Source organism: Nicotiana tomentosiformis, chromosome 6 (genome assembly GCF_000390325.3).
Source record: "Nicotiana tomentosiformis chromosome 6, ASM39032v3, whole genome shotgun sequence".
Classification (NCBI taxonomy): Eukaryota; Viridiplantae; Streptophyta; class Magnoliopsida; order Solanales; family Solanaceae; genus Nicotiana; species Nicotiana tomentosiformis.
In genome coordinates, this window is record NC_090817.1 from 121,730,762 (window position 1) to 121,802,850 (window position 72,089).

At 37.9% G+C, this 72,089-nt stretch overlaps 3 protein-coding genes and 1 pseudogene across 4 annotated transcripts in view; 2 read left to right on the top strand and 2 right to left on the bottom strand.

Moving 5' to 3' along the window:
- Nucleotides 1–34,909: 34,909 nt before the first annotated feature.
- LOC104120984 (transmembrane 9 superfamily member 1-like) lies at nucleotides 34,910–41,540 on the bottom strand. The gene is made up of 12 exons (XM_009632867.4): nucleotides 41,330–41,540; nucleotides 39,439–39,628; nucleotides 39,257–39,361; nucleotides 39,090–39,107; nucleotides 38,913–39,007; nucleotides 38,667–38,819; nucleotides 37,886–38,020; nucleotides 37,434–37,600; nucleotides 37,018–37,112; nucleotides 36,508–36,881; nucleotides 35,386–35,662; nucleotides 34,910–35,276 (listed from the first exon to the last, which is right to left on the bottom strand). The coding sequence occupies exons 1-12, from the start codon at nucleotides 41,402–41,404 to the stop codon at nucleotides 35,209–35,211; spliced, it is 1,752 nt and encodes a 583-aa protein (XP_009631162.1). The 5' UTR covers nucleotides 41,405–41,540; the 3' UTR covers nucleotides 34,910–35,208.
- A 14,742-nt stretch (nucleotides 41,541–56,282) lies between these two features.
- LOC138894678 (secreted RxLR effector protein 161-like) lies at nucleotides 56,283–57,640 on the top strand. The gene is made up of 2 exons (XM_070179396.1): nucleotides 56,283–56,613; nucleotides 57,621–57,640. Exons 1-2 carry the CDS (start codon nucleotides 56,283–56,285, stop codon nucleotides 57,638–57,640), a joined length of 351 nt encoding a protein of 116 aa, XP_070035497.1.
- Nucleotides 57,641–61,032: 3,392 nt separating this feature from the next.
- LOC104106356 (protein NRT1/ PTR FAMILY 5.10-like) lies at nucleotides 61,033–64,904 on the top strand. The gene is made up of 4 exons (XM_009614887.4): nucleotides 61,033–61,239; nucleotides 62,455–62,672; nucleotides 62,851–63,386; nucleotides 63,768–64,904. The coding sequence occupies exons 1-4, from the start codon at nucleotides 61,101–61,103 to the stop codon at nucleotides 64,582–64,584; spliced, it is 1,710 nt and encodes a 569-aa protein (XP_009613182.1). The 5' UTR covers nucleotides 61,033–61,100; the 3' UTR covers nucleotides 64,585–64,904.
- A 3,442-nt stretch (nucleotides 64,905–68,346) lies between these two features.
- The window catches only part of LOC104106357 (GDSL lipase-like), a 3,941-nt pseudogene continuing 198 nt past the window's right edge, over nucleotides 68,347–72,089 (bottom strand). The window contains exons 1-5 of the transcript XR_011408828.1: nucleotides 71,820–72,089; nucleotides 71,045–71,166; nucleotides 69,848–70,071; nucleotides 69,211–69,475; nucleotides 68,347–68,912 (exon numbers count right to left, since the gene is read on the bottom strand). The exon at nucleotides 71,820–72,089 is cut by the window's right edge and continues 198 nt beyond it. The product of XR_011408828.1 is annotated as a GDSL lipase-like (transcript). The remainder of the gene's footprint in view (nucleotides 68,913–69,210; nucleotides 69,476–69,847; nucleotides 70,072–71,044; nucleotides 71,167–71,819) is intronic.

Here is a 72,089-nt window from a genome sequence, read left to right on the forward strand (position 1 = left end):
CGGTCTGAACCTGGGGTCCAAACTTAGCCGATGTGTCGTTACGTCTGGCAGGATCCCTGTTATATCTAAATGGGACCAGGCAAAACAATCGATGTTATCGATAAGAAATTGAACGAGTTTCTTCCTGAGTTCGGGGCTCAACCTTGTTCCCAAGTATACCTTTCGCTCTGGCCAGTGCTCGATTAATGTGACTTGCTTTAGTTCCTCGATTGTTGATTTGGTGGTATCGGAGTCATCGGGAATCACGAAAGATCGAGGGACCCTTTGATCATCATCCTCTTCGATTTTCTGGTTATCTGGCTGGGTCGAAGCCGATGTCTGTGATTGCTATTTGGTGTCCCGTTCTCCTTCCGAGCCCGATCCTTTTATTGGCGAAGGTGAGGACATTGGTTTAGCTTCCTCGACGGCGAACATTTCCTTTGCGGCTGGTTGTTCTCCGTACACCGTTTTGACATCTCTCGATGTCGGGAATTTGAGGGCCTGGTGTAGGGTCGAAGGTACAGCTCTCATGTTGTGGAACCATGGCCTTCCGAAAAGGGCGTTGTATCTTATATCGCCTTCGATCACGTGAAACTTTGTTTCCTGGATGGTTCCGGCTACGTTTATTGGTAGGATTATCTCGCCTTTGGTGGTTTCACATGCCATATTGGACCCATTTAGAACCAGAGTTGCGGGTACGATCTGATCCTGTAGGCCGAGCTGCTCTACTACCTTCAATCGGATGATGTTGGCCGAGCTACCTAGATCGATTAACACACGCTTAATTTTAGTTTTATTCATGAGTACGGATATTATCAGTGCGCCGTTATGAGGTTGGATGACCCCTTCTGCATCTTCATCATCAAAGGACAAAGTCCCCATGGGAGCGTAATCTTGAGTCCGAGATTTCTTTTCCCTCACAATCGATGTTTTAGTGCGTTTAAGTACTGGTCCCTGAGGGGTATCGATGCCGCCGATGATCATGTGAATGACGTGTTGCAGTTCTTCTTGCTCGTTTTGCTTGCTGAAATCCCTGTTTTTAAAATGGTTCTTCGCCCTATCACTCAGAAATTCCCGAAGGTTCCCTTTGTTAAATAAGCGGGCTATTTCCTCTCTTAGTTGCTTGCAATCTTCCGTTCTGTGGCCATGGGTACTATGATATTCGCACGTTTGATTGGGATTTCTTTAGGCATGATCGGTCTGTATGGGTCTAGGCAATTTAGTGTCTTTGATGCGTCCGATGGCCGACACGATAGCAGAGGCACCAATGCTGAAGTTATATTCTGATAATCGAGGTGCTTCTATAGGATTGGCATATTTATCGAAGCCACTCTTACTCATAAGTCCCCGAGAATTTTGCCCTCGATCAATCCTTTGATTGTTCCGAACTGCATTGTGTGCTGAACCGTTGTTCACCTGATCTGCGACGTACGGTCGATATCGGTTTATGTTCGACCTTTCTTCTCTGTCGATCTCCTTTTGGTTTTTAGTAGCTGTCCTGTTCTGATGCACGGGTCCATATGGAGCTCCCAACTGATCATCCTCGGCCATAATTTTCGTAAAAGAATCGATTGAATTTGGTGGTAAATTATGATACCAGATCATCGCTCCCTTCGAGAGGGTCTCCCTAAACTTTTTCAACAACACGGATTCGATCTCATCGTCCTCCAAATAGTTGCCTTTGATAGCACATGTGTAAGAGGTGACATGTTCGTTAGGATCGGTCGTACCGTTATATTTGGGAATTTCGGGCATACGGAATTTTTTGGGGATTGGTTTCGGCGCCACACTCAACGGAAAAGGCTTTTGTATGAATTTTTTCGAATAAAGTCCCTTTATCATTGGTGGAGCCCCCGTGATTTGATCGACCCTGGCATTGTATGTTTCCACTCTCTTGTCGTTGGCTTCGACTCGTTTTGTGAGTTCCTCGAGCAATTTAGTAATTCTGGGAGTAGTCCCCGATTCTTGCTCGTTTGATTTCACTATGGCGGGCTCTGTTCTGGGAGTGACTTCTCGAAGTGGATTGGAATCTAGCCTACTTTGTGCGCGAGTTTGGCTCTGTAACTGAGCTATCGCTACTTGTTGGGCTTGTAGCATCTCGAAGATCATACGTAAGCTGGCCCCGATTTCCCCTGCATTTTGGGTGTCTCGGGCTACGGATCGAGTACCGTCCTGAATCGGTTCGGAACGTTGATTCGCCTCCAAAGCTATTTGTGAATTGACATCTAATGGTATTTCGGCTCGAATTTCGTGTACTTCGATTCGAGCCTCGGTGCCATCGTTAATTGGCCTTCCGACCCCGGGTGCCAAGTTGTTGGCTTCATCTTGAAGGCCGGCTTCGTGGTCGATAAGTAAAGCCATTGCTGATTTGAAGTTGTAAGCTGGCGTGTACTTTAGATTTGTATCAAACGATCACTGTTACCCTTAGCCCCACGGTGGGCGCCAAACTGTTTACCGAAAAAATCAGATAACGTTAGATTTTGTATGTGGTTCTAAGGATATGCGATACAATTCGATATAAACCGTGTAGAGAAATAGAGATACGTATATTCTTGACTATGAGAATGCAAATAGTGGGCAATAAGAATAAATGAGATAAAGTAAAGCAAACACAAAGGGATATCTTTCAATCTTAGAAGTGATTTGTTTTTTGTCTCTGCCCTTTAGCTTACAAGGATTCCCCCTTTTATAGAAGAGGGTTATTATAAAAAAATAATAAAATAAAACATATAGGGGAAGGCCCATGATGACTTGTCTTTTCCTTGATTCCCGCCAAGATTCTCTCTCTTGGTGTGGTCGCAACGGCTCTTGTCTGTGAGCTCGATACTGGCTCGAGCTTGTTACTGGGTTGGACATTTCGGTCCTGGCTCGAGTCCGACCTTTGAGATGGACGTAGCGCATTTCCGACCTCGAAGTAGTGCCTTGTAGATCGATTCGGCCACAGGCTCGATAGGTTTATCGAGCCGACTCCTCGATCGACCTTCGGGCTCGAGGCTTGTTAGTACCGACTTTGGAGCTCACTCCCAAAAATCGAATTCTGACTTTTTAACACTCGAACTCGATCGAACGTAGGAAGACCGAAATCTATTTCGACCGTATACAAAAATTATTTAGAATAACTAAAAGAAAAAAATGCCTCATGATAAATAGTAGTAAGAATTACATGATTCAGCTTATACGCTTCTTAAGTTAAGTACTTCTTTTTCTTTCTCAAACAAAAAAATAACATTTGACACACAATTTTCAATCATATAATACTTATTGTTTACTCGTAAAACGGTAGAGTCAAATTTGTAACGTGATTTATAGACAACCAAATCGATTTGATCCAAAAATAATAAAGAAATAAGACAAAAATAAGATTAGCAATCAAAAATAAAGTAAATAATAAGCCTGAGTCTGAGCTCGGGCTTCCTTGAGGCAAGAACAATGATAATGACAGAGCAATGATAAAATTACTTAGATTGAGCGTAGAATAGTGCAATACAATTTTTGTATGCCAAATATTTCATGTCCCTATAATGGTTGTTCACCCGCTATTTATTGCTCTGCATAGGGACACAAGATCCTAGGATCGAGCTCCTCTTAAATGAGAATAAAAGTGACATTGATGAATATATAACGGCATCCTTTGAATACAAATATTCTCTGTAACGGATGCTCATTGAATGCTAACAAACATTCCCTGCAACAGTTGCCCATTGAATGCTATCCGATGTCGAACCTTTGAACTTCTGTCGTCGACTATGTTCCCTTCAGGATTCGCCTGGTACCAGTCACACACGTTGCATCTGGTATTAGTTATTTCCCGATTCATCTTTCGCCTATCTTTGATTTCACGTGTCATTTTACCATTCAACCATTTGCTATCAACCAATTTTATCGCATACACTTACTAAGAAAATTTAACCTTTTTAGAGTGTCTCCAATATAAAAATTACCTTGTAAAGTTTTAATGAAATGTTTTTAAACTTTTTTATTTCATTATAATGATATTGGGTCCATCCTATGGTCCATGTGAAAGAAGATGAAGCTTCCTTTTGGTTTTGTCAAGCTAACCAAGTTACAAGTTCAATTTGGGCAACTAGCTTTTGAAATGAATATTGATGTCATTGCATACATCAATATGGGCATTTTTCAACTATAAATAGGTGCCTCTACCTTCATTTGTAATCACGCCAAAACAAAGAGAAATAGAGTGATTTACAGAGTAAGAAGCAAAATACTTTGTGAGAAAAAATATAAAGAGTTTGAGCGATATTGTAGTGAGGTGAAAAAATCAAAAGAGGGTTATTTCTTTTGAGTGTTTAGTGGTCTTGGAGTATTTTACTCGGTACCACAAATTATAAAATCCTCGCTATACTGAAATCAATTGCTCCTCTCGGGCCGTGGTTTTTCCCTTATTCAGAAGGGTTTTCCACATAAAAATCTTGGTGTGATGACCCAAAATATCATCTTTAAATTTATTAATTATTATGTATTCTAAGACCTCAAAAAGTACTATTTATCATTTCTCAACTTGCGTGCACAGTCCTTAAAGATTTCTGGAAAGTTTTTGTGTGAAAAATGAATTAAAATATGGATTAGAGCTTTAAAACTCAAATGAGTTGACTTTGGTCAATATTTTGAGCAAACGGACTCGGATCAGTGTTTTGATAGTTCCGGTAGGTCCGTATCATGATTTGGGACTTGGGCGTATGCCCGAAATCAAATTCCGAAGTCCCTAGTCCGAGATATGGAATTTTGAAGAAAAATTAAAATGTTTAAGTTCGAATAGTGACTGGATATCTAATTATGTGAAAATGACCCCAAAATAGAATTTTGATGATTCCAACAGCTCTGTATGGTGATTTTGGACTTAGGAGCGTATTCGGAATTTGATTTGGAAGTCCGTAGTTAAATTAGGCTTGAAATGGCTAAAAACAAGAATTTAAGTTTGGAAGTTTGACCGATGAGTTGACTTTTTGATACCGGAGTCTAAATCCAGTTCCAAAACTTTTTATAGCTCCGTTATGTCATTTATGACTTATGTGTAAAATTTGAGGTCAATCGGAGTTGATTTGGTAGGTTCCGACATCGAATGTAGAAGTTGAAAACTCTTAATTTCATTAAGCTTGAATTGGGGTATGATTCATGGTTTTAGCATTGTTTGATGTGATTTAGAGGTTCGACTAAGTTCGTATGATATTTTAGGACTTGTTGGTATATTTAGTTGAGGTTCCGAGGGCCTCGGGTGAGTTTTGGATGGTTAACGGATCAAAAATATTGGACTTAAAAGCTGCTGCAGTGTTGTTTCCTCTTTTGTTGGATATTCTGTGTTGATATCTTGCCCGGGTATCGAGCCCAGGGTTGACGAGGATCAGGCTCGAGCTTGAGATCGAAGCCATGATTGAAGGTCCAGCTCGAGGCCATAATCGAAGGTAAGGCTCGAGGGCTAGGATCGAGACCCGATCTCGATCCCCTGATCGAAGGCCCATGCTCGATGCCCTGATCGAAGGCACATGCTCGATTCTCTGATCGAAGGCACATGCTCGATGCCCTGATCGAAGGCCCAACCTCGATGACCTGATCGAGGCCATGACCGAGGTCCAGGCTCGAGCCTGTGATCGAAGCCGCGATCGAGGCCCAGTTCGAGGCCCAGTTCCGAAGGGCTGGGCAGTTTTATAAAAAGAGGGCATTTGTCCCATTTGTCATTTTTGACGTACTTGAGCTTGAGCAGAGACGACTTTTGGTAGATTTTCAAGGGAAAAATATTGGGGTAATTGATTCTAACTCGGATTTGGTCTACATATTCAAGTATATCATTGTTTTCACCATAAATTACTGTTTTGAGATTTAAGTTTGGGAAAGTTTTAGAAATCTCATAGAAACGAATTTTTGAGATTCCGGTATCGATTCGGAGTCGGATTTGAGTGAAACTGGTATCGTTGGAATCGTAATTGAATGGGTTATCGGATTTCATAACTTTCGCCGGATTTCGAGATGTGGGCCCCCACAGGCGAATTATTAATTAATTTCGGGATCTTTTCTTAAAAATATAGTATTTTCTTATAGAATTGATTCTTATAATATTTAATGATTGTATCGAATTATTTTGGCTAGATTCGAGCCAGACGGATTTGGATAATCATGGAAAATGCCTTATAGTGGATTAAATTAGAGCAAGACGAGGTAAGTCTCTTGTCTAATCTTGTGAGGAGGAAATTACCTCATAAGTGATTAAGATTAAATAATTATTGCTAAATTGTGGGGGCTACGACTCAAAGCATGCCTTACTTGTGTAAATTGTATTCTTTGATTAATTAATATTAATTGATATATATGAATATATTGTGAATTGTTAGATAAAGATATTAAAGGATGGAAATCTCATATGCTTAATTTTTGTTTAAATTAATTAATTATTAAAAGAAATTGTTCTCCTCCCAAATTTATCTTATAATAAACATACTCTCCTTCCGGAGGCACATAAAAAAATATCCTCATTTCTTGTGGAGCGGAACGAACGCCTCGGCAGGATAGATGCATCTATGGATCGCGCCGCACGTCCCTCGGCAGTGTACACGACACTCTGGATCGGGCCGTACGTCCTCGGCAGAAATCGTGCTTAATAATAATAATAATTACACGATGCTTTAATAATTTATTTCAGCTTGTGAAGCTAATTAATAAATTGAAAAATCCTTGGAATTTAATGAATTATTATTCTTGCTTGTTAAGGAATTAATTGTTACCCCTGTAAATAAGGTTTAATTGATAAATTGGAAACTATTTGAATTGAAGGAATTTAATTAATATATTGAGAATTGTTACATTTGAAGGAATTTGATTATTTCTGCTGATTAAATAAATTATTGTGAATTCTGTAAATCATGTTGATTTAAATATCCTAGTTTTATTTCAGTTATTATTATTGACCCATAGTGAGTGTCAAAGTCGGCCATCTCGTTTCTACTACTTTGAGATTAGGATTGATACTTACTGGGTACACATTATTTACGTACTCATACTACACTTGCTGTACTTTTTGTGCAGGATCTGAGACAGGTACTAGTGGAGGACCTATCATCACATATCCACGTCATCCTGAGGCATAGTGGTGAGCTGCCTTTCTGAGCCGTTTTGCAGCTACCAGTGTCTCTTCTTATATATATATTCTGTCTATTTCATTTCAGACAGTATTTGAAGTTTTGTATAATTCACTAGATGCTCATGCACTTGTGACACCGGGTCTTGGAACACACATTGGTAGAAATTGGTATTTTATTATTTTCTTGAAATAAAAGTTTAACCAATGTACGTTTGAATTATTAGTTGGCTTGCCTAGCTATAGTGTTGGGCGCCATCACGACCTATAGGTGAAATTGGGTCGTGACAACATGGTATCAAAGCACTAGGTTCACGTAGGTCTCACAACTTATGAGCAGACCTAATAAAGTCTTGCGGATCGGTACAGAGACGTCTGTACTTATCTTCGAGAGGCTATAGTACTAAATATCCTTCTCTTATGCTCTCACAGATGGTGAGAACATGCTCTAATGAGATTCCAGACCAGGGAAGAGTTACTCCCCCAGTTACTAGAGGCCGAGGCAGAGGCTGAGGGAGGGCTCCAGCCCGTGGTAGAGGGTGAGGACGTCCCAAGACTATTCCAGTTATGCCGTCAGTGGATCCAATAGAGAATCCCATTATTGAGGAGAAGGGCGAGGTGCCTGTGGCAGAGCCAACTCCGGTGGACTTCACATCTGCACCGGGATTTCAGGATGTCATAGGTCGTATGCTGCGATTCATGGACAATATGACTCAGACCGGTTTATTTTCGGCAGACCCAACCACATCTCAGGCGGGCGGGGGAGAACGGACCCCTACCGCGCAGGCTCATGGACAGGCAGCTGCTGTATATCAGACCCAGAGTGCACTATCCGTGGGTGGAGTCCAACCAGTGGTAGCAGCTACACCTGAGCCCAGGCCAGCTATAGCCGCCGATCCTCAGAAACTATTGGACAGATGGACTAGACTACATCCTTCTGTCTTCGGGGGTGAGCGACATGAGGATCCACAGGATTTCATTGATCGTTGCAAGGATAGACGGTATAATATGAGGATATTGGAATCCCATGGGGTTGATTTCGCTACTTTTCAGCTAGAGGGTAGAGTCCGTAGATGGTGGCAGTCTTATGCTCTTGGCAGACCAGCAGATTCTCCTCCCATGACTTGGGACAAGTTCACCCGTATCTTCTTGGACAGGTATATTCCACCCTCCCAGAGGGAAGAGTTGCGGTTTCAGTTTGAGCAGCTCCAGCAGGGTCAAATGTCAGTGACTGATTATGAGGCGAGGTTTTCTAAATTATCTCGCCATGCACTAATGATACTCCCTATTGAGGCGGAGAGAGTGCAAAGGTTTGTAGCCGGTTTACATACTGGTATTCAGGCCACTATAGCTCGAGAGGTTGAGATGGGTACTTCTTATGAGCGAGTTGTGGAGATAGCCCGGAGAATTGAGGGTGTACGTCAGCGGAGCCGAGAGCAGATTATGAGAGATAAGTGGTTCAGGTACTCTGGAGAGTTCAGAGGTGCTCCGTCTGGGGGCAGAGGTCAGTTCATGAGGGGGCAGTCCAACAGACCCCCATATCCAGCACCACCACTTCCTCGAGGTGCTCCAGTGCGACCTTATCTCAGTGCTATCCCAGAGAGTTCTTATCGCCCACCAGCTATTCAGGGTTCTTTCCGTGGGTATTCAGGTCCCCAGGGCCAGACACTTAGTCAACAGCCAATCGCACCGAAGAGTTGTTACGAGTGCGGGGATCCCAATCACATGCGAAGGTTTTGCCCCAGGCTTCGAGGTAGACCAGTACAGTAGGGTCAGCAGCCTATGCTTACCAGACCAGTTGCTCCACCAGTAGTCCGACCACCGAGAGGCGGAGGACAGGTGGGTAGGGGCCATCCTAGAGGTGGAGGTCAGCTAGGCGGAGGCCAAACAGTTGGCGCTCCAGCTCGGTTCTATGCTTTTCCGGCTAGACCAGATACAGAGGCCTCAGATGTCGTGATTATAGGTATTATTTCTGTTTGTGGCAAAGATGCCTTAGTATTATTTGATCCAGGATCTACGTATTCATATGTGTCATCTCTATTTGCTCCATTCTTGGGCATTTCTCGTGAGTCCTTGAGTACTCCTGTTTATGTGTCCACTCATGTGGGTAATTTTGTTGTTGTGAACCGGATCTACCGATCCTGCATTATTACATTCTGTGGTTATAAAACTAGAGCAGATCTCCTATTGCTTGAGATGACCGATTTTGAAATTATTCGGGCATGGACTGGTTATCTCCATATCATGGTATTCTAGATTGTCATGCCAAGACTATTACCTTGGCTATTCCAGCATTGCCTAAGCTGAAGTGGAAGGGTTCGCCTGTTAGTTCATTTAATCGAGTTATTTCTTTTATAAAGGCTCAACACATGGTTGAGAAGGGTTGTTTGGCTTATTTAGCCTATGTTCGGGATACTACTACAGAGACTCCGGCTATTGATTCAGTGCCTGTAGTTCGAGAGTTCCCCGATGTATTTCCGTCAGATCTTCTAGGTATGCCACCTGATCGTGATATTGATTTTTGTATTGACTTGGCTTCAGATACCCAGCCTATATCTATCCCACCGTATCGCATGGCTCCGAAAGAATTGAAAAAATTGAAAGAACAACTTGAAGAGTTACTAGCCAAAGGGTTTGTCAGACCGAGTGTATCGCCTTGGGTGCACCAGTATTATTTGTGAAAAAGAAGGATAGAACAATGCGGGTGTGTATTGATTATCGCCAATTGAACAAAGTCACTATTAAGAACAAGTACCCGTTGCCGCGTATTGATGATCTATTTGACCAGTTGCAGGGTGCTAGGGTATTCTCTAAGATCGACTTGAGGTCGGGGTACCATCAGTTGAAGATTCGGGATTTGGATGTTTCGAAGACTGCTTTTCGGACTAGATATGGTCATTATGAGTTTCTGGTGATGTTCTTCAGTTTAACTAAGCCCCAGCAGCGTTTATGGATCTGATGAACAGAGTATCCATGCCATATATTGATTCGTTATCATTGTCTTCATTGATGACATCTTAATCTATTCGTGCAGTAAGGAGGAACATAAGCAGCATATGAGATTAGTGCTTCAGACATTGCGGGAACAAAAACTATATGCTAAGTTCTCTAAATGTGAGTTCTGGCTAGAGTCTGTAGCATTTTTGGGACATATCATATCGGGCGAAGGTATTAAAGTTGATCCCAAAAAGATTGAGGTAGTTCAGAATTGGCATCATCCCACTTCGGCGACGGAGATCAGGAGTTTTCTGGGTTCGGCAGGTTATTATCGTCGGTTCGTGGAAGGTTTTTCATCTATTGCAGCACCTTTGACCAAATTAACCCAGAAGGGTGCTCCATTCCGATGGTCCGACGATTGTGAGGTGAGCTTTCAGAAGCTCAAGACATCATTGACTACAGCACCAGTGTTAGTGTTGCCTTCCGGTTCAGGGATGTATACAGTGTATTGCGACGCTTCGTGCGTTGGCTTGGGTTGTGTATTGATGCAGGAAGGGAAAATTATTGCATATGCTTCACGTCAGCTGAAGCCCCACGAAAAGAATTATCCGGTACATGATTTGGAGTTAGCTGTGATTGTTCACGCTCTTAAGATTTAGAGGCATTATCTTTATGGGGTGTTTTGTGAAGTTTACACTGATCATCACAGTTTGCAGCATTTGTTCAAGCAGAGGGACCTAAATTTGAGGCAGCGCAGATGGCTGGAGTTACTAAAAGATTATGATATTACTATCATGTATCATCCGGACAAAGTAAATGTGGTTGTAGATGCCTTGAGCAAAAAGGAGAAGAGTATGGGTAGTTTGGCTTTCATTTCAGCAGAGGAAAGGCCATTAGCCTCATATATTCAATCCTTGGCTAACAGTCTTGTGAGGCTGGATATTTCAGAGCCCAGCCGAGTTCTTGCATGTGTTGTGGCCTTATCTTCACTATTTGAACAGATCAAGGCTCGCCAGTATGATGACCCACGCCTGATGGTTCTTCGTGAAACGGTACTACGAGGTGGTGCCAAGGAAGTCACTATTGGTGCAGATGGTGTTCTGTGACTCCAGTATCGTCTGTGCGTTCCTAATATGGATGAACTGAGGAAAAAGATCTTGGAAGAGGCACACAATTCTAGATATTCTATTCATTCAGGTGCTACGAAGATGTATCGTGACTTGAGGCAGCATTATTGGTGGCGACGGATGAAAAAGGACATAGTTGAGTATGTAGCTCGGTGTCTAAATTGCCAGCAAGTTAAATATGAGCACCAGAGGCCAGGTGGCCTACTTCAGCAGATGAGCATATCATAGTGGAAATGGGAACGAATTACTATGGACTTTGTAGTTGGGTTACCGCGGACCTTGCGGAAGTTTGATGCAGTTTGGGTCATTGTTGACAGGTTGACTAAGTCGGCACATTTTGTTCCTGTTGTGACTATGTATACTTCAGAGAGGTTGGCCCAGATTTATATTCAGGAGATAGTTCGGTTGCACGGTATGCCAATTTCCATCATATCAGATAGAGGCCCTCAGGTGAGTTGGGGACCCGTGTAGAGCTCAGCACAGCCTTTCATCCGCAGACCGACGGGTAGTCAGAGCGGACAATTCAAATTTTGGAGGATATGCTCAGGGCATGTGTGATCGACTTTGGAGGTTAGTGGGATCGTTTCCTGCCTTTAGCCAAGTTTGCTTATAATAACAGTTACCAATCCAGCATCGAGATGGCTCCATTTGAGGCTTTATATGGTCGGCGATGTCGTTCACCTATCAGATGGTTTGAGCCAGGTGAGGCTAAGTTATATGGTATTGATTTGGTAAGGGATGCCTTGGAAAAGGTAAAATTGATTCAGGAGCGACTTCGTACATCACAGTCCAGGCAGAAGAGTTACGCAGATCAGAAAGCGCGTGATTTATCATTTTTGGTAGGCGAAAGAGTTCTCTTGAAGGTTTCGCCGATGAAGGGAATTATGAGATTCGGGAAGAAGGGCAAGTTGAGCCCAAGGTTTATAGGCCCATTTGAAGTGTTGAAACGAGTTAGGGAGGTTGCTTATGAGCTTGCATTGCCTCCTAGCCTATCGGGAGTTCATCCGATTTTCCACGTATCTATGCTCCGAAAGTATCATGCCGACCTATCACATGTGTTAGACTTCAGCACAGTTCAGCTAGATAATAGCTTAGGTTATGAAGGGGAGCCAATTGCCATTGCTGATAAATAGGTTTGCCAGTTGAGGTCCAAGAGGGTTTCTGCAGTAAAAGTCCAGTGGAGGGGCCAACCAGTCGAGGAAGCGACTTGGGAGGCCGAGGAAAGCATGCGGAACAGATATCCAGATTTATTCAGCACTTCAGGTATAATTCTAAACCCGTTCGAGGACGAACGTTTGTTTAAGAGGTAGAGAATGTGATGACCCAAAATGTCATCTTTAAATTTAACAATTAATTATGTATTCTAAGACCTCGAAAAGTATTATTTATCATTTCTCGACTTACGTGAGCAATCCGTAAAGATTTCTGGAAAGTTTTTATGTGAAAAATGGATTAAAATGTGGATTAGAGCTTTAAAACTCAAATGAGTTGACTTTAGTCAAAGTTTTGAGTAAACGGACTCGGATCAGTGTTTTGACAGTTCCGGTAGGTCCGTATCGTGATTTGGGACTTGGGCGTATGCCCGGAATCAAATTCCGAGGTCCCTAGCCCGAGATATGAAATTTTGAAGAAAAATTAAAATATTTAAGTTCGAATAGTGACCGGATATCTAATTATGTGAAAACGACCCCGGAATAGAATTTTAATGATTCCAACAGCTCCGTATGGTTGGACTTAGGAGCGTGTTCGGAATTTTATTTGGAAGTCTGTAGTTAAATTAGGCTTGAAAATGCTAAAAACAAGAATTTAAGTTTGGAAGTTTGACCGATGAGTTGACTTTTTGATACCGGAGTCGGAATCCAGTTTCAAAAATTTTCATAGCTCCGTTATGTCATTTATGACTTGTGTGTAAAATTTGAGGTCAACCGGAGTTGATTTGATAGGTTCCGACATCGAATGTAGAAGTTGAAAATCTTAATTTCATTAAGCTTGAATTGGGGTATGATTCATAGTTTTAGCATTGTTTGATGTGATTTAGAGGTTTGACTAAGTTCGTATGATGTTTTAGGACTTGTTGGTATATTTGGTTGAGGTCCCGAGGGCCTCGGGTAAGTTTCAGATGGTTAACGGATCAAAAACATTGGACTTAAAAGCTGCTGCAGTGTTGTTTCCTCTTTTGTTGGATATTCTGTGTTGATATCTTGCCCAGGTATCGAGCCCAGGGTTGACGAGGCTCAGGCTCGAGCTTGAGATCGAAGCCACGATCGAAGGTCCAGCTCGAGGCCATGATCGAAGGTAAGGCTCGAGGGCTAGGATCGAGACCCATGCTCGATGCCCTGATCGAAGGCCCATACTCGATGCCCTGATCGAAGGCCCTTGCTCGATGCCCTGATCGAAGGCACATGCTCTGATCGAAGGCACATGCTCGATGCCCTGATCGAAGGCCCAACCTCGATGTCCTGATCGAAGGCCCAACCTCGATGCCCTGATCGAGGCCATGACCGAAGTCCAGGCTCGAGCCTGTGATCGAAGCCGCGATCGAGGCCCAGTTCGAGGACCAGTTCCGAAGGGCTGCTAGGCAGTTTTATAAAAAGAGGGCATTCGTCCCATTTGCCAATTTTGACGTACTTGAGCTTGAGCAGAGACGACCTTTGGCAGATTTTCAAGGGAAAAATATTGGGGTAAGTGATTCTAACTCGGATTTGGTCTACATATACAAGTATGTCATCTTTTTCACCATAAATTAGTGTTTTGAGATTTAAATTTGGGAAAGTTTTAGAAATCTCATAGAAACGAATTTTTGAGATTTCGGTATCAATTCAGAGCCGGATTTGAGTGAAACTGGTATCGCTGGAATCGTAATTGAATGGGTTGTCGGATTTCATAACTTTCGCCGGATTCCGAGAAGTGGGCCCCGCGGGTAAATTTTTAATTAATTTCGGGATCTTTTCTTAAAAATGTAGTATTTTCTTATAGAATTGATTCCTATAATATTTAGTGATTGTATCAAATTATTTTGGCTAGATTCGAGCCAGACGGAGTTGGATAATCGTGGAAAAGGCCTTATAGTGGATTAAATTAGAGCAAGACGAGGTAAGTCTCTTGTCTAATCTTGTGAGGGGGAAATTACCTCATAGGTGATTAAGATTAAACAATTGTTGCTAAATTGTGGGGGCTACGTACGCACGAAGTGACGAGAGTCCGTGCGTAGCTACTATTAATGCTAAAGTCCGGGTAGTTTAGGACTCAAAGCATGCCTTACTTGTGTAAATTGTATTCTTTGATTAATTAATATTAATTAATATATATGAATATATTGTGAATTGTTAGATAAAGATATTAAAAGATGAAAATCTCATATGCTTAATTTTTGTTTAAATCAATTAATTATTAAAAGAAATTATTCTCCTCCCAAATTTATCTTATAATAAACATACTCTCCTTCCGGAGGCACATAAGAAAATGTCCTCCCTTCTTGTGGAGCGGGCCGAACGCCTCGGCAGGATAGATGCATCTATGGATCGCGTCGCACGTCCCTCGGCAGTGTACACGACACTCTGGATCGGGCCGTACGTCCTCGGCAGAAATCGTGCTTAATAATAATAATAATTACACGATGATTTAATAATTTATTTCAGCTTGTGAAGCTAATTAATAAATTGAAAAATCCTTGAAATTTAATGAATTATTATTCTTGCTTGTTAAGGAATTAATTGTTACTCCTGTAAATGAGGTTTAATTGATAAATTGGAAACTATTTGAATTGAAGGAATTTAATTAATATATTGAGAATTGTTATATTTGAAGGAATTTGATTATTTCTGCTGATTAAATAAATTATTGTGAATTCTGTAAATCATGCTGATTTAAATATTCTAGTTTTATTTCAGTTATTATTATTGACCCATAGTGAGTGTCAAAGTCGGCCATCTCGTTTCTACCACTTTGAGATTAGGCTTGATACTTACTGGGTACACGTTGTTTACGTACTCATACTACACTTGCTGCACTTTTTGTGCAGGATCTGAGATAGGTACTAGTGGAGGACCTATCATCACATACCCAACGTCATCCTGAGGCATAGTGGTGAGCTGCCTTTCTGAGCCGTTCTGCAGCTACCAGTGTCTCTTCTTATATATATATATATTCTGTCTATTTCATTTCAGATAGTATTTGGAGTTTTGTATAATCTACTAGATGCTCATGCACTTGTGACACCGGGTCTTGGCACACACATTGGTAGAAATTGGTAATTTATTATTTTCTTGGAATAAAAGTTTAACCAATGTACGTTTGACTTATTAGTTGGCTTGCCTAGTTGTAGTGCTGGGCGTCATCACGACCTATAGGTGAAATTGGGTCGTGACACTTGGTGTCCTTGTTTCTCTTATTATTATTACCGTTAGTTATAGTATTTTAGTAATCCACATTTATTATAGTCGTATACCATGAATATTATTTATGTGGGGGTTAATTTTCTCAACAATTGGTATCAGAGCATAGGTTCTACTCATTCACAAAAATATTATTTACAATCAATTTTACTCTGTGAAAAAAAAATATCAGGAGTAAAGTATGAAGTAACAAGATTCAACGGTAATGACGGTTTCTCCATATGGCAAAGAAGGATGAAGGACCTGCTCATCCAACAAGGGTTAGACATTGCACTAGATGGAAAAGAGGCAAAGCCGGAAATCATGAAAGACGAGGAATGGGGAGACATCGATAAGAAGGCGGCTAGTGCAATCAGACTGCACTTGTCCGATGAAGTACTCAATAATGTCAGGGATGAAAATAGTACATGTGGTATTTGGAAAAGACTAGAAAATCTATACATGTCCAAATTCTTAACAAACAAGTTATTTTTGAGAAAGCAACTTTATGCCATACATATGAGTGAAGGTACAAATTTCTTGTCCCATTTAAATATGTTTAATGGATTAATCACGCAGCAGGCAAACCTTGGAGAAACAATCACTAAAGTAGATAAGGCTATCATGCTTCTAAACTCGTTGCCATCTTCCTATGATAATTTTGGCAACAACCATCCTGCATGGTAGAGATACCATCGATTTAAAGGAGGTCACATCAGCCATCCTACTCAATGATAAGATGAGAAAGAAACCCGAAAATCAGGGGCAGGCTCTTATCATGGAAAACAGAGGAAAAAGTTTTTTATAGAGCATCGAGTAGTCGTGATAAATCTAAAGCTCATGGAAAGTCGAGGAACCGGTCAAAGAGTAGAAATTGCTACAGCTGCGGTCAACCCCGTCACTTAAAAAAGATTGCCCAAAGAAAGGTCGAGGCGATAGCAGTGGCCAGAAGAATGATGACAACACAACCGCTACAGTGCACAACGATGATTCGATGGTTCTCTTCGTTCACGGGGAGGAGGAATGCATGCACTTAGCAAGCCAAGAGTCAGAATGGGTGGTTGATATAGCAGCATCCTACCATGCCATACCAGTAAGAGAATTCTTCTGTAGGTACAAAGCAGGAGACTTTGGAATGGTCAAGATGGGAAATACCAGTCACTCAAAGATTGTGGGGATTGACGACATTTGTATCAAGACAAATGTCGGATGCACATTTGTTTTAAAAGATTTGCGGCACGTACCAGATCTGCGAATGAATTTGATTTCAGGGATCGCTCTAGATCGAGACGGGTACGAGAATCACTTCGCCAATAGGAAGTGGAGACTCACCAAGGGATCATTGGTGATTGCTAAATGAGTTGCTCCTTACACATTGTACAAGACAACCATTGAGATATGTGAAGATGGATTACATGCGGCTGTAGATGATACGCCTGCAGATTTATGGCACCAGAGATTGTGAGCCATATGAGTGAGAAGGGGCTGCAGATCCTATCCAAAAAGTTACTCATCTCATTTGCAAAAGGTACAACTGTGAATTCTTGTGATTATTGTTTATTTAGAAAACAACACAGGGTATCGTTTCAAGCAACTCATGGAAGAAAATCGAATATACTTGATATAGTATATTCTGATATTTGTGGTCCAATAGATGTAGAATCAATGGGAGGTAACAAATATTTTCTCACATTTATTGATGATGCTTCACAGAAATTGTGGGTTTATTTCTTGAGAACCAAAGACCAGGTATTTCAAGTATTTCAGAAATTCCATGCTCTGGTGGAAAGGGAGACAAGTCAAAAATTAAAGTGTCTCAGGATAGACAATGGAGGAGAGTATACTTCAAAGGAGTTTGAATACTACTGCTCAAGCCATGGAATCAGACATGAGAAGACAGTTCATGGAACCCCACAACACAATGGTGTAGCTAAAAGGATGAATCGCACCATTATCGAAAAAGTGAGAAGTATGCTCAAAATGGCAAAACTACCTAAATCATTTTGGGGTGAAGCAACTCGCACAGTCTGTTACTTGATTAACAGAAGTCCATAAGTTCCATTGGAGTTTGACATTCCAGAGAAAGTCTGGACCAACAAAGAGGTGTCCTACTCCCATCTAAAAGTGTTTGGATGTAAAGCTTTTGCACATGTGCCGAAGGAGCAGAGAACGAAGCTGGATGACAAAGCTATTCCTTGCATCTTCATCGGTTGTGGAGAAGAAGAGTTCGGCTACAGATTATGGGACCCAGGAAGGAAAAAGATCATCAGAAGCAGAGATATAATCTTTAGAGAAGATGTGGTCGGGATTGATAGTGATCAATCAACAATGACAAAAAATGATAATAGTACAGTTACTAACTTTGTTACTACTCCTACTGTACCTGTACGTAATCCTTCCACAGGTGAAGAATAGCACACGGAAGGCGTAGATGAAGAGGTTGCTGAGAAGGGGGAGTACCCTAGTCCACAAGAGGAAGAAGGAAAGCAACAACAACAACAACAAGGACAACAACCTTTGAGAAGATCTAAAAGAGAGAAGGTAGAGTCCACAAGGTATCCTTCTTCAGAGTATATCCTCGTCACTAATGAGGGGGAGACAGAGAATTTCAAAGATGTTATCTCATCCGGAACAATTCCAGTGGATGGAAGCCATGCAAGAAGAGATGAATTCTCTACAGAAGAATCATACGTACCAACTGGTTGAACTTCTAAAAGGAAAAAGACCGCTCAAGTGCAAGTGGGTCTTTAAGCTCAAGAAAGATGGAAATGGCAAGCTGGTCAGACACAAAGCTCCATTGGTGGTAAAAGGTTTCGAACAGAAGAAAGTTATTGATTTTGATAAAATTTTCTCACCTGTTGTCAAAATGACTTCTATACGAACAATCTTGAGCTTGGCAGCTAGACTAGATCTTGAAGTGGAGCAGTTGGACGTGAAAACTGTATTTTTGCATAGAGGTTTGGAAGAAGATATCTATATGGAGCAGCCAGAAGGTTTTAAAGTAAAGGCGAAGAAGCACATGGTGTGCAAGTTAAAAAAGAGCCTTTATGGGCTGAAACAAGCGCCTAGGCAGTGGTACAAGAAGTTTGACTCATTTATAAGAAGTCAAACGTACACAAAGACTTTTTCAGATCCATGTGTATACTATAAGAAATTCTCTAACAATAACTTTATCATCTTGTTGTTATATGTGGATGACATGCTGATTGTAGGAAAAGACAAGAAGTTGATTGCCAAGTTAAAGGAAGATTTGTCCAAGTCATTTGACATGAAAGACTTGGGTCCAGCACGACAAATTCTAGGAATGGATATTGTCCGAGATAGGACAAATAGTAAGTTGTTGTTGTCATAGCATAAGTATATTGAATGTATACTTAAACGCTTCAACATGATGAGTACTAAACCAATTAACACGTCTCTTGCTGGTCATATGAGGTTGAGCAAAACAATGTGTCCTATAACAAAGGAAGATAAAGAAAGTATGGCTAAAGTTTCATATTCATCTGTCGTCAGGAGCCTGATGTATGCAATGGTAGGTACCAGACCTGATATTGCTCATGCTGTCGGTATTGTTATTAGGTTTCTTTGATAATCCCGAAAAAGAACATTGGGAAGCTGTGAAGTGGATACTTAGGTATCTAAAAGGAACCTCAGATGAATGCCTGTGTTTTGGGAGATCAGATCTAGTCTTGAAGGGCTACACAGATGCTGATATGGCAGGTGATCTTGATAATCGTAAATCTACTATTGGATACCTGTTCACTTTTTTAGGGGGAGCTATATCATGGCAGTCGAAGTTGCAGAAGTGTGTTGCACTCTCTACAACTGAAGCAGAGTATATTGCCGCTACTGAAGCTGGCAAGGAGATGGTTTGGCTGAAACGGCTCCTTCGAGAGCTTGGATTACATCAAAAGGAGTATGTCATCTATTGTGACAGTCAAAGTACAATAAACCTGAGCAAAAATACCATGTATCATGCAAGGACGAAGCATATCGACGTGAGATATCACTGAATTCGAGAAAGGATAGAGGATGGATCTATGCAGGTCAAGAAGATCCATACAAGTGAGAATCCTTCGGATATGCTGACCAAGGTGGTACCAAGAGACAAGTTCGAGCTATGCAAAGAACTTGTCGGCATGCACTCAAACTAGAAAATCCGGTGTTACCTCCTTCAGGCGCATAAGACTGGAGGGGGAGATTTATTGGGTCCATCCCATGGTCCATGTGAAAGAAGATGAAGCCTCCTTTTGGTTTTGTCAAGCCAACCAAGTTAGAAGTTCAATTTGGGCAACTAGCTTTTGAAGTGAATATTGATGTCATTGCATACATCAATATGAGCATTCTTCAACTATAAATAGGTGCCTCTACCTTCATTTGTAATCACACCAAAACAAAGAGAAAGAGAGTGATTTACAGAGTAAGAAGCAAAATACTTTGTGAAGAAAAATATAGAAAGTTTGAGCGGTATTGTAGTGAGGTGAAAAAATCAAAAGAAGGTTATTTCTTCTGAGTGTTTAGTAGTCTTGGAGTATTTTACTCGGTACCACAAATTGCTCGCTATATTGAAATCAGTTGCTCCTTTCGGGCCGTGATTTTTTCCTTATTCAGAAGGGTTTTTCACGTAAAAATTTCGGTGTCCTTGTTTCTCTTATTATTACCGTTGGTTACAGTATTTTAGTAATCCATACTTATTATAGTTGTATATCGTGAATATTATTTCTGTGGGGGTTAATTTTCCTAACAAATGACACAGTTTAATTGGGTAAATATTTTAATTTACTAAAACAATTATCACACTATCGTTACTGAATTTATTTCTTGAAGTAGATAAAGACAATACTTAAAAGGATATTAAAATTTGCCAAACATTTTGTAGAACAAGTAAATAAAACGTTTACGACTTGAATTGACGCAAAAGAATAATTTAGTTATATCAATAATTAATGTTAAATCTAGTATGTCTGAAAATTCATTTCTAAACTAGGTTTACAATAAGATACCACATAATTAATGTTTTTTACTCACTTGTAACTTGTAAGATTTACAAAAAACCTTTTTTCTTTTCTCTAAACATCATTTTCACGACTATGACACAATAAAAAAAACAAAAGGCTTATCTAATTTTTGTGGCAAAGGGAGAGTAGAGGTTCCAAATTAATGGGAATCGCGTGGATACAGAGCGTGGGAGATTTTCGGCAAAAAACTACTAGTAAACCTTTTTCTTTAATCGATTTCCAGCTGTACCTCATAGAAATTGGTGGCCAAAATTTAACGAGAGGAAGGGAGTTCACCCTGTCCACAAACTATAAGGGAAAAAATTGCAGCTTAGCCTTACTGTAATAAGAAGAAAAGGTTTTGTGGACGTGGGCGTTTTGCTCGATCTTTTCATGTTGTTTTTTATTTTTTGGGTTCACTTTAAGTTATTGTATTTTTAATTTAATACGAAATTTAAGATGTCAATTTGACTAATATCAATTATAATGGAATGAAATTCAAAATTAGTGGCTGAAAAGAGAAAAATATTACATCAAACTTAAATTACGAATAATTTATTAATTTAAATTTCTAAATAATTGTGAAGTTGTGAATACTTAAAACGACGTCTCATATATTAGAATGTCCGAAATGAGAAGAATGTAATAAAAATTGAAATAGATACAGTACATTAGGATTACATATGTAAAAATTTCTTGTTAATATAGGAACGGAAGGTCCAAATACGCATTTGAGTTATGCGAAATTGAGTGGATTTGTACGTCGTTAATAATATTTTGGTAGAAACATGCTCTTGCCATCCAATACTTGCTCAAATATGCTTTATTTGAAACGGACCTATATGGCATATTTGGTCTCACACACGTACTTTGAGGGTATATTTATTGAAGGAAAGTAATCGATGTGGTGATGTGTAATGACACGACTTGTCGTTTTGTGAATTAGCGTCTCGTTCAGCGACTTAAGGTCCCAAGAACCTTTGTGATGTGTATTATGACTTGCGTGTGTAGTCGAATTTGATTTTCGGATAATTCAGGATCAAATTGGAAGAACAATTCTTATTTTAGAAGTTTAAAAGAAAAGAGTTGACTGGAGAGTTGACTTTTGAGCAAACGACCCCTGAATAGAGTTTTGATTATTTCAATAGCTTCGTATGGTGATTTCGGACTTAGGCGTATGTCCGAAATTGGAGTTGGAAGTCCGTAGAACAATTCAGCGCATTTTGGCAAAATTAGAAAGTTGATATGTGCTAATTATATTATTTTGTGCACACACGAGGACTATTAATATGATGGATATCAATTGGATATGATAATAAGTGTACGAGGCATATTATAAGTGATGTGTAGTCTAAGAAGAGCCCAAGGCTAAGTCAAGTTGGAAATTATACGAAGGGTTAAAGTTTCAAGTGAGTTCGCACAAGACTTAAATTCAAACGAGCATAACTCTCAAGATATGAAGATTTATATGGTGTATAACCTATCAAACGAAAGGTCTATGTGTCTAGTTTCTAATGATTCCAAGCGTGTTTCATTTGAAAATTCCTACAAGAAATTATGACCATTTTACTAAAGAGTGGCAGAACAGCTACGTGAGCCTTGCGTAGCCTACGCACCATTGTATAGGAAAATCCAGAAGCTTCCAACTGAAGGGGGATAGAAGTCTACCTTGCATAGCCTTTGTGCGTAGCCTACTGCGTAGGCTACGCAACTTCAAGGGGCATTTTAAAGGGGCTGAAACAAGGGGTTTAGAGAGAGAAAATATTAGTTCTTCAACTTGGAATTGATTTCTAGAGATTGGGAGTATGATTCTTGGGTGTAAGAGTATTATTTATACATACACGTACCAATAAGGTTTGTTGAAAGATTATTGAGTTCAAATGGGTAAATATTGGGTTGAAAATGGTAGAAATTTTTAAAGACTTTAATTGAAGATTTGAGGGTCGAGTTGATATCGCAATTTAGTAATTTTGATATGGTTGGACTCGTGGTTGAATGGACGTTCATATTTTGTAACTTTAGTTGGATTCCGAGACGTGAGCCCCACGAGCGATTTTTGAGTTATTTTCGGATTTTATTGGAAAATTTAGTATTTTCATATGGGATTGATTCCTATAATTTGTGTTGACTGTATTGAATTATTTTTTGCTAAATTCAAACTATTCGAAATTGGATAATCGAGGAAAAGATCTACTATTGGATTGAGATAGCGTGATTTGAGGTAAGTATCTTGCGTAACCTTGAGTGGGGTAATTATCCCTTAGGCATCGAGTCTTATGTGCCATTTGTGAAATGTGAAAAGCCGTGTACACGAGGTGACGAGTATGTACTCGGGCTTATATGTGCAAAATTGATTGGGTTAAAGTCTTAGACATATTGTGTAGTAAATTGGATAATTGCTGGCATTTATTAAATCATCTATTTGCCATACCTTAATTCGCGTTTGTTGAATTTATTTTTATATGAAAATTTGATGTGGTTATTGCTTGTATATTTATGTGAATTTCGTGAGTTTGGTGATTTGATATTTTCTGGAAATAATTATATTATGGATTTTTCATCTGCAAATAATTAATGAAATAAGTGTAAACCGAGGCGTTATATAATTATCAAGAATTTGGATTAATGAAGGCGTTGCCCTATACTGAGTATTTTCCATCTCTGTTGTTGTTTTGAGATTTTATACACATTGTGTGGAGCCTTGGATTATTAGTTGTGAAATTAATTGATTTTGTTATATCTTTGGAATTGGTTGTGGCCATTAGGCAAATTGTGATATGAATTGATTTTGTTGTGTTGCCGTGATAATATTCTATATAAATTTTTGTGTTATTTGAGTTATTAATTTGAGGATATAAGGGTGGCATTTCACTGTTGATATTACGTGGGTATAAGGGTGACATTTCACCGTTGTTATGTGTGTTGGCATATTATCTGGGCGAAGCGATAAGGGTGACTATAGGAGAGATAATGGTGGCTATAGGAGCGATAAGGGTGGCTATTGATATTGTCAGGGCGGAGGGATAAGGGAAGCTATTATAGGAGTGATAAGGGTGGCGGCTATATGAGCGATAAGGGTGGCTATTGATATTGTTAGGACGGAAGGATAAGGGAGGCTATTATAGGAGTGATAAAGGTGGCTATAGGAGAGATAAGGGTGGCTATTGTCACGGATGATATGTGATGATGTGGGGTTATTGCGTTGGTAATTTTCATGTGATGTTGTGATTTTCCTTGTGTTTATTTTTATATCTTGTGCAATTTATCTTGTTGTTGGCAAATTGATAATAGTCTGATTTATGTTGAAATTGGGAGCATGTGGTTATTCCAAGCGGATTATGAAATGAAATGTGGGCATGAGGTGCCGTGAGTAAATAATAATGATAGTGGCACGTGAACTGTCCGTGCAGTTGTGATATGAAATATGGGCACGAAGTGTCGTGAGTAAAAAAATGATGATATTGACACGTGAATTGTCCGCGCAGTTGTGATATAAAATGTGGGCACGAGGTGTCGTGGTTAAATGATGATGATATTTGTCACGTGAGTTGTCCGTGCGGTTGTGATAGAGAAATTTGCATGAGTTGCCGTGAAAATATGAAAGTGGGTTGAGACCCGTATTTTATGATTTTGAAATGCTGTGTCACATGGTGACTTTTATTCGAAAGAGATTTATTTGAAAAAATTTTATTTGAAAGATATTTATTTGAAGGAAAGAGATTTGAAAGAGATTTATTTGAAAGTATTATATCCTGGAGATTTATATTTGAAAAATATATAGGCGAAAGATTTATATTGGAAGGACTTGATTAATTGGTTGTACTTATATTCATTATTTGTTGCGTAATATTTATGGTGTTCTTGTCGCCTTGCTGTGTATATCACTGGTTGATTATTGTTGCCATCATTGTTATTTGTTTCCTATTATTTTTATATACTATATTGCACATGTTATTAGACTAGTGAGTGTCTTGACTGTACCTCGTCATTACTCCACTGAGGTTAGTCTTGATACTTACTGGGTACCGACCGTAGCGTACTCATACTATACTTCTGCACATTTTTTTGCAGATCCAGGTATTGGAGCTATCGGACCCGGATAAAGTTAAAGTGTGATCGCAAGGATTCAAGGTAGAGCTACTTGGTCGTCGCAGTCCCTTGAAGTCTTTTCATTTTATTGTATTGTTAATTATTAATCAAACAATATTGAGTATTCGATCCTTGAGATCATTTCTTGTTTTTAGTTAGAGTTCGTGACTCAGTATTACCAGTCTTGGGAGGTTGTTATATTTGTAATTATTTCCACTGTTGGTTTATATATATATATATATATATATATATATATATATAGGCTCGAATTGTTATTGTAATCGGCTTACCTAGTCTTAGAGACTAAGTGCCATTACGACGCCTATGGTAGGATTTTGTGTCGTGGCATGATGTTATCATTGCAAACTTCTATTATATTGGCATGAACCAAACAACATAACTCAATAACAAGAAAGTTTAAGAACTTTAATGGCCAAATTATGCCCTTAAAGTATGCGCGTGAGACCAAATATGCCATTCATGTGGGGCCGTTTCAAATAAAAGCATATTTGAGCAAATATTAACGACATAGACATATTTGTACCAAAGTATTAATGACGGGCAAATCTGTTCATTTTTGCATAGTTCAAATGCATATTTGAACCTTTACCGATATAGGAAGCTATTAGAAGAGGAGAAATAGGCAAGTACAACAACAACATATCCAGTATTATTCTACACCGGGGTAGGAGAAATTGGCCAGTGAGAGTGAAAAAGTTTCAATGATATAAAACATTATTACAAAGAGGGTTGTGCGTATCTATCCATCTCCATTTAGCTCAAACACAGCTTGCCCATATCTAAATCGAGCTAAACCAAACTCAGCTTAATCTTAGAATGCAATTTTGGCCAAAGCAAGCAGCCCAATTATTTTACCAAATACTGTCGGGGGGGAGGTCATTCGACGCTAGAAAAAAACATTCATTTCATCTTATTCGCGTTCAACATTTCCTTCTTCTTGAATTCAAGAGGAACTTCCATATTCAAATTTTCTCAGAGTGCTCCGTTTTACTATACTTTTGTATTTTATTATTGACAAATTTTCCATTGTACTTTCTTCTTCTATTTTTCATGTGGATGCGATCAACTAGGAGAGTCTTCAGATTAAGACACTTCTTGTAGTTGGACTCAAGATCGACTAAATTAAATGAGAGTGTGACTGATATAGATAAGCGATAATAGTATGATCAACAACTATATTGTAAACAATTATGTATAGATAGAAGGGGATAAAACTAAAAGAGTCCTATCCTCATAAAAAATAAAATAAACTCCTCCACCTTCAGTTCTGGCTATTTTGCATCTTTTAATGGATCTGAAAAATATATATGGATACCCCTCCATTCATTTTCTTCATTACTAATGGAATATTATTTACTTTTTTCTTTTTTTTTTTACTAAAAACGAAACGGTTTGATCTTGTTTTGTTCCTCGATACCAAGACTCATTCCACGGAGACTCCCAGAATAATCGGAATAAGGAGTGCTAAGAAATGATGAGTTCGAACATAATTTTGAATACAGAATCAAAATTTTAGTTTTTGCCCTTAGGTTAGGAAAATTATATTTTTGTTTCTATGTAAAAATTATCGTCTAGTAAATGTCTAACATAAGTGCTCGGACTAAGCTGCTTTGTTAGTTTATTTGGCTATTACTTGTGTCTCAAAACAATTCAATGACTGAGAGACTTCGTCAATAGATCCCTGCACTGTTTGTGATGGCGTCTACCCGTAGTTCACCAGATTCAAAGTTAAAGAATTCAATTTGATTACTGTTATCAGAAAAGATTACTAATAACATAGGAATAAAATAAGGCAAAATACAAAATTGATTGGTTGGTTGAAAATAATTGCATTCGCTATCCAAAAATGTATATAATATGTATATTATATATATATACAAAAATATATATTTTATCTGCTATTATTTTTGGGAGAGCCCAAAAATATACATTTGCCAATAAAATATCACATGTCGCTTAAAATGTCTCTTTTCTTTTCTTTTCTCTTTACACACTCTCAGTTGTTTGAAGTATTGTATAGATAGATGAAGATATGGTTCTCTTTCCAAAAATATGCATTCAAGGGTGTGACCTGATGGTCAATAAAGTGAGTTAGAACCATATAGTCTTCGGTTATTATGAGGTTTCAGCCTCTCAATTTCAATTCCCAAGTGAGATAAAAAAAAACCAGGTGATTCTTCCCATGTGTATCCTGTGGAATTAGTCAAGATACGCGCAAATCAGTCCGAATACTACATTTATAAAAAAATATTGGACATTGAAGGAAAAATTATTTTATTATAAATCTATGAAAGGTCTTTACAATTATTACAAGTCTCCACATATAAAATAAGTTATCAATACCCCTATTTATAATAGTACGAAACCTATTTTAACTAAAAATAGAAAATATATTCCTACGTTAATTTTGACTACAAATCTTATTTAGACATGAATTAAATAAACATACAAATATCAAATCCTAAATAATTTTAAATTTCTATTACAACTTTGAGTTAGTTTTCCAAAAAACAGTCAAACAATTTGCACCATCTAAAATCATTCAACTTCGGTGTTATAAAACTTTTGTAAACTTTGATTAATAAGGAAAACACTTACACGACCATGGAGTTTAATATTGTGTGTTTGGAATTGCAAGTTTGAGCCCAGCTGTCCGCGGACCTTAATTTGTAAAGTTTGATTACAAAACGAGTAAATGCATTTCCCAATCTCGAAACCCCTCCCATCACTCCCTTATCTCTTTTTCACACGAAATAATTAATTGAACGGAAAAGGCCGGAACTGTTCCTGAAGTATCGGAATTGGTACAAAATATTCTCCGTCCATTCATTTGAATAAAAATAGTCCTATCGTTATTTTTTGGCTCAACATTACCCTTATTACTAACAGAAAATTCTGAAAAAAAGAAAAAAAAAATTAATTAATATCCACGTGTCACCCTCCCATTGGCCTAACTTAAACCATAAGACAAATTATAATTAAACCCACCTGTAACCCGCCCGGATATTGACCCTCCCTAATTTTAAAACATAACTCTCTCTTACCTCTGCCTCTTCGCCATTTCGTTTTAGTGAGCATTTTTTTATGAGTGTATGTCTGTGATTATTCATGAAGTAAACCCAAAATAAAGTTCTCTATTAGAATAATTTTTATGAAAAATAGAAGGAAGTGTCATACTTCTTTACGCAAAAAATTTAGATTCCTTTTGTTTATGTAATGGGTATTCTTAATATATTGTATTTTTTATTTGAAATTTCTGGTGGTTTGCTTCATTAATTTTTGTCATTCCTTTATGAAAATGTTACACCATGTGCGTCCCAAGGTGACGTATAATGAATATGAGACTTGTTAATCATGATTTAAATAATTTTAAAGTCATAATATGACTATATATGATGTTTGGATAGAAAATATGAAGTTTGGGAAAAATCGGATTAAAGTTGCGGAAAAAACAACTAAGGATTTGCCTTGTAATAGAGCTTTTTGAGAAATACATTTCGTATACTATATAAGGTCTTTTTGGGACATATTATTTACCAAATTAAAGGTCTTGAAATGTAGTTTCCAACGCTCTTAACCGTTTGTTAACATGACACCCGGATAAAAAGTTATAAGAGTTGGAAGAAGGGCCAATCATAAGGTGCCAAGTAGCACCTTTTAGACTTTTAAGAAAAATGAGATATTTACATCCCATCTCGTCTCTTTCTCCATTTTTCTAGAGAGCACACCCAAATAATACCCCTAACTTTACTCTTAAACTCTCTACAAGAGCTTCAAACAAGATTATCATCCCGGGCACGAAATCAAGAAGCAATAACGTTAAAACGATCCCTACGACGTAAGTATCGCTATATCGCCTCTCTTTTTCTTTGTAGTTTTAGTTTTGGAAGGTATTTCATAGTTAAGAAAACGTGTACTGTATGTATTTAAGTGCTTAAATATCAAGGAAGGTTGATAAATTCGTTTTCTAATAGTTAGAACTCACGGGACGGTGATCGAAAGCCGTGAGTTCGAGTTATTTGACTTGTAGTGAACTGTTTTGTGGGTTGTTTCATATTGCCTTTGGGCTGTCTATTTTTCTACTGTTTAATGGAATTTTGGAGGATAAATGGTATGGAGAAACACCGCATAATGACGGAAGGGTGGGCTGGTCGTTCGTCGTTATAATGTTTTAGGTTATTTGACACTACTTTGATTGTCGTTTTATGTATGAAGTGATTAGGGTGTCTGGGCTGTTTTATGGTATATTGTGATGGAGATAAGGTTGGAAAATGATGCTTACATGTTGTTATTATTGTGTTCTTGTTGTTGTTGGTATATGGTATTGGAGGAGGGCCTAGTTACAAAGGAGATGGTGCCCAAATTTACGTAAACGAGCTACTAGTTTAAGTTGCGGACTTAGCCTTTACTCAACACTAATTTTAAATCTCCTTATGCTATGGTAGATTGAGTTGAGTTGTTTGAATAATTGCTTGAAAGGTATTAAGGACTCAATGGAGTTAAGGTATGTTAAGGTTATCCCTTCTTTCCTTTTGGCATGATCCATACGATACAAACGAAACGAGCAAATGCACAACTTTCATAAATGACTCTATTCATAGAAGTATTAGAAGTGCCTATGTTCTTAATTTTCCATGTGTCCTATTATTCTATCATCTGTTCATGAGTCTCAGAAAATACATAAGTTGATAAAGTTTATTTCATGATATTAATCGAAGGCATATTGATTTTATGATATACCGAAAGATCTTACAAACGTACTTCTTATGCATTTCATTCATTTATACATGTGCATTGACCCATGACCAGATGGCGTTATATACGCGTATATATGTATATATATTTATATGGGATATGAGAAACGGTTACGGCGTTATATATGCACCACCACCTGAAAGCTGGTATACGTTGATGATTTGCCCCTAGTGGCCGGGATGATATGATGGGATGCTCTCAGAGGCTTGATGATGTTATGAACGCATATACCTATGCATGATATGATATTTTTACGCATATACATGACATTATAATATTAAATAATTCACAGAGCTATTCAGACTTACATGTGAGTCTTTAACTCCATGTTTCTCTCATGTTTATGATTTACTGATTTTCATTCCTTACATACTCGGTACATTATTTATACTGACGTCCCTTTTGCCTAGGGACGCTGCGTTTCATGCTCGCAGGTCCCGATAGACAGGTTGAGAGTTCTCCTAGTAGGCTATCAGCTCAGCTAAAGGTGTTTGTGCACTCCACTTGTTTCGGAGTTACCTATTTGGTCAGGAGTTACCTATTTGGTCAGTATAATTTGAATATGTATTGATTGGTATGGTGGGGCCCAGTCCCGACCTTTATGACATTTATTTACTCTTAGAGGCTTGTAGACAGATGACATGTATATGGATATTTGTATGGCCTTATCGGCCTATGTCTTGAGTATACAAATGATTATGTCGACCTTATAGGCCAGTACGTCATATGTATAAGTCGGTATATTGAGTATTTCCTCATGTTTTATTCTACTTATCTCATGACAGCCTCCCAGGCTCATTTACCTATGATAGTATGATACGAAAGATACGTTATATTGGTACTCGGTTGAGTAAGGTACCGGGTGCCCGTCATGGCCCATCGGTTTGGGTCATGACAAAAGTAGTATCAGAGTAGTTCTGTCCTAGGGAGTCTACAAGCCGTGTCTAGTAGAGTCTTGTTTATGGGTGTGTTGTGTACCACACTTATAAGCAGGAGGCTACAGGGCATTTAGGACTGTCACTCTTTCTTCTTTATCTAGATCGTGTGGTAGAGCTCAGTTGAAAGAAATTCAAATTCCTAAATTCTATTTTATTCGTTATACAACGACATCTACATCCAGAAAGACAATTGGTAAGAGATTGAATGTGGCTGTAGAAGAGTTGAGTCAGAGGAACTCGATTTTGTGTCATGCTTATGATGAGTAAATGTAAGGCCTTCAATAGATATGTGTGTACTACGACGCGTGAGCCTCTTGATAAGGAGCCCTAAGGCATGAATATCTATCTACCCCTATGGTAAAAATCAACAAGAGAATCAGAAGGTAGATACAAGTTTCAACAAGTAAAAGAAGCTAGGTGAAGAAGGATACGATGTACCCAGTTAGTGAAGATTATCTGTATTTACAATTCAGGCAGAGAAATATAAGCATTCTGAGTTACTTTCAACAATAACAAAGATATATTTACTTGACAACACCCATTTCAGTTATGCTCTGTGGGAGCTAACAAATATAAATTAAGAGAGGAATGGGATATCAGCATCCAACTGGGGTTAAAGTAACCCAAAATTGTAGATGGATTGTTATCATTAGCTCACATTTTTGAGGAATATTGCAAACGTGGTAATGGTTCTCTTGTGAGATACCCAGATTGTGCACTCTAGAATAGTACAATCAGATGTGAATACTGGAATGTTCAGAAATTTCAGAAGATTGACATTGGAATCCTAGAAAGGATAAATATTTATCTTTGTATGGCTCTCGTCCCTAGTAAAGAGAGAGTGTTAGGCGACCCGAAGAGCCAGTGAGTTGAATCAAGGGGGCTAAAAATGAAAGAATGTTTTGAAGAAGTTTTCATAATAAGGTGATAGACAGAAATATTAGCAGGAGAATAAGAAGAAATTAAATGAAGCATTATGAGTAAGATGTGATAAATGAATGATAACGGTAAATCAAATATGACGGGACTACAGATTCTATAGTCAAGTGAAGGAAAAGACAATATGTTACAGGCCGTGAGACAATAAAAGAGTATAAGACATAAAGTCATGTCCCCATTTCGAGAAATGAGTTGGTGACTCATATGTGATTACCAAAAGGAAAAGTTAGACCCCGGAGTAATAGAAATTAGTATCGGCTAGTGAATAAGATAAATTGAACATGAATTCGGGACCAAATAATTTGATAATAGTTGACATCGTTAGAATTTCAGAGATCACGTTCTGGCGATAATTGAATGGATAACAGAAGAATAACCTTTAAAGGTCATTCAGGAAGATGCTTCCCTAAAACAAGCGCTGGGAGCAGAGTTAAGCTTAAGGGATTAAGTATGCCAGTTACACTAGGTGTCACCTTTGTATGTAAGGAATTAAATTATCCCTGGTACAGAAGGGTTACCGCAAGGCAAGTAAGAGTCCGTGAAGATGTGAAAAGACGCCAAATATGAAGAGGTGAAACATTTATAGGTAAATCTTCACAGCAATAAATATTAGTTCCCGAGCCTTCCTCTCTCTCACCTTGGCCAGCCGGAATAACTTCTTCTCTCCACCTTTTTTTTCCGGTTCCTCGTACATACGACCATAAGCCGCAGTCTTAGCTTCCATGACTGCCAGTTTAGCCTCCTTTCTAGCTACCTTATACCTCTCCATGCACGCTCGCCTCTCCTCCTCACCTATGCTCCCCACTACATTCAGGTACGCCGCCTTCTTCGCTTCCACTTTACCTTGGATCACTTCATTCCACCACCAGTCTCCTTTGTGCCCACCAGAGACGCCCGTCGAGACCCCTAACACCTCTCTCACAGCCTCTCTAATATAGTCTGATGTCGCTGACCACATAGTGCCCGCATCACCACTGCTCCTCCAAGCTCCCATAGCCGACAACCGCCCCTCCAACTCTTGGGCTTTATCCTTAGTTAAGGCTCTCCATCTGATTCTCGGTCTTCCTCGAGCAGACCTTTTCCTCCTCTTTAACATAATACTAATGTCCATCACCAAGAGCCTATGTTGCATCGCGAGTATCTCACCCGGAATCACCTTGTAATCCTTGTACAACCCTCTGTCATACCTCTTGAGGAGGAGATAGTCAATCTGAGTTTTTGCCACCGCATTTTGAAAAGTAACCAAATGCCCCTCCCTCTTTGGAAAGCTAGTGTTCGCAATCACCAACCCAAAAGCCTTAGCGAAGTCCAACAGTGATGTACCTCCTCCGTTCCTCTCCCCAAAATCGAAGCCTCCATGTAGCTCGCCATAACAACCTGCGGTTGACCCAATATGCCCATTGAAATCCCCTCCTATGAATAGCTTCTCAGCAGGCGGAACCTGGCGCACAATCTCATCTAACCCCTCCCATAAGCGCCGTTTAGCCTCCTCATCTAGGCCCGCATGCGGCGCATAGGCGTTAATGACGTTTAGGGTGCACTCTCCAACCACCAACTTAATAATCATCAATCTATCATTCACTCGTCTAACCTCAACCACAGATTCTCTAAGTTCCCTATCCACCAAGATGCCCACTCCATTCTTACCTTTCTGGACTCCTGAGTACCAAAGTTTATACCCTTAGCCCTACCCATCTTGTCTCCTGGACACACGCTATATTGACCCTTCTCTTCTGGAGGATGTTCGCCAACTCTATAGACTTACCCGTCAATGTACCTACGTTCCATGACCCAATTCTCAACCTATAGACACCTTTGTTCCCTTTACCTCCAGTGCCTCCCGCCCCACCCCTAACCCCTGCCCTACCTCCCGCCCCACCCCTGTTCCCCCCGAGGACATGACCTCACCCGACCATCCCAGACCACAACCACTATACCTACGGTAGAGTAAGGGGAATCACTATCACACACAAGGCAACCGCCCAAACCCGAAGAAGACAAGTTGCAACTATAGGTACACTAATACAGTGAATAAACTAATACGAACTACGATGGCAGTAATTTAACTAATACAACAAAGGGAAACTGGAAAACGGGAGGTACCAACTCCCGCGAGTAGAACCTTGGAATTGTCTTGGTATATACGACGATGTTGCGGCCACCCAGCACGTTCGCGTCCAACTCCCGCCGGCCCTTGCTGACACTCGCCCGACTTGTTCTTCAATGTTTGCACACGCACGTCCCTTTCACCGCTAATAGCCACATACTCTAACCTAAAATACCACAAAATACCATGAAGCCGAACAAAGGGGGGAGGGATTGTCACTGTTACCACTGGTGAGGCCCCACCCGTAGCAAAGGAGCGCAAAAAAGGATGAAATAAAACCTTAAGTTAGTTTTAAAATCAGTCAATTCAAAAATAATCACAAGAAAAATGACTGGATCTGAACACTGATCCGTAAGGAATGTAAAATTAAACTTGACACTCTACGTACCTTTATATAATTTCAAAATAAAAGCTAGTGAATGGGAAAAATGGTTAGAGGAAGAATAAGATAGGAGAGAACAGGAAATATGTATCCGTAAATAATGTAAAATTAAAAATATAATAATTTTATTTTACAAGTTATTTAAGAACTTTAGAAGATGAAGAACAACAATGTTTCTAAATTTTTTCTGTTTTACAATCAAATAAAATTTATCAAGTAACTACAAAAGAGAAACCAAATACTATTAAAAAAAACAGAGGGAATGTAATATATTAATTCAGTGGTAAGAAAGTAGAGACTATGAGCAATTAAACTCTGTTACCTAGCAGTGTCTCTGAAGAAGTACTTGAACTTGGAGCAGAGCAATGGGATTTTCAGGCTCCGATAGTGAACCAGATCTAGGGTTTCAGCGGGGGAGAGAGAGAAAGTAAGACAAGTAAAACCATTGGGTTCATATAATGTATTAATAATAGTCCGGCAATATTTTAGATAATTTCTTCACTAGTATTTATTTTCTTCTTTTGAAATTATTTTTGTTATCATGGATTCAATTTTTTCGATTAGATTACTATTCTAAATCTAGTTTAAAAAAAAGGATTTTCTATCCATAATTTGCAAGTGAGATGAGCTGGTGTATTTGTTGCTATTTCCGACGGATCCGCTGGTGGATTTATATATATATATATATATATATATATATATATATATATATATATATATATATATATATATATCGGAGTAGTTTAATTATATTTTGGTTGAGGTTCAAGTTAGGCCCATGGAGCGGTGACATGTGGATATTAATTAAATTTTTTTTTCCCATAATTTTTCGTTAGTAATAAGAGTAATGTTGAGCCAATAAAATAACGGTAGGAGCATTTTTATTGAAATAGGTGAACGAACATTTTTGTACCAATTCTGATACTTGAGGGACAGTTTTAGCCTTTTTCCGTTAATTGAAATCCATTATATGAATCATCGACTTCTATTTAGAAGATTAATCATAGTTAGACTATTTCTAACTACTTTTACCTTGCCGTCAACCTATTAGCTACAACCTTCTTTTTTCCGGACTTGGAACCGACTATGCTTTGTGAAGCTCATATAAGTAGAGTTCTAGTTCCCACGAGGAAAAAAAACTGAAAAAGAATCAAAAGCTTAGAGCCAAAGTGACAGTCTTTTCCAAAGGACGATATCATCAAATAGTCTTTCAATATGGCAACATGTGTGTAGGAAATTTGCACAGAGCATATAGACTACACAAGGTCAAAAATAAAAACTTTCTACAAAGTGAAATTTCATTCTCAATGTCTCAGAAAGATCCAAAATGCTAGTTTTGGTCAATGTAATGTATAGCTTCATCTAATTGTGATCAATATTGCCATGAGCTCAGCTTGAAATCACTGACCATACGATTGGTAGAACCCAACACGGAAAACTCCATAAAGAGTAACCTCTCTTGTGCAGTATTAGGCACTTAATCACATTTGATATTGCTGAAAATCCTCCTGACGAACAAATTAGAGCCGATATACCCTACAGCACCTGTAGTTTCAGAACAATCGAGCCAAAAACTCGAGTTAATGACAGGGAAAAAAGAGTTGTTTGGAAGAGAAATAACACATATGCATGTATGCCAACTAAGAGAGCTTACCACATAGTGTGCCGAGACCAAGGCAGAACATCAGAGTGTAACCAAAGTAAACGCTGGTCTGGAAAAGACCAAACATCCTAGTCTTTGCATAATAGTAATATATGGAATAGAGGTAGACATAACAAGCAGTTGAAGCAGCAGAGTAGAATGAAGTCCACTGCCAATGATAGTTCTCAGCGCTCAGCAAGAAATATGTTGCCACAATTGTCACACAAACAGTGACGATGATCAGAATAATGAAAACGAGGAGCATAAATCCATACACATGGTAGTATACCTGTCGAGAATATCATCAAGGTGGATTAGCAATTGAAAAGACATCTCAACTAAAATGTAGCTACACCACAGAAATATAAGTAGACGAATGCTTCAGAATCTCCAGCAACATCGAGGAAAGATTAACCACGTCTGAAATTTTCACATATGGATTCAAATTACTAAGAAAGAAGAAATTAGTAAAGATGGAAGATATAAAGCACCTATTACTAAAGAATCAAACTAAACGACTATTCATTAATGCATCTCTAAGATGTCTTTCCTTTTGTGTCATGCTTCTTACTATATTTTTCTTGTGTGTTCGCACATCTAGGTTAGTCTGTGTCCCTGCGTGCAGTTATGTCTTGCATTTTTGAAAAGTGTTATTCACATATCGGTGTGTCAGAAATATGTATATAGAACAGAGCTGTATAGAGAGCGAGTAAATTAAAGACGAGTACTTACACGTATACTGTTACTTCTACGAACAAAATGAGATAAATTGAGATGACTCAGAAAACTACTCACAGAAGATGACATCTTTCAAAAGATTCCATCAATTACAAATATGAATGAAGATGTATCAACTATGACAGGCTTTAAAACAATCAGCTCTTTGATATTATATGCATATCCCAAATGGTAGCACCTTGGCCAGGATTATAAGCATGTATTTTTCATGCCAAAAAAAAAAGGTTCTCAATAAATGAACATTTTATAACATCCTGTTACTTGGAAGTTCCGAAATTTGAAGGTTCGAATAGTAAAACAAACGAGTCTAAATATTGCTAAAAAGATGCCAGGAACAAGCAGCAGGCGAGAAGTATCTCACGACATGTTTTTCTAGATACCAAATTGAAAAATTACCATGTAGGTCCAGAAGGAAGAGAAGATGAAATACATCTCAATAAAAATGCTTCCAAAGGGAAGAAGACCTCCCACCATAGAAATTGCAGATGGTTTAAGGTACCATTGTTTCTCAGGGATAGGACGAGGGATAGTCTTAACACGGCATGGATTGTTTGGCGTACCATTCCAGTTTCTTCCAACAACAGTTCCAAAGAAAGTTAGGGGAAACGAAATAAAAGCCCAAATAATAAAAACAACTACGATCGTTTCAAAGGGTATAGCAAGTAAGGATCCATAAAATATGGCAATTGTGTTTAGGATGAACCCAATCCCAAAGCACAAAAAGGGAAAAAGTGATGCTGTAAGGACCATTGACTTTATCCAATTTTCACCTGAAAAGATTCAAAGAAGAAAACCCTTCAATTGATAAATGATCCATATGCTAAACACACAAATTTGATTATGTTAATTGTTAATCTCTCCTACACAAGGAAACAACTTATAGACATCAGGCAGAAGAGCACATACCAGCATTACGAGAGTACAGGGCACCACTCACATATCCTGAGATGAATGATGTAAGAGCATAACATACAATAAATGTTGTAATAATTGCTCCTCTCCTAAGAACATAAGAAATAAATAAGAAGCATTATAAATGCAGCAGTGCTGATCATATAGTCAAAATATAGGACACACCTGGCTATTTTAACTCACTTGGAAATCCATATAGTAGTTAGTATTCAAATAGAAGATGATCAACACAATTTGATTACAAAGAACACATAGTTGGACTGATTCAGATAAGGGGATGAAGATCATTTGGTTACTGAGTGTCAGAAAACCTAACGGTTAAAAAAACGGAAGAAATGCAGTCTCTACTGTCTAGAACCAAAATTTTCAGATCTGGTTTGTATGATGAGTAGCACAGGTAGCAAACATACCCAATGTACAAATTTCCAATCATGGCAGATATAATGACAAGGAGAACAAGTGTTGAAAGCTGAGCACCAGTCCCGACAACTGCTGAAAGCAGAGCCAAATTTTCTGGAGGTCGGAAGACATCACCGTGGACGAGTTTCCAACCAGACTCTTCATGTACATCCTTTTCCTATATAAGAAGTCAACCAACCAAACACCAGAAATTAGTAATTTTCTAGTAAGGATATGCCATTGGACTAGTGGCGAAGCTAGAAATGTCACAAAGGGTATTCAAGGTTTAATATATATTTATAAAAAGTAAATTTTAATCTATATATAATATAATTTTCTGTAAAACTAGTATAATTTTCCGATGAAGGGTGTTCAACTCAACACCCTTCACTGTATGTGGCTACGCCACTGCATTGGACATAGGTTCATGCAAATACGTGAAATGAGGAAAAAAAAGCTTTACCAGAGTCTCCATGTCATCATTTGCACGAGCATATTTTGCGTAATCATTGCGAAGAGTGCGCATCAAAATCATAGACACCAACCCAGTGAGGAAAATAACCATCATGATGGAATTGAAAACAGAGAACCAATGAATCTGCAAAAGAAACAAGACGTTTTAGGAGCTGAGAACACGAAGAGCTATAAGGAGTTAATGGGGACTAACTGCCTAAGCTTTTTATCTGCTTTCTCCTTAGAATTTTGCTTCAATGAGAACCCGAAATATTACTAAGTTTTGGAAAAAATTCATTTGCCTCGTAGAAAGCCAAAAGGAAGTAAATATGTGACATTTATAAGCAGAAATACTTTTGTTGCCAAAGGTCTCTCTTTTAACAACTACTGCTACTACTACTATGCCTCAGTCTCTCCAAACATGTTTTAAAAAAACTAACAGAAGGGAATATGGATTTCTCCTATAGATACATTTTCAGTTCACAAAATAGCTTCCTGTGGTCCAGACCTCCATTGGCTCCACAAGTTGATAGAGCATAAAACTGCAGTAACTGCTGCCGCAGTATTTTTGTTGTTTTAATCAAATTCTTCCATGAAAAAACCATTATGAAAGTCAGCAAGTGCATGGTACTGATATCTATGGTACCACATGCTAGCATATCATCAATAAACAATGCCAATAAAATATTCAATGTTGATGAAGCATAATCATATTCATTGATTTCTGATCAATACCCCACTAAAAGCTCACTTAAGTACCTAATATAATAGGTTAGTAGATTGGCATGTACCTGGTTCTCAAAAAAGGTGAAATTCAGGTAAACATCGAAACGTCGTGCATAAGTAACGTTTGTTGGGACCCATTTAACAGAATATGTCATGTCCAAGACCCTTCCTTCCTCCAATGGCTTTGGGCTCTCTTGATACAGTTGGACAGAAATGATCTAAAGGACTTAGATTAGAGTTAGATTATCAACACTATATTGCAGATCATTGACATGCCACAAGGCATTAAGAACTAAAAACAAAGTGCCTACCTGGTCTCCATTGTACTTAATAAGAAGATTCTTGTGTGTGTAGATTACATGCTTGATATCTTGATTTCTGTCAGAATGCACCTCGCCCACGAAACCTGATTCCAAGTGAGTGTTTATTTATGTTATAACTGTCCATGGTAATCAGAAACATTCGAGATAAACTAGCTAAGGACATACCCCATATAGGCAAATCATCTGAAGCCAGGAAGTCACAAGTCATAATCCAAAACGGAGGTTACAAAGAGAGAGAAGCTTAGAAGTTAGTACACTTTAAATAGCAGGTAAGCCGACAACTGTTGAAAAGAATTGACAGTATCATGGAGAAATGTCATGAAGCACTGTACCCATAAAAAATTCAAACCAATACGAATTGTCAATTGCATACTTAAACTGTGCCACTTTTGATGCATCCAATTTAAGTTTGCAAATTGAGCTTTTCTCCAAATTTCCTGTTGGGAAAAAATGGCTAATTGTAAGAGGAAGCGTTTAAGTATAAAGCTCCATTGTAAAAAATTGAAGAACTGACTCTTAAAGTTTATGTGAATTCGGCTATCAATAAGATCATTTCCTCCAAGAACCTCTCCGAGGCCACCCCACTTATGATCACCATCAGCAGGACGACAAAATGGAAGGCTATAATAACTGTAGGTCTCTTGTGGATTATTATATGGTGCAGCCTTGTTTACCCATAGAGTGACAGGATCATCTTCTTGATACTGCAAAACAGCAGAAAGACGTCCATCCATTAGATAATTCATAAACCAGATTTTTGCAAGTGTTAAATGCACAGTTAATATTGGTGGTTCGACTAACTTAAGAATGACTCGTTAGGTTCTATACATTACACCATGATTCATCATGGTGAGTCGTGGAAGTGGTGAAACAAGATGTATGGTTCAAAATCTTGGTAGATTCCTTGATTAGTTTCATCAATTAACACAATGTCTTACAAATAAAAGCATGCGCGATAGAACCTCATCTTGTATACAATTGGTTAGCTCACCCATAACTATGACAAAAAATTATACGCTCGAGGTAGATCCTTAAACAAACAATGGTTAGGCGAAACTCCTCTATATCTCCTAACACTGTCTCAAACTTGTGATGGGTACTTCTTACATATCTTTTACTGCATTTATGTATTTGGTATGAATTCCTTTCTCTCCAACACCAACCAAAGGGCTTTCTTTAACACTCTATAATATGCATTTTTTAGGTCAATAAATAATACTCCATCTAAAGATCGCTTTTCCTTTCCCTATAAATCTTTATCAATCTTTTAGCAACTATATATTATCTATTGTACATCTACCAGGCATAAATTCAATTTGGATCGGTGTCACTATTAAGTATCTATAAGTATAACATGCGCTTTCAAACATTTCCAAAGTTTCATCCGATAAATAGGTGTAATACCACAATAATTAGCACAACTAAAAAACCTTCTTTGTCTAAGAAAAAGTGCTATAACAAAGTAACCAATGTTTACCCGTAAAACGGTACAGTTGAATTTATACGTGGTTTCTAGACAAGTGAATTAATTTGATCCTGAAATAATAAAATAATCGAAGAATTATGCAATACTTAGCCTTATGATGTAGACGAAACAGCAGAAGCAACATATTCGGGAACAGGGTTTCCGGGCACAATAACAACGAAATCAAAAAGCAAGAAGATAAGATTGTATTAAGCTTTGTATAAAATGTAGCGTAAGTTTGCCAGAAAATTCGTGTCATTTATAATGATAACTGAGCTCACTATTTATAGTTATGCCTAGGGAAGGAGGTCCTAGGATCGTGCCCTTCTTTAATGTCAATTATGAGGGTCATTGATAAAGATGTAACGGTGAACATAAATGCCAAATTTCACTATAACAGGTAATCGCTATTAATGCCACGGAATATTCTTTATTAAATGTTGCCGGGCGAAGAGCATTTATCACATCTTTATAAGCGTTATTTTTTCCGGCGATAAACGAAACAGTTGCCTTCGGTCTTTGGCCAATCCACGTCTTGGGTTCCACGTGTCCTTTTTTGGACGGCCACGTATCATAACATATTTTACCCTGTACAACCACAAAATAAGGGGAAGAGGAAAAGGAGAGAGATAAAAGTTTCAAACAGAAGTCTCTAACTGAGAGCATCCTTCTTGCAGCTAAGAGGTGGCATAGCCTAATAATTTGGTAATAGATTAAAAAAATAGTATATGATTAATCAACTATGCCACAATCTAAGGCTAGTTAGTTACTAGCTGACAATATAAATCCCTATATCCATTCTGCTCCATTTGGACTCATTACATTCAAATATTGAATAATTTGTCTTTTAGAAGCGAAACCAGAAAATCCATAAAATTTGAAAAGCTAACTAATGCAATTCCAATTGTTCATTCTACTTGAAAGAGTTTCAAGATTGTACCTTGCCAAGAGTAGGGTATGCGAGGAAACAAGAGCAGATAATGAAAATAGGAAGGGATCGAACTGTAGAGAGCATTGCTCAGAGCTGAACAGTGTCTTAATTTGACAAGAATGAAAGCTAGACCTGGTTAGTTAGTTAACAGGATTAAGGAGTACTGTGTTGTGTTTTGTTCAGTGTCTAATTTCAGACACTGAAGAAAGTGTCTGTTTGCTTTGAGAAAGTGAGAACTCTTTTCCATTGTCCCTTCTCCTAGAATTCTGAGTCTATGGATCTGAATTTTTCTGACGACGACTTTGACTTTTGAGTTAAGAATCCGCTAGTATGAAAAAAGAAACAAATTTGTGATTGTTATAACTATATTATATTTTGTATGTTAGCCTGAAGAAGGTTATTTATACGAGACTCTGACATAAATATATTTATCTATTTAGTACTCTATTAGAAATAAGTTTTATGAAGAAGTTTATCCTTTCAATATCCTGTCATGGATAAACATCACACCCGATAAAAGATTATCTATATCTGATACAATAGCAGCTTACACATCAGCTTGCTTTCTTCTATAAATAGAGAAAATTTCAGTTCATTATGTACATAAGTTTGAAGTTTGAATAATATATCAGTTTCTCTCTATACTTGTCTTTAATTTACAGTCTTTATTTTGTAACACGTTATCAGTACGAGACTCTGCCATCTCGTGCAAATACTTTGAAAGTATCAGAGGTACGAACTTTCTTTTTCTAAATAATATCAAATCTTTCTAAACTTGAATTTGTAGCCCTGGATATATCGGGTAAAAGCTACATGTCTTGGGTGTTTGATGCTGAAATTCATCTTGATGCGATGGGTCTAGCAGATACCATCAAGGACAAAAATCAAGCATCAAACCAAAACCGTGCCAAAGCATTGATATTCCTACGCCATCACCTTGATGAAGGCTTGAAAATGGAATATCTCACTATTAAAGATCCAGTCATACTGTGGAATAATTTGAAAGATAGATATGACCACCTGAAGATGGTCGTTCTTCCACAGGCACGTTATGATCGGACTCATCTAAGGCTACAAGATTTTAAATCTATCAGTGAGTATTATTCTGCTATGTTCATAATTATTTTCCAATTGAAACTATGTGGTGATAATATTACTGATCATGATATGTTAAAAAAAAACTTTCACCACTTTTCATGCCTCGAATATGCTCCTGCAGCAGCAATATCGAGAGATGGGATTCAAAAAGTATTCTGAACTTATCTCACATCTTCTTGTAGCCGAGCAACATAATGGGCTATTAATGAAAAACCATGAAAGCCGACCTACAGGTTCTTGTTCATTCCCTGAAGTAAATGAGATAAACTTCCACCAAGCTAAGCATGGAAGAGGACGTAGCCCCAGTCGTGGTTATGGCCGTGGTCGGGGAAGAAACACTAATCATGGTAATAATAATGCACCAAAGAACCCTCCTCACCCCAGCAGTAGAAAAGGAAGGAACAAAAGCATGAAGCGGTGCAAGCAGCAAAGGCAGAAAATGCATGTTGTAGATGTGGAGGAAAAGGGCAATGGTCACGTACCTGTCATACGCCAAAGCACCTGGTTGAGCTATATCAAGCCTCCCTGAAGAAGACAGAGAAAAATATTGAAGCAAATTTTATTTCTGAAGATAATTTAGATTTCATACATTTGGATGTAGCTGATTACTTTGCACTCCCGGAAGGAGAAACAAGTCATGTAATCGGTGATGAATCTGTAGAAATGAAAATATTTTAATTTTTGTTGTTTATAGTAGATAGTATGGTTATGTAATTATTGTATATAAATAAAAGTTATTGTCACGACCCGAAATTTTTCACCGACGGGACCGTGATGGCACCTAACATTTCACTTGCTAGGCAAGCCAACGTTAGAGAATCATTTACCAATTTCTTATTTCCATTCAGTAATTAACATTAATTAACTACAACGAAATATAACAAGTGCGGAATATCATAAATCTGTATTAACTACTACTACCCGGATTTGGAGTCACAATTCACGAGCATTCTAGAATTTACAACAAGTAATGGTCTGAAGGAAATACAATTGTCTGAATGAAAGAAAATAGTAAGACATAAAGGATAGACGGGGGACTTCAAGATCTGTGAACGCCGACAGATCTACCTTGAGTCTCCGGACAGCGGACCAGTAGCAAATCTCGATCAACCTGAGTCGGTATCAAAATCTACACAGAAAGTACAGAATGTAATATCAGTAGAACCGACCATATGTACTGGTAAGTATCGAGCCTAACCTCGGTGAAGTAGTGACAAGGCTAGGACAAGACACCCACATATAACCTGAACAGTATAATCATGCTACTGGCAACAACAGTAAATAAGAAATAACACAGAAATAATGGGAGGGGAACATACAGTGGGGATATACAATATAAGGAGTGAGAATAATGAAAAGACATAGTTAAACCGGAAATCCTTAAACGAATTGAGCAATTAAGACATCAAGGAAAACTGCACGACATCACCCTTCGTACTTTTACTCTCAACCTCACCAAATAATAAATAAGACTACACGACATCACCCTTCGTGCTTTTACTCTCTTCCTCACAATATAAATAAATTATGCACGGCATCACCCTTCGTGCTTTACACTTAAATTATGCACGGCATCACCCTTCGTGCTTTACACTCTTCCTCACAATATAATTAAATTATGCACGACATCACCCTTCGTGCTTTACACTCTTCCTCACAATATAGTTAAATCAATAATAACGGAAAGAGAGGAGTTTCACAAGAAAATCAATATTTCATAAATGATTACTTTCACAATTTAACATCTCAACCTCGAATCAATATTCACAATTTTATCGACCTTGGTGGAACCGGATACAAGTTTTCCAACATTTCAACAACAACAATAAGCATGGATAACAAGATTTAAGACTACAAATTTGCAATAATGGAATTTCACTCGCGTACTATGACTCGACCATAACGTATAGATGCTCGTCACCTCAACTATACGCCATATACAACAACAAAACATGTAGCAAATACTCACACAATACCTATTCCCTGAAGCCAAAGTTAGACACAACACTTACCTCGCTCCCAAGGCCACTTAATTCTCAATCACAACTTTTCCTTAAGAATTCACCTCCAAAACCACTCGTATCTATTCAAAAATGACTCAATAATATCAGATATTGCTAAAGGAATCAATTATATTTCATAAATTAAATTTTCCAAATTTTTCCTCCAAAAAGTCAAAAAATTGACCCCGGGCCCGCTTGGTCAAAACCCGAGGTTCGGACCAAAATCCTTTTACCCATTCACCCCCGAGCCCGAATATGTAATTAGTTTTGGAATCCTACCTCAAATCGAGGTCTAAATTCTCAAATTCCCGAAATCCCTAGTTTCTACCCTAACCCCTAATTCTATCATGAAAACTCTAGATTTTTGGGTAAAAATTCAAGAAATATAATGGGTAATAAAAAAAAAATGATTTAGAATCACTTACCAACACTTGGGGGAAGAAAATGACTCTTGAAAATCGTCTCTACCCGTTTGGTTCTTGAAAATGTTGAAGAAATGGCTCAAACCCGTGTTTGGAGTCTATTTTAAGCCACTAGACAAGCCTTTATCGCGTTCGCGAGAGGCCTGTCGCGATCGCGATGCACAGCGGCCTAAGGCCTTCACATTCGCGAGTCTTCCTACGCGTTCGCGTAAGACAACTCCCCCTAGCCTTTACCTTCGCGACCCAGTGGACGCGTTCGCATAGAAGAACATGACCAACCCTCCCCCAGGTCCCCAAGTGCTTCGCGTTCACGATGGTCAGGTCGCGTTCGCAAAGGATAAATCCCCCATCATTTCGCGTTCGCGACCAGGCCTTCGCGTTCACGAAGAAGAAGTCTCAGCCTCACCAGTTTACTCTTCACGTTCGCGAGAGGACCTTCGCGAACGCGAAGAAGGATATGCCAGATACCAGAATCTGCAGAAAACCAGATTTTTCCCAAGTCCAAAACATTCCGTGGCCTATCCGAAACTCACCCGAGCCCTCGAGGCTCCAAACCAAACATGCACACCAGTATAAAAATATCATACGAACTTGCTCGCGTGATCAAATCGCCAAAATAACACCTAAAACTACGAATTTAGCACCAAATCAAATGAAATTCTCAAGAACACTTTAAAATCCATATCCTCTCAACTGGACATCCGAATTAAGTCAAATCAACTCTGTTTCTCACCAAATTTCACAGACAAGTCTTAAATATTATAATGAAACTGTACCGGGCTCCGGAACCAAAATACGGACCTGATACTAACAATGCCAAACATCGATCAATTCTTAAAAATAATTAATTTTCCGACTTTTAATTTTCATCAAAAATTCATAACTTGAGCTAGGGACCTCCGAATTTGATTCCGGGCATATGCCCAGGTCCCATAATTCGATACGGACCTACCGGGACCGTCAAAACATGGATCCGGACCCGTTTACCAAAAATGTTGACCGAAGTCAACTAAAATCAACTTTTAAGGCAAAAATTCTTATTTTTATTAGTTTTCAACATAAAAGCTTTCTGGAAACCTGTCCGGACTGTGCACGCAAATCGAGAAGGGTAAAAATGAGATTTTTAAGGCTTAAGAGTGTAGATTCGAGTTCTAAAACATAAGATGACCTTTTGGGTCATCACAATCTCCACCTCTAAAACAACCGTTCGTCCTCGAACGGACATAGAAAAGTACCTGGGCTGGTGAAAAGGTGGGGGTATCTACTCCGCATATCGGACTCGGACTCCCAAGTAGCTGCCTCAATAGGCTGACCTCTCCAGTACACTCGAACTGAAGGGTAACTCTTTGACCTCAACTGACGAACCTGCCGGTCTAGAATGGCCACCGGCTCCTCCTCGTAAGTCAAATCCTTGTCCAACTGGACAAAGCTAAAATCTAACACGTGGGACGAGTCACCATGATATTTTAGGAGCATAGACACATGGAATACCGGATGAACTGAGGATAACCCTGGAGGCAGCGCAAGTCTATAAGCTACCTCCCCCACTCTCTCGAGGATCTCAAATGGCCCGATATACCTAGGGCTCAACTTTCCCTTCTTCCCGAACCTCATTACACCCTTCATGGGTGATACCCGAAGTAACACTCTCTCTCCGACCATGAATGCAACATCACGAACTCTACGGTCGGCATAACTTTTCTGCCTGGACTGAGCTGTGCGAAGTCGATCCTGAATAATCTTGACCTTATTCAAGGCCTCCTGAACTAAATCTGTACCCAATAACCAAGCCTCTCCCGGCTCGAACCACCCAACTGGCAACCGACACCGCCTACCATATAATGCCTCATAGGGAGCCATCTGAATGCTCGACTGGTAGTTGTTGTTGTGGGCGAACTCTGAAAGGGGCAAGAACTGATCCCACGATCCTCCGAAGTCTTTAACACAAGCACGGAGCATATCCTCCAAGATCTGAATAGTACGCTCGGACTGCCCATCCGTCTGAGGATCAAATGATGTGCTCAACTCAACCCGCGTACCCAACTCACGCTGAACTGCCCTCCAAAAGTGCGAGGTAAACTGCGTACCTCGATCAGAAATGATAAACACGGGCACACCGTGAAGACGGACGATCTCCCGAATATAAATCTCTGCCAACCGCTCTGAGGAGTAGGTAACTGCCACAGAAATGAAATGTGCTGACTTAGTCAGCCTGTCCACAATAACCCAAACTGCATCGAACTTCTTCTGAGTCCGTGGGAGTTCAACAACAAAATTCATAGTGATATGCTCCCACTTCCACTCAGGAATATCTAACCTCTAAAGTAACCCACCAGGTCTCTGATGCTCACACTTTACCTGCTGGCAATTTAGGCACCGAGCTACATAGGCAACTATGTCCTTCTTCATTCGCCTCCACCAATAATGCTGCCTCAAGTCCTGATACATCTTGGCGGCACCCGGATGAATAGAATATCGGGAACTATGGGACTCTTCAAGGATCAACTCACGAAGTCCATCCATATTAGGCACACAAATACGACCCTACATCCTCAAAAATCCGTCATCTCCAACAGTAACCTGCTTGGCACCCCCGTGCCGCACTGTGTCTCTAAGTACAAGTAAATGAGGATCGTCATCCTACCGATCTCTGATGCGCTCAAACAAAGAAGACAGAGAAACTGTACAAGCTAGAACACGGCTGGGCTCAGAAACATCTAACCTCACGAACTGGTTGGCCAAGGCCTGAACATCCAATGTAAGCGGTCTCTCACCAACTGGAATATATGCATGGCTACCCGTATTGACTGACTTTCTACTCAAAGCATCGGCCACCACATTGGCCTTCCCGGGATGATACAATATAGTGATATCATAGTCTTTCAATAGCTCCAGCCACCTCGTCTGCCACAAATTGAGTTCCTTCTGCTTGAAAAAATACTGCAAGCTCCGATGATTAGTGAATACCTCACATGGCACGCCGTAAAGATAGTGCCTCCAAATCTTCAGCGCATGAACAATGGCTGCCAGCTCTAGATCATGAATAGGGTAATTCTTCTCGTGAACCTTCAGCTGCCGTGAAGCATATGCAATAACCTTGCTACCCTGCATCAATACCGCACCTAGACCAATATGAGATGCGTCACAATATACTGTATAAGATCCTGAACCCGTGGGTAACACCAATACTGGTGTCGTAGTCAAAGCAGTCTTGAGCTTCTGAAAGCTCACTTCGCACTCGTCTGACCATCTGAATGGGGCACCCTTCTGGGTCAATCTGGTTAACGGGGCTGCTATGGATGAAAACCCTTCCACAAATCGACGGTAATATCCCGCCAAACCCAGGAAACTACGAATCTCTGTAGCTGATGTGGGTCTAGGCCAGTTCTGGAGTGCCTCAATCTTCTTAGGATCCACCTGAATACCCTCTGTTGATACAACGTGACCCAAGAAAGCAACTGAACTCAACCAAAACCCACATTTTGAGAACTTAGCATATAACTAGCTGTCTTTCAGAGTCTGAAGAACGATCCGAAGGTGCTGCTCATGCTCCTCTCGACTGTGGGAGTAGATCAAGATATCATCAATAAACACAACCACAAAGGAATCTAAGTAGGGTTTGAACACCCGGTTCATCAAATCCATGAATGCTGCTGGGGCATTTGTCAGCCCAAATGACATCACTAGAAACTCATAATGTCCATACCGAGTTCGAAAAGTCATCTTAGGAACATCGGATGCCCTAATCCTCAATTGATGGTAACCAGATCTCAAATTAATCTTTGAAAACACCTTGGCACCCTGAAGCTGATCATATAAATCATCAATCCTCGGCAATGGATATTTGTTCTTGATGGTGACCCTGTTCAACTGCCGATAATCTATACACATCCTCATCGATCTATCTTTCTTCTTCACAAAAAACACAGGTGCACCCTAGGGCGAGACACTAGGTCTAATGAAGCCCTTATCAAGCAAATCTTGCAACTGCTCTTTCAATTCTTTCAACTCTGGCGGGGCCATGCGATATGGCGGAATGGAAATAGGCTGAGTGCCCGGAGCCAAATTAATGCAGAAATCAATATCCTTGTCGGGTGGCATCCCCGGCAGGTCTGTAGGAAACACCTCTGGAAACTCACGAACAACCGGCACCGAATCTATGGAACGAACCTCCGCACTAGAATCATGGACATAAGCCAAATAAGCTAGACACCCCTTCTCGACCATATGCCGAGCCTTCACATAAGAGATAACCCTGCTGGCAGAATGGCCAAGATTTCCTCTCCACTCTAATCGAGGTAACCCCTGCAAGGCTAAGGTCACTGTCTTGGTGTGACAATCTAATATAGCATGATAAGGTGACAGCTAATCCATACACAGTATGACATCAAAATCAACCATGTCGAGAAGTAGGAGATCTACACGAGTCTCAAGACTCCCAATGGTGACCACACATGAATGATAAACACGATCTACAACAATAGCATTTCCTACTGGTATGGACACATACATAGGAGCACTCAAAGAATCACGGGGCACAACCAAATAGGAAGCAAAATAGGATGACACATAGGAGTAAGTAGATCACAGATCAAATAGAACTGAAGCATCTCTACTGCAAACTGAAACAATACCTATGATAACAGCGTCAGATGACTCAGCCTCAGGCCTGGCTGGGAAAGCATAACACCGGGGCTGGGCCCCACCACCCTGAACTACGTCCCTGGGATGACCTCTAGATGGCTGGTCTCCACCTCTAACGGCCTGAGCTCCACCTCTAACAGTCTGGCCTCTACCTATGGCTGCCTGACCCCTGCCTCTGGCTAGCTGAGCAGGTAGTGCAGCAACTGGTGCCGGAACCATGGCACGAGAACTCTGATGCTATGAGCTGCCCGTTGCCCGAGGGCAAAATCTAGCAATGTGCCTCAAATCACCACAAGTATAACATAACTTCGGCTGATGTGACTGCTGGCCCTGAAACTGACCTTGTCGACCTGAATAACCACCCTGATGACTCTGGAGTGGAGGTGCACTAATAGGAGCTAGTGATGCACTGTAGGCTAGCTGGTCGGAATAATACATCTGAGGGCCACGACCACCTGAGGCACCGTGAGATGCTTGAAGCGCTGAATGAAACGGCCTGGGAGGATGAACTCTACCAAAAGTACTCCTGCCTCTAGGTGAGGCACCGCTGAACTCACCGGAATAATGAGGTCTCTTGTCAGACCCCTGACCTCCCTGAGTAAGAACCAGTTCGACTCGTCTGGCGACATTAGCAGCCGCCTGAAAAGAAATCTCACTCCCCGTCTCCTTAGCCATCTGCAATTTGATAGGCTGAGCAAGTCCATCAATAAACCTCCTCACCCTCTCTATCTCTCGGTGGGAAGCAGAAGAATAGCATGACGGGACAAATCCACAAAACGGGTCTCATACTGAGTAACAGTCATACTGCCCTGCTGGAGACGCTCAAACTAACGGCGACGCTCCTATTTCAATATGATAGGCAGAAACTTCTCTATGAAGAGCTGAGAGAACTGGTCCCAAGTAAGAGCAGGCGACCCAGCTAGTCTGGTCAACAAGTAATGTCTCCACCATTTCTTGGCGGAACCCGTCATCTGAAATGCAACAAAATTGACCCCATTGGTCTCCACTATACCCATGTTCCGTAAAACTTCGTGACAGCTATCAAGATACTCCTGGGGATCCTCTGAAGGAGAACCATTGAAGTGAACAGGAAAGAGCTTGATAAACCTGTCTAATCTCCATAAGGCCTCAGAAGACATAGCTGGCCCATCTCCGACCTGTGCCGTAATAACGGCTGAACTAATCCGATTGGCTGAGCTGCTGGAATCTGATACTGGGGATCTATCTGCTCCGGAGCAGGAGTGGTGGGAGTCTGGGCTCCTCCAGCTTAAGATACTGCTGGTGCCATGGGAAATGCGCCAGTCTGGGCCACACTCTCCATAAGGCCCACCAAACGGACCAAAGCGTCCTGAAGTACTAGGGTAGCAATGAACCCCTCCGGAACCTGAGCTGGTCCGGCAGGATTAGTTTGGGCTGGAACCTCCTCGTCAAGCTCTATCTGAGGCTCCCCTGCTGGGGCTGCTGCTCGAGCCCTAGGCTGAGCCTTGCCCCTGCCTCGGCCTCTGGCATGGCCTCGACCTCTGCCCTGCGTATGAGCTGTCACTGGAGGCTCTGGCTGCTGGTCAGCTAAGGAAGCGGTACGTGTTCTCGCCATCTGCGAGAGAATAAAAGTAGAAAAGTTCAATCAGTATTGAGAAATCAAAATCACACGACAGAGAAGAAAAGAAGTGAAACTTGTTCCTAAACTCCATAGCCTCTGGAAGATAAGCACAGACGTCTCCGTACCGATCCTCCAGACTCTACTAAGCTTGCTCGTGAATCGTGAGACCTAAGCAACCTAGTGTTCTGATACCAACTGTCACGACCCAAAATTTTTCACCGACGGGACCGTAATGGCGCCTAACATTTGACTTGCTAGGCAAGCCAATGTTAGAGAATCATTTACCAATTTCTTCTTTCCATTCAATAATTAACATTAATTAACTACAACGAAATATAACAAGTGCGGAATATCATAAATCTGTATTAACTACTACCACCCGGATCTGGAGTCGCAATTCACGAGCATTCTAGAATTTACAACAAGTAATGGTCTGAAAGAAATACAAGTGTCTGAATGAAAGAAAACAGTAAGACATAAAGGATAGACGGGGACTTCAAGGTCTGTGAACGCCGACAGATCTACCTTGATTCTCCAGACAGCGGACCAATAGCAAATCTCGATCAACATGAGCCAGTATCAAAATCTGCACAGAAAGTGCAGAGTGCAACATCAGTACAACCGACCCCATGTACTGGTAAGTATCGAGCCTAACCTCGACGGAGTAATGACGAGGTTAGGACAAGACACCCACATATAACCTGAACAGTATAATCATGCTAGTGGAAACAACAGTAAATAAGAAATAACGCAGAAATAATGGGAGGGAAACATACAGTGGGGAAATACAACATAAGGAGTGAGAATAATGAAAAGACATAATTAAACCGAAAATCCTTAAACGAATTGAGCAATTAAGACAGCAAGGAAAACTGCACGGCATCACCCTTCATGCTTTTACTCTCAACCTCACCAAATAACAAATAAGACTGCACGACATCACCCTTAGTGCTTTTACTCTCTTCCTCACAATATAAATAAATTATGCACGGCATCACCCTTCGTGCTTTACACTCTTCCTCACAATATAATTAAATTATGCACTGCATCACCCTTCGTGCTTTACACTCTTTCTCACAATATAATTAAATTATTCACGGCATCACCCTTCGTGCTTTACACTCTTCCTCATAATATAATTAAATCAATAATAACGGATAGAGAGGAGTTTCACAAGAAAACCAATATTTTATAAATGATTACTTTCACAATTTAACATCTCAACCTCGAATAAATATTCACAATTTTATCGACCTTGGTGGAACCGGATACAAGTTTCCCAACATTTCAACAACAACAATAAGCATGGATAACAAGATTTAAGACTACAAATTTGCAATAATGGAATTTCACTCGCGTACTATGGCTCGACCACAACGTATAGATACTCGTCACCTCAACTATACGCCGTATTCAACAACAAAACACGTAGCAAATACTCACATAATACCTATTCCCTCAAGCCAAAGTTAGACACAATACTTACCTCGCTCCGAAGGCCACTTAATTCTCAATCACAACTTTTTCTTTGGAATTCACCTCCAAACCACTCGTTTCTATTCAAAAATGACTCAATAATATCAAATATTGCTAAAGGAATCAATCATATTTCATAAATTAAATTTTCCAAATTTTTCCTCCAAAAAGTCGAAAAATCGACCCCGGGCCCGCTTGGTCAAAAACCGAGGTTCTGACCAAAATCCTTTTACCCATTCACCCTCGAGCCCGAATATGTAATTAGTTTTGGAATCCTACCTCAAATCGAGGTCTAAATTTCCAAATTCCCGAAATCCCTAGTTTCTACCCTAACCCATAATTCTACCATGAAAACTCTAGATTTTTGGGCAAAAATTCAATAAATGTAATGGGTAATTGAAAAAAAATGGTTTAGAATCACTTACCAATACTTTGGCGAAGAAAATGACTCTTGAAAATCGCCTTTACCCGTTTGGTTCTTGAAAATGTTGAAGAAATGGCTCAAATCCGTGTTTGGAGTATGTTTTAAGCCACTGGACAGGCCTTCATCGTGTTCGCGAGAGGCCTGTCGCGATCGCGATGCACAGCGGCCTAAGGCCTTCGCGTTCGCGAGTCTTCCTACACGTTTGCGTAAGGTAACTCCCAGTGGACGCGTTTGCGATCCAGTGGACGCGTTTGCGTAGAAGAACATGACCAACCCTCCCCCAGGTCCCCAAGTGCTTCGCGTTCGCGATGGTCAGGTCGCGTTCGCGAAGGGTAAATCCCCCATTACTTCGCGTTCGTGAAGAAGAAGTTTCAGCCTCACCAGTTTACTCTTCGCGTTCGCGAGAGGACCTTCGCGAACGCGAAGAAGGATATGCCAGACACCAGAATTTGCAGAAAATCAGATTTTTCCCAAGTCCAAAACATCCTGTGGCCTATCCGAAACTCACCTGAGCCCTTGGGGCTCCAAACCAAACATGCACACCAATCTAAAAACATCATACGAACTTGCTCGCGTGATCAAATCACCAAAATAACACCTAGAACTACGAATTTAGTACCAAATCAAATGAAATTCTCAAGAACACTTTAAAATCCATATCCTCTCAACTGGACATCCGAATTACGTCAAATCAACTCCGTTTCTCACCAAATTTCACAGACAAGTCTTAAATATCATAATGAAACTCTACCGGGCTCCGAAACCAAAATACGGACCCGATACTAACAATGCCAAACATCGATCAATTCTTAAAAACAATTAATTTTTCCGACTTTTAATTTTCATCAAAAATTCATAACTTGAGCTAGGGACCTCCGAATTCGATTTCGGGCATACGCCCAGGTCCCATAATTCGATACGGACCTATCGGGAACCTCAAAATACGAGTCCGGGCCTGTTTACCAAAAATATTGATCAAAGTCAACTAAAATCAACTTTTAAGGCAAAAATTCTTATTTTCCAGTAGTTTTTAACATAAAAGCTTTTCAGAAACCTGTCCGGACTGTGCACGCAAATCGAGGAGGATAAAAATGAGATTTTTATGGCTTAAGAGCGCAGATTCGAGTTCTAAAACATAAGATGACCTTTTGGGTCATCACAGTTATGCTTTGATAATGATGTTTACTATCATATTTATTTTGTTTATGAAGAAATTTTCTCTCATGATACCAGAAGTGTAAGCAATATTTGATAGTACAAAATGTATCAACAACTCCTGAAGAGCTAATTGTTTGTCTAGAAGACACATGACACAAGTAGTGCATGAATAATATTTGATTGTGAACAATAAATTAAAGGCTCCCGAAGAGCTTATATGCAAATTTATCATTCATATTATATGATTGTGGTCAAAACATATGTTGTAATAAACCAGAAGTTTACTAATACGAATGGCTATCATACTGAGACTATAAATAATTGGAAGATTAAAAATCTTCAAGTTTTCACAATCATATGGGGTAAAATAATATGTATGTGAGAAGTTACCTGCCTTATTATTCAATTTGTATTATATCATGTATCACAGTAAACCAGAAGTTTACTAATGCAAAAGCAATCACAATAAATCATAAGTTTACTAATGCAAAAATTTATGCCATAGTAAACTAGAAGCTTACTAAAAGATAGCACATGCCATGATAAAATTGAAGTTTTTATTTGCCATTTTAAAATGAGCTATTTGAGAATTCAGATAAGCATATACTAAAGAACTAGAAGATTCTTCAAGAATTCTCTTGTGTTGCTTATTCTCATAATAAATTGATTATATCAGCTAAAGTTGAGACTAAGACCCCTGAATTCTGGAATATATAAATGGTGAATATGTGTCCATTTACCTATCATGTGAACTACTTATAGATGCATATATGAGATGGTTACATGTGTGTTTATTGTCAACATACAGTTTGGCATTTGAAATTGCTTTTCTCAATTAAGAGCATAATTTTCAGATTATGAAATCAAGATAGTTCATCTTGATGATGCTGGTTTATATCCAAGCTAGTTTAGCATTGAATAACTCTTATTAATGGCTAAACATTTGCTTATGAGAACAAAGCCTCATGTGTTGGTCTAAGATTTTCTAAATTACATACAACAGCACTTGTATGCATCAGACCAACAATATATGATAAGTCCTCTCCTTACAATTGGGTTAGGATCAGAAACCAAATAGTTTTACTATCTAATAACTTTTGATGTGTGGTATATAATTAAGTTCTCTACCACAATGCACAAATATAGGTTTTTCAAAGAAGATTGGGGATATGTGTTAGTTTTTCTAACATTTGGGGGATGGAATAAACAGCTAGAAAATATGCTATATGAATCGAATTATCAATAATATGATCCTCACTTAGAATATAATTCAAGTCAAATGCCAAAAGCATTTGCTGATCCAAAATTAAATATCATATTTCAGCTGCAAATGCTCCTATTAAAATTAAAGTCCCTGAGGATAAAGTTTACTGCACACATGAAGCGTAGTAAACCGATCGGTTCCAAAGGTAACAATCCTTGAAAAATGATAGGAGCAAATGATCATAATGAGGAGAAAATGAGCTCTAAAAGATCCCACGACATAACATTTCATGAAACTCTAGAAGAAGTTCAGGTACCTGAAAATAAAGAAAGTGATGAGATCTCAACAAGTTATGTTGCTTAGGAACCGATACAAAATGATCGTCGACGATATATTTGATACAATATAGTTCACAATATTGTAAAAGATTGTGAGGATCAGACCTGTAATCCAGACACCTGAAGATGTCATGCCATCTAAATGCAAGTCATAACCTATATGACTCATTTGATTAAGTCTATATGAAGATCCCTAAAGGATTTAAAATACCTGAAGCAAATCCAAAATCTCGAAAAATGTATTCAATCAGATTACAAAGATTTTTGTATGGTTTAAAGCAATCTAGGCATATGTGGTATAATCGCCTTAGTGAATATTTGCTGAAAGAGGGTTACATAAATGATGTTACTTGTCCATGTATTTTTATAAATAAAATGGCATCAGAATTTGTTATACTTGCTGTTTATGTTGATGACATAAATCTTGTTGGAACTCTAGAAGAGCTCCAAAAGGCAATTGAATATCTTAAGAAAGAATTTGAGAAGAAAGATCTTGGAAAGACAACTTTGTCTTGGTCTGCAAATTGAACATTTAGCAGACGGGATCTTTATCCATCAATCTGCCTATACAGAAAGGGTCTTAAAACGCTTTTACATGGACAAAGTGCATCCATTGAGTACACCAATGGTTGTTCGATCACTTGAAGTGAATAAGGACTTGTTCCGACTTCCAGAAGGGGATGAGGAACTCCTTGGTCCCGAAATACCTTATCTCAGTACAATTGGTGCATTTATGTATCTTGCTAATGCTACAAGGCCTGACATAGCATTTTCTGTTAATTTACTAGTAAGATATAGTTATTCCCCTACACGGAGACATTGGAACGGGATTAAGCATATATTGCGATATTTAAAGGGAACACTTGATATGGGTTTATTTTATTCTAATAAAGGTAGTGTAGATCTTGTTGGTTATGCAGATGCAGGTTATTTATCTGATGCACATAAAGTTCGATCTCAAACCGGGTACATGTTTACATGTGGAGGTAATGTAATATCATGGCGCTCCACAAAGCACTCTATTATTGCTACTTCTTCAAATCATGCTGAGATAATAGCTATTCATGAAGCAAGTAGGGAATACGTATGGTCGGGATCAGTGATTCATTTTATTCACGAAAAATGTGGTTTGGAATGTGATAAAAGATCCACAATTTTATACGAAAACAATGCTGCATGCATAGCCTAATTAAAGGGGGGATTTATAAAAGGAGATAAATGGTGACATTGATGTGCAACAAATCCGTTCAAGTGATAATCCGGCATATTTATTCACTAAATCTTTGCCAACTTCAACTTTTGAGAAGATGGTATACAAGATTGGAATGCGAATACTCAAATATTTAAAACACTGTTTTTATCAGGGGGAGTAAAATACGCACTATACTCTTTTTTTCTTACTAAGGTTTTTCCCACAGGGTTTTCCTTATAAGGTTTTTTTAGACAACTAGTTATGCATATTACTAAATATGTGTACTCTTTTTCTTTCACTAGGATTTTTTCCCACGGATTTTTTCCTAGTAAGGTTTTAATGATGCACATTATCTTTTAATGAACATCCAAGGGGGAGTGTTATAAATATATTATATTATGGATGTTCATTTAGTACTCTGTTGTAAATAAGCTTCCTGAAAAAGCTTATCTATATGAGATTCTGCCGTAAATATGTTTATCTATTTAGTACTCTATTGGAAATAAGTCTCCTGAAGAAGCTTATCCTTTCAGTACCCCGTTATGGATAAACAGCACACCCGGTAGAAGATTATTTATATCTGGTACAGTAGCAGCTTGCAGAAGCAACTTACACAACAACTTGCTTTCTTCTATAAATAGAGGAAATTTCAGTTCATTATGTACATAAGTTTGAAGTTTGAATAATATATCAGTTTCTCTCTATACTTGTCTTTACTTTACAATCTTTATTTTATAACAGTGATAGCTCTTTTCCAATAATCTTTCTTTTTTCGTCTTTATGAAAATTTGAATTAACCTAAATAACTGTCCATGTCAGGCTTAAACTAAATAGCTAGCTTTTATATATATATATATATATATATATATATATATATATATATATATATATATATATATATATATTATATTAAAAGCACGAAGGCCATTAACGAAATATCGTTCGCCTTTTTTACTCATTAGAAATATATTTCACACTGGATAAAACTGTAAAATCAAAAAACTTTCCTAATATTTAGGAGTTCTAAATATCATCTCCTAATATGAATACAAAATATTAAAATAGTAAAAGAATACAAAAAAATAGGAGGAAAGTTTCTTGTTGGTTTCCAACAAGGAAACTTCACGATTTTGTTTAATATTTCTGTTCCTTGTCATTGTTTAATCATAAAGACCAATTTTGCCTCTTTATTTTCTTTTCATATGATTTATTTGTTGTTTTTAAAATTTAAATCATAAGTACTTTTTAAGAAGCTTGGTCAAATTCGTTTATTCTATTCTAAAAAATTAATACGGAATTAGGTTTTTGTTTTTGAAAAAATAGTAATTATTAATTTGTGATAAAAAATTAATTACTGTAATTTAGTTTATAGAAAATACCTAAATTACCTCAATGCATATTCATGTTAAATAGATGAAAAAGGACTTTTATTTTTTGGTAAAAAAGAAACTAATATTATTACTAAGAAAGTTTATTACATAATATAAATTTACAAAATAGAAATTACTTACGAAATTCATCTTGTGGCTGATATGATTTGTTTAATAATCTGTCACTAATTCTATCACTGAATAGAATTAGTGATAAAATTTTGTTATTTGACTACATATTTTGTCCATCGCTAATTTTTCTTCTTTTTGTAGTTGACTTATCTAGAATACATGGTACCTAGACGATTATTTTGATACGAAATAATATAAAAGAAGGGTTACATAATAGAACACTAAACTTTCAAAATTATCTTGGTTGTTTTCATACTTAGCTAGGCTATCCGCTCCTTTCTTTGATTAAATAGGCTCAATATTTGTCATTTTCAAGATCTTATATTTTTTTTAAAAATATTTTCAAGGGCTTACATTTTTATAATTTTATACGCATCGATAGAGGGTCACGCGTATCGCGCGTATCCTAAAACTAGTATATATATATATATATATATATATATATATATGAATAGAAAAATAATAGTGTATCCGAAGTATAAAGTGTTTATGTTTGATACTATTTTCTTATTGGTTCGTTTAAAAACTCTTATATGTGCAAATAATATTATGATAGGTTTAAGAACATGAATTTCAAAAGTTTTATAAACACCAAATTAACATATTCAAATTTACAAACTTTAAAAGTTTTTATTTATTTCTTAAATTTCGTTTTGAATGTCAAATAAATTAGAATGGAGTGAATATTTACCTTCACTTTTTCGTTTTCTAACTAATTTCAATTTTTTTATATTACTACGTTTTATTTTATTTAGTCCTAACAATTTCACCAAAATAGAGTCCGAATTTCTAAAATTATTAATTATTATCGTCTATTTTTTACAAAAGATATTTTCTACTGTTGAGACTCCGACCAAACACCATAAGTCATTTTCTAAAATATTTTCCTTTTTTTTGGGTCAGGAAATATTTTCGTTTTTGTGATACCAAGTAGGGCTGTTCGTCGGTCGGTACGGTACGATATTTAGATATTTCGGTTCGGTATTTTCGGTATTCGGTTTCGTAAAATGCTATACCAATACTGTACCTAATTAAATTCGGTATGGTTCAATTTTTCTCCTTTAGGTTTCGGTTTATTCGGTTCGGTAACTTTGATTTATTCGTTTTGAATACTAACTAGTGCATAGAGTCATGGACAATAATATCCTTAATTAAATTACTCAAAAGTACAAAACTAAAAACGTTTGTTGACAAAAGTTTTGTCCAAAACCAGCAAATACCAACCTAGAGAGAGAAAACTTAGAGAAATATCTTATTACTTAGAGTTAATTGGTGAACTTGGAGAATAAAGGAAAGTAAAATTTTAGATTTCTTATATTTATGTTATAATTAATTAAAATGTGTAATGTAATATATATTTCGGTACGATATCAGTATTTCGGTATTTCATTTTAAAATACCAAATATCATACCTAATACCAATTTTTTTTTTAAAACTTAAATCAAATTTCATATCGAATACCAAAATTTTCGATTTTGATAAGGTAATTCGGTATTTAACAAATCGGCAAAGGGCCAAATATACCCCTCTACTTTCGAAAATGGTCTAAGAATACTCCTCGTTATACTATTGGGTTATCTATACCCCTGCAGTCATACTTTGGGTTCAAATATACCCCTCATTTAAACGGAGGGACACATGTCATCGTCCTGTTGGTCAATTCTAAATATCTCCTAATTATTTAAAAAGACCCATTACCCATACCCGAAAAGTAATTTTTTAAAGCAATTTTATTTTTTGTAAAAACTGAAAAAAAATCGAAATTATTTTTACTAAAAAATAAAAAAAATGAAAATATTTTTTTTTCCAGTTTTTTTAAAAAAACTGCTTTAAAAAAACTGAAAAATATTTTTTAAAATAATATTTTTGTAAAAACTGAAAAGTAATTTTCTAAAGCAATTAAAAACTGGAAAATACTGAAATATTTTTAACTAAAAACTGAAAAAAAGAAGAAAATATTTGTTTTTTCAGTTTTTACAAAAACATTACTTTAGAAAATTACTTTTCATTTTTTGTTTTTCAGTTTTTACAAAATCATTGTTTTAGAAAATATTTTCAGCTTTTTTAAAAGCAGTTTTTTTTGTAAAAACTAAAAAAAATAATATTTTTTTTCCAGTTTTTTAGTAAAAACAAATTTCAGTTTTTACAAAAAAACTTGCTTTAGAAAATTACTTTTCAGTTTTTTTTTTCCAGTTTTTACAAAAATATTTTTTTAGAAAATATTTTTCAATTTTTCTAAAGCAGTTTTTTTGTAAAAACTGGGGAAAAAAATATTTTTATTTTTTTTAATTTTTAGTAAAAATAATTTTAGTTTTTATAAAAAAAAATTGCTTTAAAAAATTACTTTTCGGATATGGGTATTAAGTCTTTTTAATTAATTAGGAGATATTTAGAATTGATCAACAAAACGATAACACGTGTCCCTCTGTTTAAATATGGTATATTTAAACCCAAAGTATAATTACAGATATATAAATAAGTCAATAATATAACGAAAGATATTCCTATATTTGAAACTAAAAGGATATATTTGGCCCTTTACCGTTAACAAATTATGTACCGCCCTAATACCAAGTGACCAGCTAACACCACGATTCTTTTACAGAAACCGCCAAAAAGTAAAACATCATATAGACTGCCCAATCATATTTCTCATGGAATTACACAACAACTTGAACTCAATCATTGTTGTAGAAGAATCTTGGGTTGGTCATATCAATGGCCACTGGAGGAGTCAACATCTCCGACGCCGAAATCCCCTTTCTCGGCGACGTCGTTGAAGGATCCGTTGACTTTAAGGGTCGTCCTGTGACCCGATCCATATCCGGTGGCTGGAGATCCGCTTCCTTCATCATAGGTAATTCTAAATACCCATATGCAATTGTCACTGATTTTAAAATATATATGCAATTTTACCATCTGGGTTCACTTAAATATTGGATTTTTCCACTATTATCATTGATATTCAAATCTTTATGCATTTTTTCGCTGCTGGGTTATTTAAAAAATGTATTTTTCCTGTATTGTCATATATATATATATATATATATATATATATATATATATTGAACTGTTTTACAATTTTGGCTGCTGGCTTGTTTTAAATTTTTGTTTTTCCCACTATTGTTATGATATTCAAATCTTTTCTGCAATTTTAGCTTCAGGGTTGTCTCAAATTTTGATTCCTTTTCTTCTATTACTATTGATTTTTCAAATGTTTCTGCAATTTTAGCTGCTTGTTGTCTTAACAATTGATTGTTTTTTTCCTAACTGTTTTTATGGATTTTCCAATTCTTTCTGCAATTTTAGCAGCTAGATCGCCTTCAATTATTGATTTTTTCACTATTGCCATTGATATTCAAGTCTTTTTTCTCAAAAACAATTTTAGCATCTATTTTCTTAAGAAAATTATCGACATTGATATTCAAATCTTTCTGCAACTTCAGCAGCTGGGTTGTATTAAAAATTTAAAATTGATCTTTTGCCGCCAAGTGGAATGAATGCGTTCAAAATGGTGAAAAATTAGCCGACTCCGTTTAGCGCTGAAGCGTAGCAGTAGTAGCATTATAATTGCCCAATTTTCTTGTCTATCTGCAATTTTGGCATTTGGGTTGTCTTAACAACTGATATCTCTCACTGATTTTTTAATTTATTTCCAATTGGGTTGTCTTAGAATTTGATCTATTCCGGACCAATTTTCACCAATTTTGAATCAACAGTTTTACCTGTTGAGTTGTCATAAAAATTGTTTCCCCACCAAATGAAAATGAAACATGTTCAAATGGAGTGAGATATTAAGAATGCATATAATCTCCCTCAACTAATTGGGGATTGAGGCGTTGTTATTGTTATACTCATATTGTTGCTGATATCAAATTTATCTCCTTTTTTTGCCATTGGGCTGTCTTAAAATTGATATTTTCACCAATTGTGACTGATTTTCAAATCATTCTCCAATTTTGGGAGCTGGATTGTCTTAGAAGTTGATCTTATTTCAAATTCACCGACTTTCAAAATCTATCACACTTTTAGCAGCTGGGTTTGAAACTTGATTATTTTCTTCCGGTTGTAGGCGTGGAGGTTGCAGAGAGATTTGCATATTATGGGATAAGTTCGAACCTAATAAGCTACCTAACTGGCCCACTAGGCCAATCGGTTGCAACAGCTGCGGTGAATGTAAACGCTTGGAGCGGAACAGCATCGCTTCTTCCGCTTTTGGGTGCATTTATCGCTGATTCATACCTGGGTCGGTATCGGACCATTATCATCTCCTCTCTGCTCTACATCTTGGTTAGTAACCGGTTCAGGCTTTTGTTTTGGCACGATTGTACTCTTCTTCTTTTTTGGGCTACTTAGGGTACAGTATTAACAAGTATGCCTCTCATAGTTGACTGAAACTACTGCCTTCTTTCTGCTTTAGCAATGAAAGAATTAGCAAGTAAGACGGTTTTCATTTGTTGATGCACAGGGACTTGGCTTCTTGACGCTTTCAACTGTCCTCCCTTTCAATTATTCTGACTGCCAAGATACTGCAACATGTTCTCCTCCCAAGTTCCAAATCATTTTCTTCTTCTTTGCTTTGTATCTAGTAGCTTTTGGACAGGGAGGGCACAAGCCTTGTGTACAAGCTTTTGGAGCGGACCAATTTGATGCTCAAGACCCAGAAGAAAGTAAAGCTAAAAGCTCATTCTTCAATTGGTGGTATTTTGGAATGTGTGGTGGTCTGTTGATGACCCTCTGGATATTGAACTACATTCAAGACAACCTTAGCTGGGGTCTGGGATTTGGAATTCCCTGTATTGTCATGGGTCTCGCTCTTATTGTGTTCTTGCTTGGAAGCTTCACTTATCGGTTTCGCCAGAGCAGTGATGAAAAGAACCCATTTCTTAGAATTGGTAATGTGTTTATTAATGCAGCTAGGAATTGGCAAACCACCGCTTCAGCTATATCAGTCGAACAAGAAGTTCTGGGTATTCTGCCTCATGAAGGTTCTGAACAGTTCAAGTGAGTGTTTTGCAATTACTTTTATAATTGAACGAATAAAAGTTGTTGATTTTTTGGTCATCTGCTGATCTTCTTATAATTTAAAGGAAAAATACTTACAGTTCTGCAATAGATTAGGATGGTAGAAATATTTGCAGAATGGCTCCTCTACCCGGGTTTGATTTGTTAAGAGTTAAAACGATCCAGGGACTTGCTTTAAAGAGTTAAAGACTGCATGGTCTTAAGCTTGCTATTGAATGTTAAATAGCCCATTAGATGTGTAGACACTCCAATTTATTATAGGATAGTATTAGCCATATTTCTGTATAAAAAAAGTAGTTTTTTTCTTGATTGCATTAAAAGACATCTCATTTTATTGGTATAAATCTTTATTGAACACAGGTTCCTCAACAAAGCGTTGCTTGCCCCCGATGGTTCCAAGGAAAATGGGAAAATTTGTAGTATCAGCGAGGTTGAAGAGGCTAAGGCTATTCTTAGGTTGATTCCAATATGGACAACGTGTTTGGTATATGCTATTGTGTTTTCACAGTCATCCACTTTATTCACCAAACAAGGTGCAACTTTGGACAGATATCTTGGTTCAAATTTTGAAGTACCAGCTGCCTCATTACAATCATTCATCAGCCTCTCTGTTGTCGTTTTTATTCCTATATATGACCGTATTTTGGTTCCCGTTGCAAGAGTGATAACTAGGAAACCTTCAGGCATCACAGTGCTCCAAAGAATTGGAACTGGGATTTTCTTGTCTATACTTTCCACGGTGATTGCAGCTATAGTCGAGAAGAAACGTCTCCAGACTGCTATAGAATACGGGCTGGTTGACATGCCAAAGGCAACAATTCCCATGAGCATTTGCTGGTTAATACCTCAGTACCTACTATTTGGTATTTCTGATGTATTTACCATGGTTGGTCTTCAGGAGTTCTTCTACGATCAGGTGCCAGTTGAGTTGAAAAGTATAGGTCTTTCTCTCTACCTCAGCATATTTGGCATAGGGAGCTTCTTAAGCAGTTTCCTCATCTCTGTTATTGAGAACATCACTGGTAAAGATGGTCAGAGCAGTTGGTTTTCGGACAACTTGAATCGGGCACATCTGGATTACTTCTATTGGGTTCTTGCTGTACTTAGTACTATGGCATTCACTGCATACTTGTATTTTTCAAGATCTTATATATACAATAAGTCAAGTTCTCTCTAAGATGTATTCTACTTGTGTTAACTTTAGCATGGAAAAGTTAAGGGTGCACAGTATAAAGGTCTTCTCTGTGCTGTAGTGATATTCTTGTCAAAGCACCTTGTGCTGGTAGAAAGCTTAGAAATACATAAACTGCAGGCTGAGGTGCTTGTGTTACTATTGTTGTATATGTAGGTGTTCGATACGGTGAGAGACTTGGATTGTAAATTTGTTAGATAGAACTATGCAATTGTTTGTTGATCATCATATAATTGGTCAAGATTTACAAAAACTAAGTGGTGATAAGCACATGTTTTATGTTGTGTGATTGTAATTTCAGAAAACTTTTTTCTTAAAATAACTTTACGAGCAAGAGCAATTTTGGATATTTCTTTTTGAGATCTTACAACTTGTCATAACATGGAATATCTTCGGTGTTTGAATTAATTGTACACAAATTGCAACTTTGAAACTACTTTTTTTAATTATTTATTTTATTTTTCATAGGGGGGAAGGGAAAAGAAAATGGGGGAGGGCAGTACAAGGTGGTGAATTGAATTCCCACCAAGAAGGTAAAAAGTTAAGGTAGCCAACTGGGCTAACTATGATTCCAACTCTGAAACTACTTATAATAGTAAAATGTACTAATGGAACATCCAACTTAAATTTCAGTAAGATATTGCTTCATTAGAATAAAAACATCTCTTAAAAAGGCAAACTCGATGAACTATGTTGTCGATATGCACGGGGCCGGGAAGGGCCGGACCATATTGGGTTTGATGTACGTCGTCTTACCTTGTATTTTATACACGAGGTTGTTTCCGTGGCTAAACACGTGACCTCCTAGTCTCACGGTGGCAACATTTGTCGTTGCTCTAAGTAGAGGTGTCAATGGTTCGGTTTGGCCGGTTATTTTATAAAATTTGTACCATACCAATTTTTCGGTTATTCTGTATAACCAAAATTAAATTTTTAGAAACCGTACCAATCATGTCGGTTTCTCTTCGGTATCGGTACAGTTCGGTTAATTTTCGGTATTTTTTTAAATGTCACTTAAAAGTCACTACTAGAAGGAGAATGCAACAACATACGTACTTTTATAGGACTTAGCAAAATTCTCTAGATATTTTTACTATTTAAAGGGTGATGAATTAAGAAAACATGAAAGATGGCCAAAGTATAAATCCATCAATTATTTTACAACAACGTAAAAGAAACTAAGCAAAGACAAAGAAAATATAAATCACATGAGTGGAAAGATATTAAGTAAGTTGGGACTCAAGAATAAAGTCTATAGAAGATTAAATATTCGAAAATATAAATTTAAATCATACGAAAGAAAAAATATTCAATACATTGTAGTTTGCTACTCATAATCGTTTGAATACCTTATGTTTTGCTAGTGAAAATGTAGGAAGTAATTTAGTTTCAATAGTAGTATAATAGGTTTGGAAATAAGGATTTTGAGTTTAATTACTTGTTGGTTTGTAATCGTTTTCATAATTTCAAGGTCCAAGAAAAATGTTAATGCTTTATTATTTTTAAACTTAATATATAAACATATTTTTTTCATATAAATTTATTCGGTACGATTCAGTATTTTTTCGGTTTATTTTCATAAAAGAAAAAACATACCCTAATTATCGGTACAGTTATAGATTTATATAAAAACCTACGGTTTTATTAAAAGAAACCTAAAAATCGGTTAGGTGCGGTACGATTAGGTCGGTTTAGTCGATTTTTAAATATCCATTGACTACTCTAGCTCCAAGGTTCCTTTCAATAAAAACATCTCTTACGAGAGTTAAGTCAAACATTACATTGGAGACACATGTGATATTAATTGCAAGGTCAACAATAACAGATAAACTCTTTGCGAAGAAGATGATATTTGGCTGTCCACGGTACAAAAGAAAAGGTTCTTGTATATTAAAAAAAAACCATTTGGTATCGAAGCTAAGCGCCGTCTTGCTACCCATAAGCTAAGTGGTTTCTTAGCTTTTCCTTAACAGAATTTTGTGAAGACTTCCTCTAACTGTGTTTGATTAAAAGGCAGGCACACTGCCTCCAACCAAGAGAGTGGTTATGCCATACATATACCTCTTATTTCTTAGATGCTATACAGCCGTGGAGCAACAACCATGTATAGAGCTATTTACTCTGCGAATTCATGAGATTACTTTACAGTTGCAAAAGAAGCCCAAGTAGCATATATCTGCTTCTCTCAGTTAATCAATCACTGCTCTGATCTTGTCATATGGCTTGCAGCCGCTCCTGAATCAGCTTGCCTCTTTTTCCTCTTGCAGCAGCTTCTTAGTGTTTTCTTTTGCTTCTACCATAGCAGGTCTTAATTCGCTCTTGTGTGCTTGCGAATTAGTTACTGTTGGTGTATGAACTAGTTGATCATTTACATACTTGTTATGAAGTATATCCTCAACATATATGGTTGGAGAAACTTTGTAATCACTAAGGCAAGTCAAAGAGGAGAATGATAACAGCTGACTATGTTATAAGTCAGACTAAGAAAACACAATGTGTGATCGGAAAACATTGCATGTAAGTCCCTGCATAGATAGGAGGGAGATACTTCGAGTATCTATGACTCTGTTGGAAACTCGTAATAGGTGAATGACATAATTCTTGAAGAGTTACTTATCTCAAGCATTTGTCCGTCAGGTGCATCCCAGGACCTGATTTCAGAAACTCTCTGAATACCTGGTTTAACTGGTGCAAGAATCCCCATTTCTGCTTTAGGAAACGAAATTATCAATTGAAGCTTCATCGAGGAGGTTTACTGAAGCTTCAAAAGATCCCGGCAGTAGGCCTTGATATAGGCCAACGACATATTCTCATTATTAACTAAGTGCCGGCATTCTTGGCACCACCGAACAACCCTAAGAAATAGATAATGTGTTTATGAGCATACCTTTAGTAGATCGCTGCACAGACCACCACTGACTATATATCCACCATGGGAATAGAAATGCTCTGGACTTGGTACTTGGCTGATGCTTTACAGTGGTATGCTAAAGCCAAGTTCCAGCAATTAGTCAATTCACAAATCACCTCATAACAGCAGTCTGTTCTCTGGAACATCATTTTTCCTATTGAATATCTTGGAAACTTGTGTCTGATTTTTTCAAGTGAAACAACTCCATGGGGCAGTACTTCAGAACAATGAGACCCATTTATAATTTACAAGAAGAGCATGCTTTCTAGAATCTAAACTACTGACAAAGAATTCTGAGAAACAAGCCATCCGGTAGGGAGTGTTCCCCTTTAATCGGCCTTACGCGGTGCGAATCCGGATTAGTCGGGACCTAATGCGGGTACCGGACACCGGTAGGGAAACCAAAAAGAAAAATAACAAGAGAAGCAAGACATCAAAGATCTCAAGCTATGGTCATTTCCGGTTTAAAAGGGTTGTTTCCAGAGACAAGCAGATACTAATTCAAACGCCAATGTCTTCACAGACAATGGAATTACTCTGAAGCTGCATTTGCAAAAATATAGTATCAGGTTTTAAGAAATCAAACAATCACCCAAACATGTTTTTTGTTTTCTTTAAACATAAAGGAAGGCAGGAAAGGGTTGTTTTACTTCATGTTCTTTTTCTTCAACACTTTTTGGAACTTTGGTTTTAGCAGAGGATATAAAATGATGCCTGATGCAAAAATTACTGATTATGCTTGCCATCTCTACACACATTCATCTTTTCGAGGTCCAATGATGGAGCAATGCCAGACTATAGATAAACAAACGTGACTGGAGAAGAACAACGTAAGAGACACAGACAAAAAGAGGAAGTTTTATTAATTCCAGTCACTTCCCTAATAAGAAGGACCTTCTTTTACAAATCCTTATCCAAATGACATATACAATTGAAATGTATATGATTCTAACTAACTTCTCAGCTTTGTTCAATCATGAAGACTGAGATATGAAGTCATCTTTATCAAATCTAAAGATTGACTCTTTGTAAATTGAAGAGAAAAGGAATGGAAGAACAAAGTAGAGATCTAGCTCTTTTAGCATCAAATTTCACATTCTTTTTTGCTTCTTTCCTTTAATATGAATTAACGAAACAATCCCAGCAATGCCATCATCAGGTTATGTTGAAAGTTCAAAAAAGGATTTTAGATTGTAAGGTGCAACGACATCTGCAGCTCCATTCCACAGTAATTCGGCGTATTGTTGGTAGGCCAGCTCAGTGGGATGAAACGAGTCGAAAAACAAGTAATCTTTCACGTTTTTACACAGCTCGTACTTTTTTACCTGCCTCTTACCTCCACAACTGTAATTCCCTCGAAATGGACCAGTCCCACAACAAGCGGTCTTTGATGTCTTAAAACCTAAACAAAAGCAAAATTGTAAGTAAACTAACGAAACATTCTTATTAAACATTTTACTTTGTACTTCCTTTACATTGTCAGTATCATCGCATTGCATCAACATATGATTTAACTGATTAAGATATAAGACCCACATTCTATTCTATGAGCAGGGCAATAAAATTTCTGACAAAGTGCAAACATGGGATAAAAAAAGACAGATAAAGAAAAAACCATATTCGCTATGTTAATCAACACTGCAGAAAATAGAAACAAAACTAAAGAGACGTGATTTTGAGTTTGATGAGATGAAACATACCATATTTTGTTGGATTATCAATGCTTTCTGCAAATACTTTGAACAAGTTGAATAATGTATACTTAAATCCAGGCAATTGCTTCTCCAGTTGCTTGAGATATCCTGGGAGAGCCAAATTATGCATTTTCACCAAGTTTGTGACCTCCTCTATGAAATCTCCATTCTTAACTCCTCTTTGAGCATTAAGAGCCCTAATATAAGGGAGACAACCTATGGGAACCATATTAAGCATGGCAAATTTTCTCCCTCCCTCCCTGTAAATTCCCTGTTGCATTAATTTAAGAAAGTGCAAAGAATTAGTCTAGCTACTCTCTAGGTAGCCAATACTCAACCTAGAACATGAAAAACAAACCAAAATTTGACAAACAAAAGAGTTTACAACTCAAAAGTTTTAATTTCTCGTTATTTCACATAAAAAGAAAACAACAATATCTGATTTCATCCCAAATAAATTACAAATTTTGATTTGCTTTGGTCAAAGCCTTTTGCATCATTAATATATACACTTTTCTAAAATGGACGACAAAATGAAAACACTCATCACTAAGCAAATACTTCCGAGTCTCAAATAGATAAAAATGTAAAACTAACTCCAAAGAATGACGAAAAATTTAGGTTGAATCAATGAGATCATTACCTTCAAAACAGATGTCAAATTGCCCATATTCATCTGAAGATACTCTCTCTCAGGATATGGAATAGCCGAATTTGTTAAGAGAGGAGCCAAATAATCATTATTGCCAGCGCTAAAAATATATACAACATTGGAGAGGATCTCTTGGATTCCGTTGTTCCCACCTTCTTCTTCAATAGTTCTACCATATTTTTGAAATATTTCAACTGTGTTTTGAGGTCTATAACCTGTCAAATGGAATCAATACTTTAGAGATAAATAAGTCCTGGTAATAGTAAGTAACTTGCAGAATTTGACATAGAAGGAATTATGGTTATTTAACAATCTTCTTATCAAATAAGTTATGTAAGAATCTTATCCTGAACATAAATAGCACGTAGAGTATTATACAAATAGACTTGAGCCTGTTTGATGAATGCAAAGTATAAACCTTTGAAATGTTACACAAACTTTAACTAGAAATAATTCGGCATGTGATTGAAAATTAAAATTTATTTCTTATAAAGCATTAACTAAGAATGTTAAATTTATAAATGAGAATAAACTCTTTTTCACCATCAAGCTGTTAAAGTATCCATATGTGCGATTGAGAAAGACAAAACTTAAACTTGAACCTCTTAGTAGATCAGACTAGTAAAGACCTTCTACTCGTTTATCAGTAGAGAAACTTATCCCATTACTAGTCCATTTGTAATATTTTGACACATGACAGACACTTTTGGAAGGTAAAAAGTTTGTATTATTATTGCGTTTGGACCATTTGGGTGAAGTTTTCTGGAGATGTATTCCTGAGAAAAAGTTGCAAAGACGAGTTTGGAAGTTGTAATTCTAGTGTTCTGTGAGTATATATGAGGTTCCTCAAGAAGTTTCTTTTAGAAGGCACTTTCAACAAAATACACCAATCTAAAGTTTCTCAAAATACTTAACCAAATAATCCTTTCTGAAAACTCTGCAAAATTCTTCAATACACTCTGCATGGTCCAACAAGAATAGGTAGGAAGCATATGAAAAACACTTTTCAAAAGCCTTGGAAGATTTTCTTTCTCTCACTTTAATAAGAGCTTATATGAAACCAATTAAATCAAAGAATTCCACCCTTAATTGATTTAATTATCAATTTCAAACATGGATTACATAGAACTAATTCAAAGGAATCGTCACTTACAAACAAAACTAAAGCAAAAAGGAAATGTCACTTACAAAACCACGATGGGTTTCGGCCAAGCAACCAGCAGCGCCTGATGCAAAGTTCACCCCATGAACAAAGTGTTGTTTGCCAATGTGAAAATATGATGGAATCAATGGCAAATTAGCAAATTCAGCTGCAAATACAATCAAAAATCAAAGTTTCATCACCTCATGTGCCCGTAGCAAAAATTCTTGTAGGCACATTGCAATCAAAGTTTTTAAGATGACTATAGAATATCTATCTAAAGAGTGGATCTCCCGTTTATATGTGGAAAGTCACTTAACTTCCTTTCGCATAACATAGTTGATCACAAACCTGATAAGAAAATAGCAACTCATTTCCTGTACCAATGTGAGAACTGAATTTATACACAACAACAACAACGTAACATACCCAGTGTAATCTCACAAGTAGGTCTGGAAAATGTAGTGTGTACACAGACCTTACCCCTACCTTAAGTAGGCAGAGATGTTGTTTCTGTTAGACCCTTGGCTCAAGGAAAGCAAAATCACAGCAGTTTAAACAGAAATACGAACTGAATGGAAACACACGATCTATATGTTTACGCCAACTATTTTAGGATTGAAACATAATTGATTAACTAGTCATTTGCGCAAATTAGGTTATTTGATGCAAAGTTAATTAATTTGACCAATTAGCACTTTGTGGAAGTTAGGCTGTTTCCATAATTGGCTGAAAGTTATTTTCGATTAAAACACTCACAGAATATTTGTTCAAAAGACTTTTCAAATAATTGACCAAAAAACGCCATATAAAAATATTTACCAATAAAATCAGGGATAAGGCGTCCATCGCTGAACCTGCCGGTAGGGTAGTTGAAGAATGATTCTCCATATGGCCGCCAATTTGCTTGGAATTCAGTGGTGGTATTGATGTAGTTATTATTCCCAGGATCAAACAGTGAATCGCCGAACACGAAAAGGGCAGCTTGAGGTCTGCTAATACACACAATTGGGTGAGTAAAACATACAACCAAAACAAATATGCAGAAGTAAAACAAGCCTGAAATAATTAAAGCCATTGGAGTACATGAGT

Coding starts and splice junctions, on each gene's coding strand:
- LOC104120984 (XM_009632867.4), bottom strand. CDS start 41,404: ATGCTCTCTACAGTTCGATCCCTTCCTATTTTCATTATCTGCTCTTGT. Junction 39,362..39,438: donor AATTCACATAAACTTTAAGA/GTCAGTTCTTCA, acceptor TTTTCCCAACAG/GAAATTTGGAGAAAAGCTCA. Junction 38,021..38,666: donor TCACCTTTTTTGAGAACCAG/GTACATGCCAAT, acceptor TTTCTTTTGCAG/ATTCATTGGTTCTCTGTTTT.
- LOC138894678 (XM_070179396.1), top strand. CDS start 56,283: ATGGACAAAGTGCATCCATTGAGTACACCAATGGTTGTTCGATCACTT. Junction 56,614..57,620: donor TGTTGGTTATGCAGATGCAG/GTTATTTATCTG, acceptor ATTTTATAACAG/TGATAGCTCTTTTCCAATAA.
- LOC104106356 (XM_009614887.4), top strand. CDS start 61,101: ATGGCCACTGGAGGAGTCAACATCTCCGACGCCGAAATCCCCTTTCTC. Junction 61,240..62,454: donor ATCCGCTTCCTTCATCATAG/GTAATTCTAAAT, acceptor TTCCGGTTGTAG/GCGTGGAGGTTGCAGAGAGA. Junction 62,673..62,850: donor CCTCTCTGCTCTACATCTTG/GTTAGTAACCGG, acceptor GTTGATGCACAG/GGACTTGGCTTCTTGACGCT.